Source organism: Dermochelys coriacea, chromosome 6 (genome assembly GCF_009764565.3).
Source record: "Dermochelys coriacea isolate rDerCor1 chromosome 6, rDerCor1.pri.v4, whole genome shotgun sequence".
Taxonomy (NCBI): domain Eukaryota; kingdom Metazoa; phylum Chordata; order Testudines; family Dermochelyidae; genus Dermochelys; species Dermochelys coriacea.
Window position 1 is genome coordinate 67303548 of NC_050073.1, and position 71828 is coordinate 67375375.

At 45.9% G+C, this 71828-nt stretch overlaps 2 protein-coding genes and 1 long non-coding RNA gene across 8 annotated transcripts in view; 2 read left to right on the forward strand and 1 right to left on the reverse strand.

Annotated features, from left to right (window-relative positions):
• Positions 1-6755: 6755 nt before the first annotated feature.
• Positions 6756-37968, reverse strand: SPINT1 (serine peptidase inhibitor, Kunitz type 1). Of its 5 annotated transcripts, none has more exons than XM_038408077.2 (11): positions 37254-37968; positions 36592-37058; positions 20045-20199; positions 18450-18585; positions 16985-17155; positions 16293-16319; positions 15787-15912; positions 14813-14863; positions 12795-12965; positions 11762-11818; positions 6756-9271 (listed from the first exon to the last, which is right to left on the reverse strand). In XM_038408077.2, the coding sequence occupies exons 2-11, from the start codon at positions 37013-37015 to the stop codon at positions 9075-9077; spliced, it is 1515 nt and encodes a 504-aa protein (XP_038264005.1). In that variant the 5' UTR covers positions 37016-37058; positions 37254-37968; the 3' UTR covers positions 6756-9074. The 5 variants fall into 5 exon arrangements, with proteins under 5 accessions (XP_038264005.1, XP_043373302.1, XP_043373304.1 ...); XM_043517367.1 differs by having other exon boundaries at positions 18450-18587; positions 20050-20199; positions 37254-37489; XM_043517369.1 differs by lacking the exon at positions 15787-15912 and having other exon boundaries at positions 37254-37701.
• A 3181-nt stretch (positions 37969-41149) lies between these two features.
• LOC122460795 lies at positions 41150-45990 on the forward strand. The gene is made up of 3 exons (XR_006282303.1): positions 41150-41219; positions 44440-44720; positions 45208-45990. It is a non-coding gene; the product is annotated as an uncharacterized LOC122460795 (long non-coding RNA).
• Positions 45991-67857: 21867 nt separating this feature from the next.
• Positions 67858-71828, forward strand: part of PPP1R14D (protein phosphatase 1 regulatory inhibitor subunit 14D) — a 9999-nt gene continuing 6028 nt past the window's right edge. Inside the window, exon 1 of one of the 2 annotated variants that reach the window (XM_043517378.1) lies at positions 67858-68305. In XM_043517378.1, coding sequence (XP_043373313.1) covers positions 68123-68305 — 183 coding nt within the window. In that variant the 5' untranslated portion in view covers positions 67858-68122. The remainder of the gene's footprint in view (positions 68306-71828) is intronic. The other variant, XM_038408031.2, reaches the window with a different exon arrangement.

Below are 71828 nucleotides of genomic sequence, written 5' to 3' on the forward strand. Positions count from 1 at the left end.
CTGCTGACTCAATTCTACTAACACTGGACTTACATTGCAATGTAGACATACCCACAAATCATTTTTCAAAGCAAAATGTCCCTTTCCATCTTTCACAGCATTGAGAGAAGAGGGGCTTTCTTTTGCTATTATTTCAAGGTGACCTGAAAACGAGTGATAAACCTGGGTTTGTGCCCTTTTTTGCTTCTCTACATTGGCTAAAGAAGGCCTGAAAATCCACACCTTACAATTCAGGTCTTCTCTATTCTGTCATGAACTGACAGGATTATGACATCACACACACTCCGCTGCTTTAGTTGACACCTATTTAACTGCAACACTGTGACAGATTTAACACCTATTTCCCTTCAGCCAAGGGCTAAAAACTTCTCAGCTCAGATCTGAGTCATCCAAGGAGTCCTTCATCAGAAATAGGCAAAATGAGCTTTTGCATTCTTAAACACACACAATTTTCAGGCCTTCTACAAAGAGCGAAAATGGGCAAAAATCTATTCCCGCCCCCGTAATGGCCAGCTTACAGTCTCACTAAATAGGCATCCAACTTGAAATGACTTTTCATTTAAACAATGAGATGGCTGAAAACCTAGTAAAAAGAAAAGGAGTACTTGTGGCATCTTAGAGACTAACAAATTTATTTGAGCATAAGCTTTCATGAGCATCCGATGAAGTGAGCTGTAGCTCACAAAAACTTATGCTCAAATAAATTTGTTAGTCTCTAAGGTGCCACAAGTCCTCCCTTTCTTTTTTGCAAATACAGACTAACACGGCTGCTACTCTGAAACCCATTACCTTAAAGTACCACATCAGACTAGTTCTTTGTCCACAGAGATAATAGACCATCTATTGCAGTGTTGTTCCGGCCATGTTGTTCCCAAGATACTAGAGAGACAAGCTGGGTGAGGCAATATCTTTTATCTTTCAAAAGCTTGTCTCTGTCACCAACAGACCTTGGTCCAATAAAAGACATTACCTCACCTGCCTTGTCTCTCTCATATCCCACTTTGTCAAGGTGGAGCCATCTGATTGTCATGAGATGGCTTGCTGGTTTATTTATTTACATAACATAGTCCTTGTGCCATAGGGAACCCAGACAGACCTGATATTTAAGTGTGAGCTAATGCTTCCTGACTTAGGCACTGGGCCTTGCACAGAGAACGTGTTCTTCGTCAAGCAAATTGTGACTTAACTCACCCTCCCCAAGTGGGAGTGGGACTTCACTGTCACTCCCAACATTGTGTCCCCTGCAGGGCAGAGTTAGACTGCTTTGGTGGAGCAGTGTAAGCAAGGAGTTTCAATTCCTCTCATTCCATGAAGGCACGATGCTGCTAAGAAAGGGTTGAAGTCCTTTAATGGAGCAGGGTGGAGAAGTCCAGGATTGACTGAACAAACAATTTTTCCTCACCCCAGCAGGGGGGTGAGATCATATTTATAAAACCCTGTTACACAATGGTTTCTTTAAGACCAACTGGTGCCCTGACCCTGCCTAGGGCAATGGTGACAATCTCAACCCACAATACATACAGGCCTTCATTAGCCAGCAAGGACAGGAGGCCAAGGACGTGCTCTACCATCCCCTCCAGAGCCATAGTAAGCATCACAGGCTGCAACTCAGCAGAGAGGATTCCTTAAGACACTGTTCTGTTTCCACAGCAGTATTAACACAGCTCAGGCTGAATAGGAACAAATCTGTCTAAAAAGTAACACGAGAGAGACAAGGTGGGTGAGGTAGTATCTTTTATTGGACTAACTTCTGTTGGTGAGAGAATCAGGGCCTGCAGTGGAATCAGTCTCCAGGCCACCTAGTAAGTGCAGCTGACCTGCAATATGGGAAGAGTCAGCAGACTGGCTCTCAAGCCTAGCGGCAGCAGGCAATTCAAGTGGCTGCTTCTCAAAGCATTTGCCCAATGTCCATGGCTGCGATAACTAACTCCTGCCCCTGCTTGTTCCCAGCCCCTGCCCCACCTCACTCCTGGTAACCCAGTTCTGACTCTGGCCTCTGACACCAGCTCTGCCCACGAGGGATGACCGCCCACATTCCAGGCACTGACAGACGCTTCCTATGTTGACGGAAGGGGTTTTCCATGGATGTAGATAATCCATCTCCCCAAGCAGCAGTAATGAGGTGGACACCGGGGTTAGGTTGGCTTAACTAGGGTGCATGGGTGCCAGGTTTGTATAATTTTTGGTGGTGCCCAGAACGGGTCCAAGCAGAGATGGGCACCACCTCTGAACGGGCGGCTCTGAAAATATAAGCCCAAACATTGGTGGAGCCAGGCCCACCTTCCTGAATATAGGTGGAGCACAGGCACCACGGGCCTCTATAACTCACCGCCTATGGAGGTGCTCAGGGATGTGAATTTTCCACATGTCTGAGCAACGTAGCGAGATCAGGAGTTCTCGGACTGTGGATCAGGACCCCAAAGTGGGTTGTGACCCCACCAAGGCTGGTGTTGGCAGTGGACCTCAGCAAGTCTCAAGCCCCAGGCCCCACCGTTCAGGGCTAAGGTTACATGCCCCCTGCCCAGGGCAGAAGCCTGGGATGGTGGGGCTCAGGCAGGCTCTATCTTCAGTGCCCCCTCCTAGGGTCGTGTAGTAATTTTTGTTGTCAGAAGGGGGTCACGCTGCAATGAAGTTTGAGAACCACTGAGCTACATTAATCTATGCTTAACATTTAGACCAAGGCTCAGCAACTCCTGCTAAGTGTTAGAAGCTACTAAGCTTGTGTTTACAGACAGCAACTACATGAGAGGCACTGGTGACACCACATGGCCAAACTGGGAACTGCAATTTTCTGAAGTGTATTATATCCTACAGGTGCCACCCCTAGAAACCTGTGACTGGACCAGGAACAGTGCCTGCCCCTTTCTGAATTCTCATGGGGGCTGGTTTTCACATGCTGAGCACCCACAGCTCCAGCTGAAATAATGGGAACTGCAGGTGCTGAGCTCTGCTAGCTCACATAGCTTGCATGCTCAGTGTGCCGCAATTATTTTGTGGCCCTTCCACAATATATCCCCTCTCTCACCTCCTAGCTGCTCGAAGGAAATGGAAAGGATGTCTGCTATCCAGGAGAAAGCACTTTTATGAGTGCTTGAGGGGTCTGCCTTAACCTGCAGCCTCCATGAAGGCCATCTCAGGGGCCCCCAGACATGCAGATTTGTTTTAATTGAAAGAAGGCTGTTAAATCTAGGCAACCTTTGCTTTAGGAAGAGCCCCCAGGAGAAGCTGCTTTGCTTGCCTCTCTCTCTCTCTCTCTCTCTCTCTCTCTCTCTCTCTCTCTCTCTCTCTACACATATATATATATATACACACACACACACACACACACACAGGTTCTCACAGTGGATTAGTTGCTTGCTAGTCTGACTAGCAACTCTGATGTAGTGCAAGAGCTCACATTGTTTGCAAGCAAACCAGCTTCTCCTGAGAGGTCTTCATAAAGCAAAGGCTGCCTAGATTTACCACAAAAGGACATTATGCACTCAAGAGCAGGACATGGCAAAGCCAGAGGCAGCGTTAGCATTGGGGGATAGGCCTGCAAAACACTTTTGGCTGCTGCCACCTACCCCTTTCCCACAAAACCAACTGCTTACCACCGGAGTGCACAATTTCCCACTTCCATGCCCAGGTCTGGCCTGAGCCTTTGGAGAAGGGTTAGCGAGACTATTTGGAGGGCTCCTCCCAGACTGACCCATTTTTTAAAGGCAGTGTAGATGTAGCTGTATCAATCCCAGGGTATGAGAGAGACAAGGTAGGTGAGGTAATATATTTTATTGGACCAACTTCTGTTGGTGAGAGAGACACGTTTCCAGCCACACACAGCTCTTCTTTCTGCTGAAGAGCTCTGTGGAGCTTGAAAGTTTGTCTCTCTCACCAACAGAAGTTGGCCCATTTTATACATTTAACATGAGGGTACAAGAAAGAAGTTCAGCTTTACACTACACCGTTTTTAATGCATGTATCCTCATTGACTTGCTGGAGTCACACAGAAAGTCTGTGGTAAACCAGGTCGCCCAAGCCCCCGGCTAGTGCCTTAACCACCAGTTCACCCTTCCTCTTATCTCCTACTGGTGGAAAAGGGAAACCCTGCTACTTTTGCTAGTATCTGTGCATAGTGGGCAAATTAAGCCTCACAAGGGAAAGTTGTTCAAATGAACCGGGGTCTGCATGTTGCAAGGGACTCTGGCACCGTGCTGAATTACAGCACTCCTGCAGTGCTTTACAAACATTAACTAGGAACCACAATGTGGCTGATGCATTTTGTTATCCCCACTCTACACATTGAGGGAGGGAATAATCCCAGCACTGAGACTGACTGCCCTTGTCGCCTTGGTCAGCATTCACTCATGACAAATTTCTGCCCCCGCCATCCAAAGCCAGCAACTAGGGCTGCGTGGGATTGCCAGTAATCACAAGAAGAAAAGGAGGACTTGTGGCACCTTAGAGACTAACATTTATTTGAGCATAAGCTTTCATGAGCTACAACTCACTTCATCGGATGCATTCGGTGGAAAATACAGTGGGGAGATTTATATACATAGAGAACATGAAACAATGGGTTTTATCATACACGCTGTAAGGAGAGTGATCACTTAAGGTGAGCTATTACCAGCAGGAAGTGGGGGGAAGGAGGAAAACCTTTTGTGGTGATAACTGCTGGAAATGGCCCACCTTGATTAACAAGAATGTCTGAGGAACAGTGGGGGGGGAAGAAGTGACATGGGGAAATAGGTTTCAGAGTAGCAGCCGTGTTAGTCTGTATTCGCAAAAAGAAAAGGAGTACTTGTGGCACCTTAGAGACTAACAAATTTATTAGAGCATAAGCTTTCGTGAGCTACAGCTCACTTCATCGGATGCAAAATGCAAAATGCATCCGATGAAGTGAGCTGTAGCTCACGAAAGCTTATGCTCTAATAAATTTGTTAGTCTCTAAGGTGCCACAAGTACTCCTTTTCTTTATGGGGAAATAGTTTTACTTTGTGTAATGACCCATCCACTCCCAGTCTCTATTCAAGCCTAAGTTAATTGTATCAGGTTGCAAATTAATTCCAATTCAGCAGTCTCTCCTTGGAGTCTGGTTTTGAAGTTTTTTTGTTGAAGGATAGCCACTCTCAGGTGTGACCGGAGAGATTGAAGTGTTCTCCGACTGGTTTTTGAATGTTATAATTCTTGACGTCTGATTTGTGTCCATTTATTCTTTTGCGTAGAGACTGTCCAGTTTGACCAAGGACTCCCCAGCATAGGTGGATGGTTTTGGTTTACCATTTTTTTTTTAAATGCTACTGGGTCTCTTATTAAAACATGAATCTCAAGGGAAGGAGAGAAATAAAAAAAGATCAGTTTCTCCTAGAGGAAAGGAATTGAAGGAGTGTAAGAGTGCACTTGGCTGGGCTGGCTTCCAGCTTCCTCCTGGCACAGCTTTGCTTCTCAAATGACAAAGGAAGGAAGAAGACAGGAGTACAGCGGTCCTGGGAGGTAGAACCCTGCCTTTGACATGTGAGGAGCAAGCCCTACTGAGAAAGCCAGCGCTTTGACCGGTGACTATTACTGTTCCCCAAGCTGCAGGTGTGAGTGAGGTAGGTACAGGCGCAATGTATTGGCAAAGTATAGGCTCCACCGAAAAGAGGAGTTGTTTAGGGTGATCGGGGGGGGGGGGGGCGGAGATGAACAGTAGGAAGAATAGGTTGAAATTGAACAAAGAAGAATTGGAGAGACAAGGTGGGTGAGGTAATAAAGGGACTGAGACTTTTTCCATTGGACCATATTAACTAGAACCATAAACTCACTGAACATTAAATCTCATCAAATGAGGGTAAATCCATCCTCATCATCGTATCCACTCATATTCCACACCTGAACATAGCCATTATATGAGCAACATACCCTCATATCTCAATATCTGAACTTTGACCCATTAACCTTTCACCCCCAGTTGGGGATATTGAAGATTATGTACTCCTTACGGCATCCGATCCTAAACCGAACTTCGCATCCCTTGATAATCTGTATGTTATTCCCTGATAACAAGAAACTTCTATGCTTAAACTCTGTACCGTTTTCTTTTTATTTTAAGATCTTAATAAAATTCTTAAATCTGTTGGCAAGAGAGACAAATTTCAGCTTACACAGAGCTCTTAGAAGTGCATCAGACTAGCAGGAAACATTTGGTAATTAGTGCAGTCTACTGAACTGCACCATGCAAAACACATTTCCTGGCTGTGGAGTTACTGAACCTTTAGAGCCTAAGGAGATCAGGAGGAGGTGGGGGAGGGTAATCCTGGTTTTCACACACATCCATCAGGGATATATGCAAAATTTCCATGACAGTGGCTGACTGATCAGCAGCCCCAAGGTACAGAAAGAACTACACATGGGAAAAGAGCAGCATGTTTGTGTCTGGTTTCAAAGACCCAAAACCAGTCTGACTAGCTGGAAGCCCAGTTTCAGGCTACACCCTTCCCTTCCTCCCTGTGTGTGTTAATGGGAAGCGATCTCATTCCCAGAATGCCTCAGACTTAGTCATTATCTATGTAATCAAGCATTTCTGCTGCATTCATCACTATAGTATTTTGTGCTTAACAACTCCCCCCACCCCAACAGTGTGGGCTCATTCCCCTCCCTGAGGCAGATACCACAGAGCCACTTCACAGCCCTATCCCCCAAGCCACTACAACCTGAGCTGGGATGCTGGTGCTGAGGGAAGACTCCTCACTGATAGGAGGACAACATTCCTCAGACACTTCTCTCAAGCCAGATAAAGACGAACAACATTTTATTAAAATCTGCATTTACAGAAGGAGCAAAATCAAGAGTTAAGGATTCTTACACAGGCATGGGGGGTTGTAGAAAAGCACAGGAGGCTGGGTGTGGAGGAGATGATGCAAGGCAGACCAGAAAAACATAAAAGCCTGGCAATGGGCAGGTGCTCAGGCAGGTGTCTACATGCCCTTTGCCATCCCTTCACGGGGCAATTGTGGGTATCAAGCCTGCAATCAGAGCACCAGCAGCTTGGGGGCAGTCAACATCCTCCCAAGAGACAGTCCTGCTGGACTCACACACGAGGAGTCCGAGCGTCACTCCATTCGAGAAGAGATTATAATCACTTCATAACTTTCCCCAGGATGTCCACTAGTGCCAGCCCACCACAGCCACAACCCTCTGGGGACAGGTCCCACACTCTTGTGTCCAAACATTAAAAAAAAAAAAACTGTACATACATTTAACATTTTTAAAATTCATAAAAGAAAATGATCCAGGTTATCACTTCATAGTGGTTATTTCCAAAGCAGCGGACAAGGGGAGTACAGGCTCTAACCCCAGTATTAACCAGCATTGCTTCAGAAGCATTTCACAGACAACTCCTCACCCAACTAGAGAGAGTTGGGTTCCATTCTAAAAGCAACAGTAGCCTGGACTATTAGGTGCATGGCTGGGGTGACAGACTCCATCACTGTCACTGAGAGAAGCAGGAGTGCAGAATAAAGGGCTTAGTCTCTGCCTGGAGTTGGGACTTTGTACTTGGCTACTCCACAAGAACGTGAGTGAGTACAGGGACTAGTGTCTGGGTAAGTTCTCAGAGCCTCACGTAGCTGGTGCTAGACTTCAATGCTAGCAGCTGGGCTCATTTTGTTCCAGTCAAAATAGGGATGGGAGAAAAAGTGGCATGAGTAAGAGAACCAGGGAAGTTCACTTTCCTCTGCACAGCCCTGAATCGGGGCTCTCTCAGGTATGTTGATCAGCAGAGGGGCACTCTGGCACTGCCTGAGATCCTCAGCCTCAAAATGTTAAATAAAGGAACATTTACAAAAAAAGTTACAAGCTAACCATGTTGGGCTGCTCCAGACATCCGTCCCCAATAGCAGAGGTAGGCCATCTCCTGGGCAAATCCAGAGGCCCGTGAGCAGTTTCACCAGAGCTGGGGCTATTACACTCTGTGGTTTGGGACATGAGAAAATGGACCAACATGCTTGCTCCTTCTCCCTCCCTCCATTTCACCTCTGTCCATTGGAGCCTGGATGGGAAGCTGCTCATTTCTCTATACATGTCCTCTTCCTCCAAAAAGCCAGTCAGGGTCCTTTTGCCAGGATACTATCTTGTTCCCACACTGTGCTGATTGGCCCCTTCCCTGTGGCAGAACTTACCATGAGCAACCAACAGGTGGTGCTAGTTCAGCACAGCTGAAGCAAGGGCACTGACTGAACCTGCAAGGGTGGAGAGGCCACTCTTTCCATCTCCCCCTAAGACTCGCTAGAAAACTAGGGACATATCCTTCCATTCACTTTGAGTAAGAATATGCACATTTGCAAAGAGTGTTTAGAGACCACACTGTCATCCTGAAAAACAGAGACATGGAAGGGGAAGACAAAGAAGGGTGCATGTAAAACTCTTACTGCAGAGTGTTTGGGGAGATATTAGTTGCACATATCTGTAATATCTGTTCAAAACTCAAACAGCAATCAAAACGTAGATAACCTTGTCTTTCCTGTCATAGACGACAGAGATCATTTGAAAGACTGGCACATAGTTCACAGCACTGACTGAGCCAGTGATGTGAAGCATGCAAGCCCAGACAAATTCTCATGGAGATCCCCAATTTTGGCGTTGGGACAGGACTACTTAGGAAAGGTGGTTTGAGGACCGGTGGATATGAGGAGGTGGTTGGATAGACCCAAAGTGGGCAGATTTACATGTCACAGAAAAAAAAAAAATAGCTGGCTCTGGTGGGCCTGCAGAAAAATTAATGCCACATAAAAAAGTCAAACCACAGCCTCTTCAGTAAATACAGCAAATCTTTCTGCCACTCTCGCTTAGAGTGGAAGGCACAGAACCATTCAGAGCTGTGACTGGATTGCTCAAGATGGGGAAAGGGAAAAAGTGAAGAGGTGAACTAAAATCCTTCCCCATACTTTCAGCTTCAAGAGCAACCATGAGCACTTGGGACATGGCTAGTATCTACTGCCATGCTACAAATATCTTCTAACAGAAAAGGAGGCAAAGAGTCCTTCAGGCATAGGCCATTGTTTCTAACACAAACAGTACATGGAACTGTGCCTGATCAGAGGGAAGTGCTTGGGTCAGATGGGTTTGGTTGTACTGTTGTAAACCAGGTGCTCAGTATCCTCTGTGGTCGACAGGGTTGAGTTGGTAGCTGTGGTAGGCTGGCGCCGCCGGCTGTTCCTCTTTCTATTCTTCAGGAAGAAGTAGCCAATGATGACCAGGACTACCATTATGCAGATACAAAGGAGAACTGCAATAGCCACCTCAAAACCACCTGTAAGGGGGACACACACAGTTACAAGGGCTGCTCCGCTACTTCTGTAGGGGCATTAACAGGCAGGAAAGAGCAAGAGGTAAACAGCTGGGTCACTACCTGGTGCTGGCAAAGGAGATGCTATCAGCATTCAACAAGGACTAGTGACTGGACAGCGGGATGTTTAGCTCAGCGGTGGGTGGAGATGAAGAAAGAGCATAACTGGATGTCTCAAGGGGCTGGTAAGGATATACAGAGCTTTTCACTTCCATATCATGGTTCAAGTTCCACTCAAGTCAGTTCTCAATAGGGTGACCAGACATCCCAATAAAATCGGGACTGTCCCGATTTTTAGTTCTTTGTCCCACGCCCCAACCAATGCACAGTTGGGACGCCATTTGTCCCAATATTGTGGCTTTGGCCGCTCCGTCCGCTGTGTGTGTGTGTGTGCGCGCTTCCTCCATGTGTCCCGATATTTTGTCCATTTCATCTAGTCACCCTAGTTCTTAAAAGTTATCATCTGAAGACTGTTCAGCTACTTGGAGGTTGGACATCCGTATTAAACACACAACCTTATTCCCAACACCAAGTGAAGTCTCTATAGGGAGGCCAAGAGGTAACTGAGCCTAGAGGAGGAACTACTTAGGGGCAATTCCTTCAGATAAGGTAGATTAAAAGGGGAGTGTCTGGAAACGCATAGTGCTACTGCCCAAGCTATAGCTGTTCTGTGCATCCATCTCCAGTGATGTTAATCAGGCGCCTGTCACCAGCACTGAAGTCATACAAGTGTGGTTCATTTGAGGACCAGGGCAAATCTGAGAGGAAGGTTGAGTCTCTGGGACATTGGGAATGGAGAAGAATCATCTCAGGAGCGGTTTGCTCTGGGAGAAACTCTCAACACAGGTTTGGGATGAATGGGCAACTCATGTTAAAACGTGAGCATTGTATGTTTAAGATCATTAACTTCAGGCCCATTGCAATTGTAGGTAGGAGCTTTACAACCCTGCTCCCATGTCAACCAACATTATTCAAATATCCACCTGTATCAAGCCTATCCTCAGCTATCCAGGTCAGTGGGGGACATGCCAGCCTGGCTATGAGAGGAAAGAGTCTTCCCGCTGTTCTTTGATGCCTACAGATTATAGGGCTCAATTCTCTTCTCGCTTATATTGGGGTGAATTAGGAGTAACTACAGAGGTCAACTGAGTCACACAGGAGTGAGAGAGGAGAAGGAGTCCCACAGATCCATTTCCCTTGTCCCATGAAGACCACATTACTTCCCGAAGTTAGATGTGATGTTCCTTACTCCCCCCCCCCCAATAATTAAGTGCAATACATTCCATGAGAGAGGGAAGGAGAGATCATGACAAACATGCATTTAGGGATTAATAACAAGAATTTTAGCTATAAGTTGGGGACGCATCAATTAGAAGTAACGGAAGAGGAGAAGGACCTTGGAGTATTGGTTGATCATAGGATGACTATGAGCTGCCAATGTGATATGGCTGTGAAAAAAGCTAATGCGGTTTTGGGATGCATCAGGAGAGGCATTTCCAGTAGGGATAAGGAGGTTTTAGTACCGTTATACAAGGCACTGGTGAGACCTCACCTAGAATACTGTGTGCAGTTCTGGTCTCCCATGTTTAAAAAGGATGAATTCAAACTGGAGCAGGTACAGAGAAGGGCTACTAGGATGATCCGAGGAATGGAAAACTTGTCTTATGAAAGGAGACTTAAGGAGCTTGGCTTGTTTAGCCTAACTAAAAGAAGGTTGAGGGGAGATATGATTGCTCTCTATAAATATATCAGAGGGATAAATACAGGAGTGGGAGAGGAATTATTTAACCTCAGCACCAATGTGGACACAAGAACAAATGGGTATAAACTGGCCACCAGGAAGTTTAGACTTGAAATCAGACGAAGGTTTTTAACCATCAGAGGAGTGAAGTTTTGGAATAGCCTTCCAAGGGAAGCAGTGGGGGCAAAAGATCTATCTGGCTTTAAGATTCTACTCAATAAGTTTATGGAGGAGATGGTATGATGGGATAATGGGATTTTGGTAAGTAATTGATCTTTAAATATTCAGGGTAAATAGGCCAAATCCCCTGAGATGGGATATTAGATGGATGGGATCTGAGTTACTATAGAAAATTCTTTCCTGGGTATCTGGCTGGTGAATCTTGCCCATATGCTCAGGGTTTAGCTGATTGCCATATTTGGGGTCGGGAAGGAATTTTCCTCCAGGGCAGATTGGAGAGGCCCTGGAGGTTTTTTGCCTTCCTCTGTAGCATGGGGCATGGTTGACTGGAGGGAGGCTTCTCTGCTCCTTGAAGTTTTGAACCATGATTTGAGGACTTCAATAGCTCAGACATGGGTGAGGTTTTTCATAGGAGTGGGTGGGTGAGATTCTGTGGCCTGCGCTGTGCAGGAGGTCGGACTAGATGATCAGAATGGTCCCTTCTGACCTTAGTATCTATGAATCTATGTCACTTGAGTAGAATTCTTACTTACTCAAGCCAGCTTGCTGGGTCCCATATGCTCCCCATCTCTGGCCAATCACGTCTGCCTCTGCACAGGGAAAAAACAAAAACAACACAGTCTCACGAGAGAGCTGGGAACAATGGGATGAGGCACCAGCCTCCCAGGACAGTTTCATGCTGGAGTCAAACTGCACACCTGGAATTAACCACCAGAGTATTCCCTTCCAGCACACTCTCAACTCAGCCATGGCATTATTGTCCATTTCTTTAATTGTGGCTTCTCTCTTTCTCTACAAATACAGGAATCTGGGGAGGGGAGAGTCTCCCTTCTGACAGCCCCAATGGGGGAAAATGTGCTCTTGGGGCAGACCAGTGAAGGATGGTATTGATCTAGGCAACTCTTCAGAGAAAACATCAGAGCAGGAGTCTCTCCGCTTCCTTACATACACGGCTTAGTGGAATCCCTTCTTTGGGACCCCCTCCCCTCCCACTCAGACAAGACACAATCTGCACTAGATGATGTAAAATAATTTCTAGATGCATGTTTTAGCACATCTGAGTCAACAGTCCCTACAGAGAGGACCTACAGGTTTGGGGGCATGTGTCTCCCCACCACCAAATACCTAGTTTTGCCTCCTCCATTGTTGTATCAATGTGACGACCCTGAAGAGGGCAAAACAGATACCCGTGGCCCCTAAACTAGGCCATTTCACTCCAGTGTCAAGAACTATTGGAATTCTCTCTGGCTGTACAGCCAAGAGCCAATGCCTTGCACATTGATACCCAAAATGCTCCTTCAGTTCACAGCAGTAACGGAGCTCAAGAAACTCCCAAGAAAAGTAGGGTGGCCTGGGGGAGGTTGTACTGCAGTGTTATTTTCTGGGTGCTCTGCACGAGCAATCAGACAGAATGTGGAACTTTGTGGAGAGAGGCCAAGGTTAGAGAGCAATGCTCCATCTCATGCTCTGCAGAGATCCAGCCTATTTGGAGCCAGGGAATTTAGCTTGGAGGGTTTCACTGTGGTAGAGATGCTGGCCCCCTCACCCCACAGCCCTGTTGCTTACTTGTGATGCCTGAACATGATTTCAGACACTCTTCTTCCTCCTCAAAGTTATTTCGGTTGCCTTCACAGCCCCCGTAGGTGAAGCGGTCACATTTCTCGGTAAATGGGTTATAGTACCAGCGGGGGATGCTCTCTTGGCACAGCCCAGTGTCTGGTAAATCCACACAGTGACCTGGCAAAGCAAGAGAGGTGTTCAGGCTTGTGACGAAGTGGGACTGTTCTTAATGTTTCCTCTGAATACTGTAGGGGTGCCTCAGTTTCCCCTATGCATTTCTTAAGTCTCTAGGTGGTGGGATAAGGGGTGTAATTGTTGCAGAGCAAAGGGCCAGTGTATATAAATGGCCGACACTATCTCCTGGCAACTGATAGCCTGGGCCCTTCCCCCCTGCAAGGCAATAGCTAAAGGGTTGGAGAACAAAGGAATCAGGTTACCTCCTGGCCCAGGAAAGGGACAAAGCCCAGAGGAGGAGGGATTGGAGAAAGTTTCAGTTTGGGGCTGGCTGGGGATGAGGAGTGAAGTGTAGATGTGGTTGTCTGGCTCACTGCCCCCCCAAAATGGACACAGCTGAGGGGTCCTGTTCTCTGCACCTACAATCTCTGTGTTAGACCATGTTCTTGTCGTCTAATAAATCTCCATTTTACTGGCTGGCTGAGAGTCACATCTGACTGCGGAGTTGGGGTGCAGGACCCTCTGGCTTCCCCAAGACCCTGCCTGGGCAGACTCGCTGGGGGAAGCGCATGGAGGGGCAGAGGATACTGAATGCTCCGAGGTCAGACCCAGGAAGGTGGAAGTTGTGTGAGCTTTTTGCCTGGAGACAGTCTGTTCACACAGAGGAGACTTCACCAGAGTCCTGACTGGCTTCATAGGGAGCAGTTGCAGAGCATTGCCCGGGGACTCCATGACAGGGCTCAACAAGTACATTTATAGTGTTCATGTTTCATAACTCCTCTAGTGCCCCGTGTGCCACTATTCAGTCTCCAAGCCACTTTGTGGCACCTATTTCCTAGAGTTAGCAAAGACTATCAACATCCGATTGATATAACTGCCAACCAATTGCAGGCACACTGGCAACAATCACCCTCACAGCCCCAAGAATGCATGGGGGGGAGGATGTAGCCAATTAGGGCATTTTAGCAGAGGCTGGAAGAGGATAATGCTGTTCCCATCAGAAGAGAGATCAGTGTCCCACAGTAAGGGCTTGTCTACAAGAGGAACTGACTGCAATAGTTACTCCACGGAATAGCTCTAGCATGTTAATAGCTCTAGCATGTTAACCCTACCTTATTCTGAGATCACTTCCCTATGTAGACAAGCGCTAAACATGGAGGCTTAAAAGAAGGGAATGTCTCCCCTCCACACAGAGCAGGGAGAGCACTCCAGCAATCACTGCAATGAGTGAGAGCTAATGGGCCAACAGCTGTCATTGGTAGGTTAAAACAAACAGAGAGAGAGGGTGGCATAGAGTCCAGAGTTAATCCTGAAGTTCTCATCCATCTAACATTACACCAGTGCCTGGGTGTCCAAGTGTTCAAAGTTCACTTAATAAACAGGACACTGCCAAACAGAACTGCCACCTGTCCATAAGTCTCCCCAGAAGACCTCAGAGTGTGATCTAGGCATCAGGTATGGCATTAGAACCACACACACTCAAATCCTTGCAATGTTAACTGAGCAATTCATCCTCCCAAGTTGAGAAAGATGGATGCAGTGAGTGTCATGCAACTTACTGCATGGGGGGGATGGGCGTGGGAGGAGCTCCCTGAAGGGGTACGGCACTACTTAAAAAGGTGAAGAGATTTTACTCTGGTTATGCCTCCTCTATACTATTCAGGCAAACAAACAGAGCTGAAATAGATTCAGGAAATGCTTTTAGACCCAGTGTCAATGGGATCAGTCAGGCACTGACTGGCTTATGCTAGGCAAGAGTCCTTTTCTGGGATAGGCAATTTCCCACTATGCACTAGGAAAATACATGGAAGAAGGCTAAAGTAGCCTTTCAGGATTTGTAACACACATACCCTGTTCAGTCGTAACATTGATTTTCCGTAGTTTATTGAACTCAAGTGCATCTGCAAAAAGAAACAGCTCGTAGGATAGAAACGTACAGTCCCCAGCTCAAATATGAAACTCCTCCACCCATCCCAAGGTATGTGAAGAGGTCTTTGTGGAACACTTCCTAAATACTTTCTTCTCCCTTCTGCCAGTATCATACATAAGGCAGGGAAAGAAGCTATAAATCCAGGTCCACAAATATTTTTAAAAAAAATCAAGGTAGAAAAGGAATTAGGTATGGAAGTGTGACTAACAATAATGGGATGAAATTAAGGAAGGGAAAGTTTAGGCTCTTTATCATCAGGAAATACTCCCTGAAAGCAAGATGTATTTGACTGTGAAATAGCCTCCCAAGAGAAGTGGGGGAAAAAAAGTCATGTCACGCTAGACTTTTAAAATTAATACCGGTTTGTGATGCTCAAGAGAGAGGGGAATCACAGAATATATGCATGCTGTAGGATGAGAAAACAGAAAGGATCCCAGAAATTATCTGTCAGGACACAGAAGCGAGAGGGAGGTTAAGGAGTTCAGTGTTTTGCCATGTCAGGTGCAAGCTGTTAGCAGGACATCCTTGTAATGTTTGAGAGACTGGAAGATGTTGGGGTGGCAAAAAGTATTTGGAGGTGGTACATGAAACCATGAGACCAGGTAAGGTCACTCAGGGATAAGATACAGGGGGAGAAAAGGACAGAACCCTGTGGGTCACAGACAGAAGGGCAGAGAGAGTGGAGGAAGAATCCAGGAAGTAAGGGAGAGTCAAGAACAGCGTGATCAGCAGCGTTGGGACTCTCAAATGCTAGAGACAGGGCAGTGCTGTGAAGATGCTTACGTGTGAGGGATACAACTGGGTTAGGAGACCAGAGTACTATGCTACAGTAAGATGTATCCATCTTCAGGCACTAAAGTTGGAAAGTTTTGGACCCAGACTCCAAGTACTTACATGTCTCACAATACGCCTCATCTGATCCATCTGCACAATCTGAAGTTTCATCGCATTCCAGGAAACCATCAATGCAGCAGCCATCTCTGCATTTGAAGTGGAAGGACTCACAATTCCCATTGCACACTGTAATAGAAAGAAAGATTATGGGTTTTTTGGGGTAGAGGGAAGGGTGTTCACCCAAAAACCCCCTCCTCCTGGCACCCAGATATGTCGTGAAGAGCTTGTGCCTCCCTGTGAGCTTCCTGGGGCATGGAAAGCCTGGACAGTACTCACTTCAGAGTCCATCAGTGCCACTCCAAACCTGGTCCAAGGAAGTCAGTGTGGAATGAAGCGAAGTGCCTCCTTTCCCCAGGGAGTGAACATGCTTCCTCTTTCATGACTTGGAAGTGCAGAGTGCTAGCTATAAAGCTACAGAACTTAGATTTTAGCCTTGACATCCACCTTTCTCATTCACACTTACTGGAACACACTGCACATTAGACAGAGAGGTATGAGAAGCCTACCTGGCTTGGCCCGCGTTCCAAAAGAACCTGCAGAAAAGACACAAAAAAGCTACATTATTTTGGTGAATCAGAGTCTGTTCTATACAGTCTCTATGCCTCCCCCAATAACCAAGGCTACCCTAGCACAATGGCTACCTGGGACAAACATTTTGATTGTTTACCAGAATCCAATATTGCATTTTCCAGGAGAGCTATATCCTGTGTGGGGAGGGGAGGTGGGAAAGGTACTGACTGCTCTGAAGTCCCTCCCACCTCACCCTCCTAAGCCAGTCAAGCTATTCCAAATTGTCTTTCTTGTCTCCGTTCCTCTGCCCTCACCTTAAGCTCAAAATGAAACACAGTGGCCTGACAGAGGCCCCATGAATTCGTCACATTGCAGGCTTTGCTGATTGGCTTTTAACAAAGGCTCAGCTGTGCTACTGCTGAATTTCATGGGAAAGAGAGGAACTTCTGGCACCTCCATGGCAAGACACCTTGTTCTGTGGCTACATTTATAGGTAGCACAAAGGATTTTGAAAGCAAGTCTGTGGCCACAGAAGTGTAGTAAACACCAGGCCTTGAATGAACTTCTTTCACGCCATGGTGAAGAACGCTGAGTAGACAGAAACTTCAAACTAAATACCAAGTATATGCCAATCAATGGAACCATGAGACCACACTGATCCAGGGGTTTCTGCTATAGATGGACTCACCTTGAACATTCTTGCAGGCAAGTTTACACTCTTCCTCCCGTACATAGTTATTCTTGTTGGCCTTGCAGCCCCCAAAAGTGAATTTCTCACATTGCTGAGACGCTGGATTGTAGAACCAGCGGGGAAAGGACCCACGGCACCGACCCACCTTACTAGGAGCCAAGCAGAACTCTGGAATGTAAGAAAGGTACTCCAATGCAAAAAGTCTGCATGTGAAGCCAGAGCTTGTATTACTTCAACTCCACAGCTGGAGTAGGGATGCTTGGCCTTGCTGAAACATCAGGAGGTGAGCTGGATCAGCAGCGATGACTGCAGCATACTGCCAAGGGCAGGATCAAGCACTAGCACTAATCTGACACCAGTTGTCCTATCTTTGTAGTTACAAAGGGAAGGCAGCAGCAGGCACTGGTGGCTTGTGGGAGTTCTCCCAAAGGCTACATATATCTTGAGCTCAGTCTGAGGAGGTTCCTTCTAAAAAATAAATTTTCTTGTCTGCATTCTAGGGAAGTCTATTTACTGTGGTACTGGGATGGAGGGAGGACACCTCTGCTTAAGTCATTGCTGCCAAATGGCCACCAAGAACTCACACTGCCTCGTTGATGCAGAACTCTGAACATCTTGATTACCAGGCACAAGTCCTTTGTAGCAAGTTTGATAATCAAATCCGTGGCCATTTAGGACTTCACAGTGACAGCTGTCGCTATGCTGCACACTAAGATTATTTGGCACTTCACAGTGCAAGCAAGGAACACACACACACACACACACACACACACACACACACCCCATCAGGTACTCCTTCTCCAAAAGCACAAGCATTTACCTGAGCTAAAAGGACAATTGTTATCAGTACAAGGCCTACGATATAGAGCCGAGCAGTTTTGGTCCCACTCAATAAAGAGCAGAATCTCGCACACATGGTCTGTTCATTACCATGTGTTAGTTTTGCATGGGGATTGGAGAAACCGAGAAAGACAGTGGTGGATGTGGAGACCTTATACCAGTGTTTCCCAAACTTGGGACACCACTTGTTCAGGGAAAGTCCCTGGCAGGCCGGGCTGGTTTGTTTACCTGCTGCGTCCGCAGGTTCGGCCGATCGTGGCTCCCACTGGCCGCAGTTTGCGCAAACTGCGGCCAGTGGGAGCCACGATCGGCCAAACCTGCGGACGCGGCAGGTAAACAAACCGGCTCGGCCCGCCAGGGACTTTCCCTGAACAAGCGGTGTCCCAAGTTGGGAAACACTGCCTTATACTAATAAAGTTTAGGCGTGGTAGGTTAAATTTTCATCTGGAGAAACTTCATACAGTTGTCCTGCCTCCAGTCCCCCAAACATATGGTATTCCCATGCACCATCTCCCACAGGAGTGCTGGTAACATACTTAGCTTGCTGATAACCTATTAGAGCAGCAATCTTAGGTGGGACCCCTGGAGATTCTAGTTCAAAGGTCTATCTGGGTAGACTCACCTTCAGTCTGTTCAGCTGTCAGGACCATAATCGTGATGTTGCTGGAGTCCTGCTGGCCAGCACTGTCTGTGACCGTGAGCTGGAAGACATACTGCCCCTCCTGCAGGTTGGAGATCTCAGCTTGATCTTCCCCTTTCTTCGAGAAAGCAAAACAAAGTCAGAGAAGGAGCTGGCATATCAAATAGTGGAGGGGGAGGGGAGTATGCGCACATGTGTGTTGCATTAGGAGGAGAGCAGCTGAGCTACACCTGGAATAGGCTTCCATCCACTGTCATCTTGTAAAGCACTCTGGGATTCTTTACAACTTTGGGCTAGATTCTGGCTGTGCATGCCCAAGTGGGCTACGGGAGGTAGACAACACCACATCCTCAGCACCCTAGCATGATCAATCTAATCTAGATACTGGTGGTCTTTGGGGCACTACACTTTGGACTAGCCAACAAGCCCAGTAGTGCCACAGGCTCTGAAGATATTACAGCCAGATAGGAGTCAAGAGGCATGGGTTCTATTCCTTACTCTGCCACTGATTTGTTGTGCAGTTTTGAAAAAGTCACTTAGCAGCTTTGTGCCTCAGTTTCCCCATCTGTAACATGATGATAAAACCTTATGTAAAGAACGCCTCAGTGACAGGCGTTCTAATTGTGTTGTTGTTGCTTCCTAGTCTTTGGGTACACCATGCCATCTGACAGCAGGCATCAATGGGTTTTGAGTCTTGGCTTTAATTAGCTCATGTAGCCTTTCAGGCAAGTAAGGATTGCAGGATTTGAACAGAGAGAAGCACCTATCCAAGACAGCGATGAAATCAGAGAACAGCCCAATGAGAACAGGAGCAGAACTCTAGGGACAGGCCACAGGGATACGAGCTAGCCCATTTGAGGAGGAGAAGGCTAGCAATCAGAGCATAGTAGAACCAGAGTATGGGTCAGTTACCTCATTCAAAGACACGCACCAAGAAGCAAAGATGGTTATAGCACTTTAGAGACATCTCTCTCTCGAAACACTGGAATGGGTTACCTAGGGAAGTGATGGAATCTCCTTCCTTACTGGTTTTTAAGATCAGGCTTGACAAAGCCCTGGCTGGGATGATTTAGTTGGAGATTGGTCCTGCTTTGAACAGGGGGTTGGACTAGATGACCTCCTGAGGTCTCTTCCAACCCTGATATTCTATGATTCTCTCTCCCCCTGCCCCACCACCCCCCAAAATAGAACAGACCACACAAATGCACAGGGGATGAGGATCCAGGAGCATTCGCTGGATTCTTGACTTCCTGTGCTGTAAGAGTTTCCTGATGGAGAGGAGAAAGGTTAGCTCACTAAGCAATGACAGCACCACCGAGTGACAACAGCAGGGAAGTATGGAAGATGCATGGGAGAGAGCAGAAGAGACAGAAAACGGTAGCATATTGATAGGAAACTCTGCCATTGTGGCCCAGCTTCTTCCCTCAACTCCTCTGCCCTTAACTCATTCTAAAGAGGGGCAAGATAGAGAGCAGACACTTGGCTGCAACAACATGAAGATATTGATCACTTGCAACATATTTGGTGTATACAGCATGAGCCTTTGGGAAGAAAAGCAGCACTCACTCCGCTCCTACCTCCACCACCACCACCGAGGTGTCACCAAGCAGAAGTTTCCAATCATAACTGACAATCCCATGGTCATCTGAGCTCTCTGTGCCTCTCAGTAACACTGGCTCCTGAGGCTGCACCTTCATGTCCATCCCAGCACGGGCTATGGGAGGCTTATCACCTGGAGAAGAAAGGCAACAAAAGGCTTAGGTAAGAAGCAGAAGGACTGGGGTCTTGTCTCAACCAGGAAGAGGGTGGCATTCCCCCAGACTGAATACATGTGGGTTCCAGTCACTGAAATAGGAAGACATTTGATCATTCTATGTTTGTAAGCAAGTCGCTCCGAGACAGAGAAGTGGGGCAAATGAGGAATGCCAAGTCAGTTTCAAGGGTCTGGAGCAGAATTATTTCTCTTACCTAACCCATCTCCTCCATTATGAAATGTGACTGGTCAGTAATCTATACTGCAGCCAGTCTCTTTGAGCCAACTGCAACTACTTAGAGATTTTGCCTATAGGAAGGAGTATAGGTGACAAGGGAACATCTTGTTCCTATAGCTGTGGACTCCTAACACTCATGAATTTCACATAACCACCCTCCCCCCACCACCATTTAATGTTGGCATAAGACAAGGAATCAGTTCAACATTTTCTACCAACTGATTCCCTCCAATACCCAACTTAAGGAGACACTTTTGTGGGGGAAGTGATATAATTCACTTATTCCATGTTTCTATTCAAAACTCATATTGTCTCTGGAGAATAGCCCCCCCTTGAAAAAAAAATCTTGCGCAACCTTCAAATGCCATCCCATGAACCACAACCCTCCCTTCACACCACTAACACAATCTGGATCAAAAGGTCACTCTGGAAAATGTAAGATGCAAAAGTAAATCCTCATCATGGGATCAGGCCAGTAAAAGCAGAACGCAGGCCATAAAACTTCACCCAATAATTTCTGCATCAAGCCCAATAATTTATACTCAAATTCAACCACATCTTTTAAGAAGTCATCCATTCTTGATTTATAATCCAGCTATGAAAGCCTTATACTGTGCTATGAATGGTTACTATAGAGGGAGGATCAGAATACACCAAATCTCTTGGTAAACTATTCCAATGGTTTATTTATTCAAGTGACACCATCATAGGACCTAATCACATTAGCCATGCCATCAGGGGCTCGTTCACCTGCAAATCTACCAATGTGATATATGCCATCATGTGCCAGCAATGCCTCTCTGCCATGTACGTTGGCCAAACAGGACAGTCTCTACGTAAAAGAGTAAATGGATACAAATCTGACATCAGGAATCATAACATTCAAAAACCGGTAGGAGAACACTTCAACCTCTCTGGCCACTCAATAAAAGATTTAAGGGTGGCAATTTTGCAACAGAAAAGCTTCAAAAACAGACTCCAAGGAGAAACTGCTGAGCTTGAATTAATATGCAAACTAGATACCATTAACTTGGGTTTGAATAGAGACTGGGAGTGGCTGGGTCATTACACATATTGAATTTATTTCCTTAAATTAAGTATCCTCACACCTTCTTGTCAACTGTCTAAATGGGCCATCTTGATTATCACTACAAAAGTTTTTTTTTCCTCCTGCTGATAATAGCTCATCTTAACTAATTAACCTCTCACAGTTTGTATGGCAACTTCCACCTTATCTGTATGTGTATCTCTCTCTTTCTATATGTTCCATTCTATGCGATGAAGTGGGCTGTAGCCCACGAAAGCTTATGCTCTAATAAATTTGTTAGTCTCTAAGGTGCCACAAGTCCTCCTGTTTTTTTTGCGGATACAGACTAACACGGCGGCTACTCTGAAACCTGTCAAATATCCCAATGGTTAATTACCTTCACTATTAAAAATTTACACCTTATTTTCAATTTGAGTTTTTCTAGATTTGAGTTCCAGCCATTGGATCTTGCTGTGCCTTTTGCCTATTAGATTAAATAGCCCTTTGGCATCTTCTTCCTGAGTAAGTACTTCTAAGCCATGATCAACTCACCTCTTGGCCCTCTCTTCAATAAACCGAATAGAATCAATCTCCTCAAGTCTCTCATTGTGAGAAGCATTTTCCAGACCACAATTCTTTGCAGCTCTTCTCTGAGCCGCCTCCTATTTCCCCCCCTCCCAAAATCCTTTAGAGTGTTGACACAAAAACTGGACAAAGTATTCTAGTAGCTTTGTGAGACCCTACTACTACTCTAGATCACCTCCCCACTAAACAATTCTGTTTGTACAGCCAAGCTTCACATGAACCCTTTAGCCACAGAATTACAGTGGATACTCAAGTTCTTTCCATGGCCACTGCTTGCCAAACCTCACATCCTGTAATTATGGCTTACATAGAAAACTGGGCACAAAAGCCATTCAGAGCACTCTGTATAAGTGACACATCCCTGTAATCAAATTTACCACTCCAGTCTTTGTGTCACCTGCAACCTTCATCAGCAATGATTTTACATTTTATTCCACAGAATTTTTTATAAAAATAATTCCTAAAAATATAGGGCTGGAAGGCACCTCAAGAGGTCAGCTAGTTCCATCCCCCTTTGCTGAAGCAGAACCAAGTGTACCTTGGGCACCCCATCTCACATGTGTTTTGAATCCCCATCTTTGTGGGGTTTTTAAAACAGTTTATGCAAAGCTCCCTTTGAAGCCTATTTCACTACTTAACTATCCTTATAGTTAGAATGTTTTTCCTAATATCTAACTTAAATCTCCCTTGCTGCAGATTAAGCCAATTACTTTGTCTTATCTTCAGTGGACACAGAGAACAACTGATCTCCATCCTCTTTATTACAGCCTGTAACATATTTGAAGACTTATCAAGTCCCCCCTCACTCTTCTTTTCTCAAGACTAAACATGCCCAGTTTTTTAACCTTTCCTCATAGATCAGGTTTTCTAAACCTTTCATCATTTTTGTTGCTCTCCTTTGTACTCTCTCCAATTTGTCCACATGTTTCTGAAAGTGTGACACCCAAAACTGGACACAGTACTCCAGCTGAGGCCTCGCCAGTGCCAAATACAGAAGAACAACTACCTCCCTTGTATTACATAGGACATTCTCATTAATACACCCCAGAATGATATTAGCCTTTTTCACAACTGCATCATCTTGTTGGCTTATATTCAATTTGTGATTCACTATAACCTGTAAATCCTTTTCAGCAGTACTACTACCTACTCAGTTATTCCCCATTTTGTAGCTGTGCATTTGATTTTTCCTTCCTAAGTATACTACATTGTGCTTGTCTTTACTGAATTTCATCTCTCTCATTTCATACCAATTCTCCAATTTGGCAAGGTCCTTTTGAATTCTAATCCTTTCCTCCAAAGTGCTTGTGAACCCTCCCAGCTTAGTGTCATCCAGAAATTTTAGAAGCATATTCTGCCCTCCATTATCCAAGTCATTAATGAAACTATTGACTAGTACCAGACTCAGGATAGACCTCAGATGGACCCCACAAATACGCCCTCCTAGTATGACAGTGAACCACTAGCAAGTACCCTTTGAGCACGGTCTTGCAACCAGTTGTAAACCCAGCGCCCCCTTGGCGACAAACTAGCACAACTCACAAGCACTCAGGCAGACAGCTGTTGAGGGGTCATGGCGTGCACCTCGCCCACTGCTGCCAGCTCTCTTCTCCTCCTCCTGTGGCTGGACTCAAGCTGCGGCGCATGCCCTGTGGCAAACCGTAGTCTGTCACCCCATCGCTGGCACCCAGGAGTTCGAGGAATGTATCCCTGTCTCTGGGTGCTGGGAATGGGGCTGCTGGAGAGGAGGGGAGGACAACGAGACTGCCCCTCTCAGGGTCCTGTCGCCTGATGGGTCTCCTGTGCTGCCTCCCCTATAGGGTCCCGAGAAAGAGCATGAAAAAGTGTCTCTGTGTAGGCCAGTGTGTGCATGCATGCACTGTATGTATGTGCGTAAGAGACAGTCTTTGTGTAGGGAGGGGCATGTATTGCTCTCTGAATGAAATTTGCAGCCAAACTGCCTTTTATTCCTTCTGCTGGCTTGCACACACACACACACACACACACAAAATGACAACATAAAATGTGTGTATTCATTTCATAACAAGTTTTTAAAAGAGAAGGGAACTCTAAAAGAAATGTATTATTTCTTTTAACAAGTGAATGTTGCTGACTAATAGTTGCAAAGAGCCAATGTATCAGACATTTCTCCCCACCTTTGTCTAGCTACATTATAAACTCTTTATTGCAGACTCTCTTTTTACCTGTATGTCTAGCACCTACCACCCTGGAGCCTTGATCTTAATTGGGGCCTGTAGGTACTAAACAACAATTGTAATACTAAATAACATGGAAGTATATTTGTTAGTGTATGTTAGAGGTGAGGATCTGCATGTAGGTGTGGGAGTCAGTTCCTACAGATTTAATTATATAGAGCCCACACCCCAAACCTGTGCCCTGAGCCCCCTCCTGCACCCCAAGCCCCTCGTCCCAGCCTCACCACAGAGCCCTCCCCACCCAGCTGGAGCCTGCACCCTCTCCCACATTCCAAACCCCTTGGCCCCAACTCAGAGACCCCTCCTGCCCCTCACACACCTCATCCTCAACCCCATCCCAGAGCCTGTAATCCCAGCTGGAGCCCTCACCCCCCCCCCCCGGCAAACCCAATACCCTGCCCCAACCCAGAGCCCTCTTCCGCATCCTGAACCCCTCATTTCTGGCCTCATCTGGAGCCCACACCCCAAGCCCAGAGCCCATACCTCCCCCACACACACCCCAACCCTCTGCCCCAGCCCAGAGCCCTCTCCTGCACCCCAAACCCCTTATCCCCAGCCTCACCTCAGAACCTGCACCCCCATCCGGAGCCCTCACCCCCTCCCAAACCCCTTGCCCCAGCCCGGTGAAAGTGATTAAGGGTGGGGGAGAGCAAGCAATGGAGGGAGGGGGGGATGGAACAAGCAGGGATGGGGCCTCAGGGAAGGGGCGGGGCAGGGGCGTTTGGTTTTGTGGGATTAGAAAGTTGGCAAGCCTAAGGTCAGCAGGAGGTGACATACCTCCAAAATGTTCCTTAGCTTCCTGCCTGGCCATCTGTGTATCCTATGCCTCACTATGTAGGCCTATTTGCATGCGGAGCCACAGGTAAAAGGAGAAGGAAAAGGAGTGCCACAAGTACTCCTTTTCTTTTTGCGAATACAGACTAACACGGCTGCTACTCTGAAACCTGTCATTATGCAAGGTAAAAGGAGAAGAAATCTTCAGGACTAAAACAGTTTATCACTGCAGACAAAGGATTGTTCTGGTCTATTGGAGTGCAAAGCGACACACTGGGTCCTTCACCAAGGAGTAGGGTGGCCAACTTTCTAATTTGTGAAAAAAAGGACACTGAGCACTGGAACCTCCCTGGCCCATCCTGCCTCTTCCCCTTCCTGCCCCCTCCCCGCCCACCCTCAGGCCCTCTCCCTGTTCTGCCTCTCCCCTCCATCACCCACAGCTCTCTCCACCTCCCTCCCTCCGCCAGCTGAGCAGGGCTCTAGGGGTGGAGGGGTGACCAGGACAGAACGTTCAAGGGGAAGAGCCACATTCTAGGGTGTGTGACTGGGGCAGGAAGAGCCACAATGGGGGGGAGGGGCGCGACTGGGGCAGGATGGGGGCAGCACTCCAAGGGCGAGGCACAAAGGAGGCCGAGAGAGGGGCCTGGGCAGTGAGCTTCAGGATCCCTCCCCGCAGGCGCTGGCTGCCGGTACCTCTCTCTGCTGCAGCCAGGCAGTTCCTGAGAGCTCTTCCCGCTCCCGCAGCAGCTGCTCTTCCCACTCTTCCAGCGGTAGAGCAGAAGCTGACTGCGGACGGTTTACTCAGGTAACTGGACTTTTGGTGTCTGGTCAGTAGTACTGACCGGACACTGTCAGGTTCCCCTTTTCAACCAAACTTTCCGGTCAAAAACAAGACACCTGGCAACCTGACCACAGAGGCAAGATGACAGCATGCTTGTCTCATGAAAGAAGGGACATAGCCAGCCTGGCTGTAAAGTGCTGCAAGCATTTTGGGTGAGCAATATTTGGTTTACTTGTGGCACCTTAGAGACTAACAAATTTATTAGAGCATAAGCTTTCGTGAGCTACAGCTCACTTCAGCTGTAGCTCACGAAAGCTTATGCTCTAATAAATTTGTTAGTCTCTAAGGTGCCACAAGTACTCCTTTTCTTTTTGCGAATACAGACTAACACGGCTGCTACTCTGAAACCTGTCAATATTTGGTTTGTTATACTTGATTTCACTGTAAACATATCCAAGTGCTGTGTGTCCAGCAGAGCAGTGCTCTGAAGTGGAACTGGTAAACTGGGGTGCACTGTGTCTTTGGAAGCAGCGAATCTGTGAATGGTAGGAGGGTCCAGTGGACCAGGGACTGAATGTGCTAATCACTAACCTGTCAAGTGACAGCAGGGCCTGGGAGACCTAGTGGGGAGTGCTAGTATTGCCTGTGGAGATGGGGCGCTGACCCACAGCGGGCACAGACGAGGCTTCCTCACAGTAAGGGCAGGTGGTATCAAGGTGCCACACAAGAGTGGGTATCCCTGGGAAGTGTCTCACCCTACACTGTAGCAATTTCATCTAGACCACATTTCCCTAGTTTGCTTATGAGAACATCATGTGGGACTGCATCAAAAGCCTTCCTTAAAAAGAATAAGAAAAAAAAAAATTCGAGATATAGCACATCTACTGTATTGTGTCCAGTTCTGGGTGCCACATTTCAGGAAAGATATGGACAAATTGGAGAAAGTCCAGAGGAGAGCAACAAAAATTAAAAGTCTAGAAAACATGACCTATGAGGGAAGATTGAAAAAACCGGGTTTGTTCAGTCTGGAGAAGAGAAGACAGAGGGGACATGATAATAGCTTTCAAGTACATAAAAGGGTGTTACAAGGAGGAGCGAGAAAAATTGTTTTTTTCTTAACCTCAGAGGATAGGAGAAGCAGCAATGGGCTTAAAATTGCAGCAAGGGTGGTTTAGGTTGGACATTATGAAAAACTTCCTAATTGTCAGAGTGGTTAAGCACTGGAATAAATTGCCTAGGGAGGCTGTGGAATCTCCATCACTGGGGATTTTTAAGAGCAGGTTGGACAAACCCCTGTCAGGCTGGTCTAGATAATACTTAGTCCTGCCATGAGTGCAGGGGACTGGACTAGATGACTCTCGAGGTCCCTTCCAGTTCTATGATTCTACTGTATCAGGCCAGTAACCCTGACAAAAAATGGAAATTAGGTTGGTTTGGCATGATCTGTTCTTGACAATTACATGTTGGATATTATTTATCACCCTATTATCCTCTAGGTGCCTCCAAACTGATTGTACATTATTAAATAGTATTGGGCTAAGAACTGGTACTTGTGGGAACCCACCAGAAACACCCCCACTGGTTGAGGATTCCCCATTAACAAGTCATATGTAAAAGATATTGGACTCTCAGCTAGACTGAAAAAGGATAGCAGAGATATATATACTTGTATCATAAGGCAAAAAAAATGTTTGAGTTATTAGCCAGGTTGAGCAGGGATAGTGTCCCTAGCCTCTGTTTGTCAAATGCTGGGAATGGGTGATGGGATGGATCACTTGATGATTACCTGTTCTGTTCATTCCCTCTGGGGCACCTGGCATTGGCCACTGTTGGAAGACAAGATACTGGGCTATATGGATCTTTGGTCCAATCCAGTATGGCCATTCTTATGTTCATTTTGTGGGAGTGCACCAGGGTCTTTCCGTGCTGGCAGGAGACACAGCCACCTATAGAACTTTACACTGGGCTCCATACTAGAAGATCCAAGTCTTTCCAACTGAACAATTTAGTTTATTCTAGCAACTATCATTCCCCCATAGACATGAAGGCTGTCAAGGAATAGATAATGGTGCATGGAGGTCCACAGTCACTTCAACAGCACAGGCCCCACATACAATTATAACTGGCATCTTGTTTGCAAGCTGTACACAAAATAGCAGCACCACGTGTCCTGCACACAGCAATTAAAGCCACTGAATAAGAAGCATGTCACTGCCAGCCCTCCCATGCACACCGCATGAATGGGACACACTTATTTTGAAGACTATTTCCCACCACCTCCCCTGTCAACAAAGGTCTGGTTGATACCATGACACACCTATCAGTAACTATTAGAATGAGACCAGTCTGACTGGACTACATCCATGGCAATGGGCTATGAACTTTCAACACGTCAAGGTATTTTCAGCTGACATTTCTACACGTCTCCACAATTAATGAGAGCCTTAAATGACCTCCGGAAAAGCATGTGCTGGTACTTATAAACCAGACAGGTTAAAGGCACTCAGTATAGTGCCCAGCACCCAGAGTGTAGCACTCAGGCCAGGTACTGAACTCCCACCATATGAACAGAAACCCTAAACACGGTGGCAATGCTGTGGGGCCGTTTCACAGGCTGAGGTTGAGGTGGGCAGGGGGCTGCACGAGGAGATCTTCCCTTGGAAGGGGAGGCACTTGGCATGGCAAAGGCACTGCAGGGAGATCTGCCACACTGTGGATCAAAGGCCTGAGTAGGGACAGACAGGAGACTCCAGCTGCTATTTGAGGAGTTGTCAGGGTTTGGTTTGTTTGCAGGGAAGAGGAAGAATTCATTTTACCTGCACAGCCATTTAGGCTTTGCATTTGCCAGGGACAGCATGGCTTCCAAGAAATCTAATGAAGGCCATTCACATGCCAATATTTCACTGCAGACCAGTTTAGCACTTACATCTGGCTCCCCCAGGATTCTGGGTAGAACAACAGCACTTTTTCCTCTTTGGGTAACCCTGACTAACAGGTCAGTTCAGTTCTGATTCCATTTCTATGATTCAGCAAGTCCCCCCTCCCTCTCCCCGCCCCCCCATCACCATCTCGTCATCCCCATTTAAAAAAAAAAAAGGGGGCGGGGGGGCCAATCACTTGCACACAAGCAAAGTCTCTAACAAGGAGAGAAGGAGTTTTACCAGACATTCAGGGTCTGGTTTTCAGAGTGCTGAGAATCCTCTTCTTTCCTCCATGGACCTCAACTGGACTTGTGACTACTCAACACCTTCGGGGGGGGAAAAAAAGTGTGTGGGGGGGTTATTTATTTAGAGAGCCCTTAATGTCAGCCCAGGTCATTCAAGTGGGAACTGGCTCTAACTGGCACTCGCACAAGCTGTAACATTCTTCACCTGCAGCTGGGTGAAATTCTCTGCATCCGATGAAGTGAGCTGTAGCTCACGAAAGTTTATGCTCTAATAAATTTGTTAGTCTCTAAGGTGCCATAAGTACTCCTTTTCTGCTTGCTTTGAAATCATTTTCCAGCTAATCTTTACAACCAAATGCTCTCTGGACAGGGACAATCATCAGCAACAGGAAGTGTCTTTTGGAAGGTAATTTTCCTATGTGAACCATCAGCCAACAGAACTCCACAAAGTTAAGAGAATTTGGTACTTACACCTTTGAAAAGTCTCCATTAAAAAGGAAAAAACTGCTGGAATTTTTAGTGCTTTTGAGTATAGAAAGTTTCAGAAAAATGTACATAAAACAAGTGATTAAAGCTGTTGTTAACTTTCATGATTTTATCATGAGTCTTGTGATACCTGATGTTTTTCCAAAAGGCCCAGCCCCCTGGAGTCATGCAGTTATGTGAGAATCTCAGCTTTCATTAAAATAATATTAAAAAGTTTCTAGCTTTATAATTTCAGAGAAAAGCTTGAGAGGAAAAAAAAAAGCAAAAAAAAAAGCAAAAAGGAAAATAAAAAGGACTCAAAATCTTTTGATTTTTTTTAATCTCATGCTTTTTAAACCAGTCTCATGATTTCTGAAAGCGTGAGACTGGCAATACTGGGATTATAAAGCAGTATTTAGAAAGATACCCGAAAACAATTTGAAATCTGCACGGATCAGAATTAGGAAGTTTTCCCACTAGAAATCTTAAGAGTCAAATGCCACCCAAACAAACATGCTGAAAAAGCAGACTAGCAAGGTAGTTTTATACACAAAACCAGGCAGGGATGGACAATGAAGTTGTGTACCACTGCTAAACACACACTCCCCATACAAAGTACACTGCTCTTTCATCACTTCCCCAAGGAAGGTATTCAGAAGCAAATAATTTCCTGTTTCAGAGTAGCAGCCGTGTTAGTCTGTATTCGCAAAAAGAAAAGGAGGACTCGTGGCACCTTAGAGACTAACAAATTTATTTGAGCATAAGCTTTCGTGAGCTACAGAGTTATTATAAAAAGTACGTAATTTAACAGAGAACAATCCCCGCTATAGAAGCATGATAAAAGTTGGTTTAAAAGTTCTGAAGAAAGGTTCTCATTCTGTAATAACATATTAAGGATTTTTCCATAAGGGTTTTTAAAAGAGTGCTCACTGCAGTTCAAGCCAATCTCATAATAACCCTGGGAGCAACCCAACAGGACTCCCAGTGCTTCCACCTTCTTCACCCCAATTGAAGTGTTTCTCAAGTGTTTCTCACAGGTTTCAGAGTAGCAGCCGTGTTAGTCTGTATTCGCAAAAAGAAAAGGAGTACTTGTGGCACCTTAGAGACTAACAAATTTATTAGAGCATAAGCTTTCGTGAGTTACAGCTCACTTCATCGGACACGGCTGCTACTCTGAAACCTGTGATTATGCAAGGCACTGAATTTAGCCGTATAGAGTGGAAATCTGTCAACTTCATGAAAAAACTCGCACAGATACAGACAGACATCATCTTCCTCTCCAAATGCAAACAGATGGACATCATACCAAAAGGACTGAAGGTAATCTCTCCTCTGTTTTTTCCACCAAATGCATCCGATGAAGTGAGCTGTAGCTCACGAAAGCTTATGCTCTAATAAATTTGTTAGTCTCTAAGGTGCCACAAGTACTCATTTTCTTCAAGTGTTTCTCTAAGTGTTTCTTAGAATAAAGCAGCTTGCCACACTGCTCAGGGTTTGTGAGAGGCAAACATTATTTCCTTGAAGCATAGAGAGAATTCCCAGGGGAAGGTTCTTCTGCTGATCTTTGTTTTTGCTGGTTTCATTAATTTGGGATCAATTTGCTAGCGTGGTTTGAGTCTTAAATCACGCAGCACCAAGTTTTACCTCAGTCAGATACATGCTCACTGCTCCCAGCATGGTCAGTCAATAGTGACCAAGCAAGTGTGTGTAGAGGTCAAGCATCTGTGTACTGCACCTTTAATTATAGAGCAGCCGCCCCACCTGATGCAGGGGCTCTTTCAGCTGAATAAGAAACAAAAAATGCCTTAGGTATCAGGCTTGTAGAAGCCAGCAGACTCCATTATGGGAGCATGATGTATCTCACATTGCGTTATTCACTAAAGGCAGGAGGGAGGGCCCTGTTCGATAGGCATAGCTGTGCTATATTTATTACAAAATGGAAGCTAGTCCAGAGCATTTGGGCTGGGTGTCAGCTCAGAGAAGTAGCCTACAGTTTGGCTACATAGCTGAACCTTGAATCTGCAAGTCTGGGTTGGAAATTTGGTGAGAACAGGCATTTCCAGAGTCCTGCAGGTTAACAGTCATGAGCCACAAACTGGAGGCAAATCAAGTGTAACCAAGTATTTCACAATATTAACAAAAGATTCAGTTCTAGAAATGGGTAAAGGTTCAGGGAAGTTATTTTCCACTCCCAAACTGGTTTGCCTAGATCCAGAATAAATCTCTGTAGTCTTAAACTTTGCATGCTATTATTGCTAGTAAAATTCACAGTGAGCCCTGCCTCGAGAGCCAGAAATAAGCCTTAGAACAAAGTTTGTGCTTGAAATAGCAGAGGAACACATGCTGTGCCTTCAAGGATAATAATATGACCAGAGACTCAGGAGAGCAGTTAGCCTGTGTGTCGGAGGGAGCAGATGATGATTGTTGCCTTGATAGGGAACCCAGTTAAAATCAGAGCATCCCCCTAGCACAGTGAAAACATTCTTAGATGAGACTTCAAAGTTATATTTTAGACTCAGTGTTCCCAACTCTTGCAATTTTATCCTGAGTTTCAGGAGTTGAGTATTTTTTCTAAAAGCCCCAGCTGCTGGAATCACAAGATGGCAGGAGAAACGCAGCTTTCATTTTGAAAAGTTTCTAGCCTTCATTATTGCAGGGGGGGGGGAAAAATTACTAGAAAAACACAACCCAAGTGTTTAGTAAAGGCTCAGAATCCAGAAGACGAAGAGAACCTCAAATATATTTTTTAAAAATCTCATGATTTTTACATCAGTCTCCTGATTTTATTAGGGCCTGACTCATGATTTTAAATGCTTGGGGGTTGGCAATAGTGTGTAGGCCAGAGGTGGGCAAATTACAGCCCGCGGGACCATCTTGCCCAGCCCCTGAGCTCCCGGCCTGGGAGGCTAGCCCCTGGCCCCTCCCCTGCTGTTCCTCTCCCCTGGAGCTGTAGCTTGCCGTGCTGGCAGCGCTCTGGGCAGCGGGGCTGCGAGCTCCTGCTGGGCAGCGCGGCTGCCAGTCCTGATGCTCTGAGTGGCATAGTAAGGGGGCAGGGCAGTTGGATGAGGGGCAGGGGATCCTGGGGGGCAGTCGGGGACAGAGAGCAGGGGGCAGTTGGATGGGGTGGAGGTTCTGGGGAGGGGGCGTGATCAGGGGATGGGGAGGGGGGGAGTTGGATAGGCATGGGAGTACCATGGGGCCTGTCAGGGGGTGAGGGTGTGAATAGGGGTCAGGGTAGTCAGCTGACAAGGAGCGGGGGGGGGTTGGATGGGGGGATCCCGGGGGGGGCGGTTAGGGGCGAGGGGTCCTAGGAGGGGGCAGTCAGGGGACAAGGAGCAAGGGAGTTGGACAGGTTGGGAGTTCTGAGGGGGGCAGGAAGTGGGAGGGGGCAGATAGGGGGGAGGGGGCAGGCTCTTTGGGGAAGCACAGCCTTTCCTACCCAGCCCTCCCATACAGATTTGGAACTCCAATGTGGACTTTGGGCCAAAATGTTTGCCCACCCCTGGTGTAGTCTCAAACAGTGCTACATCCTGGAGCTTTAGCATTATAACTCTAGTACAACTTGTGAAGACTGTATGGTCAGTCTAGTCTCTACTGCAAGACAAAACTGTGGAATGTCAGTATTATTTAGGGTTGCCAACTTTCTAATAGCACAAAACTAAACAGCCCCACCCCTTCTCTGAGGCCCCGCCCCCACTCACTCCATTCCCCCTCTCTCGGTTGCTGGCTCTCCCAAATCCTCACTCAGTTTCACTGGGCTGGGACAGGGGGTTGGGGTTGGGGCGTGGGATGGGGTGAGGGCTCTGGCTGGGGATGCAGGCTCTGGGGTGGGGCCAGTGATAAGGGGTTTGGGGTGCAGGAGGGTGCTCTCGGCTGGTGCCGAGGGGTTCAGAGTGCCGGAGCAGACTCAGGGCTGGGGCAGGGGATTGGGGTTCAGGAGGGGGTACAGGCTCTGAGGTGGGGATGAGGGGTTTATGGTGCAGTAGGGGGCTCAGGGCAGGGGCAGGGGGTTGGATGCGGGAGGGGGTGCAGGCTCCGGGATGGGGCTCAGGGCTGGGGTGCAGGCTCTGGGAGGGATTTAGGGTGCAGGACAGGGTTCCAGCCTGGGAAAGGGGATTGGGATGCAGGAGGGAGATCGGGGCACAGTGTCCAGCCGGGCCGCACTTATCTCCGCAGCTCCCAGTCGGCAGCACAGCTGGGCTAAGGCAGGCTCCCTGCCTGCCCTGGCTCTGTGCAGCTCCCGGAAGCAGCTGGCACATCCCTGCGGCCCCCAGGTGGAGAGGCCAGGGTGCTCTGCTCCCTGCCCGTTCCCGCAAATGCCAATGGGAGCTGCAGAGCCAGCCCTGAGGGGTGGGAGGGTGCAGTGCGCAGAGCTTCCCTGATCGCCCCTGCACCTAGGACCTGGACATGCCATCTGCTGCCGGGAGCTGCACAGAGCCAGGGCAAGCAGGGAGCCTGCCTTAGCCCTGCTGTGCCGCCGACCAGACTTTTAACAGCCCGGAGCCAGCAGGGTGCATTTTCAACCGGGGGTCCTGTCGAAAACCAGACACCTGGCCACCCTAATATTATACAAGTAGTAATACTATGATAGCTCCCCGAAAAGGTCTTAAAAGGAAAAATTACTAATTCCCTTTTCAGCACCAGCTAGATGCAGCCATTGTCTAGAGGCAATCCTTACAATCTTGCTCCTCTCGCTCATGCGGCGGAAGTGATGCACTCACCTCTCCTGCTAAAACAAGCCCTTTATTCTATGCTGCATTCCTCTTCTGATGACCTAGTTATGTCACCATACTGTGTAGTATTTTTTGGCTCTGAACCAAAAGTTCTAGAATGTCTAAACAATCCTACTGTAAACTAGGGACCATGTAATATAGTTTGATTGATCATCCTTTATTTTTCACCCCCCTCTTCTCAGGCTTGGAATGTTTGTCAGTCATCATCCTGTGTCTCTTCTCAGCAACCCTTCTGTTTCACCTAAGTTAAACTGCAAAGATTTTGCTGCCAGTTAAAACTTGTTTAAGAGTAGAAAAACATGCTTTCCATCCAAGAGTGTCATCAGCATTGTAGTTTAACAAAGTTGTCTCACTAGGATGCTGAGAAAATAGGGGCTGCAAGCTTCCTGGCTTCTGTGCTATGGTTATGTTGTCAAAAGTACCATACAAGTAGGAAATTAAAATAGGGGATGTTGGATGGAAAGAGTCTTTCCAGCATCCACATGGTGTAAATCCAGCATAAGAGAGAGGAGCTGAACGCCCTATTTAGCAGGTTTTGGGTGGCATTCCCAACAGAACCTTTCAATGTTTTTCTCCCCTCTTATAAGTTTCTTTAGTACTTCCTGTGGCACTGGAGAGATCCCAGAATGCATTGTTCTGTGATTTCTGAACTACCATAGAGGGAGGCTTCTGGCATTGCTTATTTTGGGATAAAATTTGTTGAACCAACAAGACTTAAGTGCAGAGGGAAAAGGGAAGAACGCAACATTTACAAGTTAGTTAAGATTAATGTCTGTGCCCCACACCTTGGTTTGTAGGATATTAGTTACAGAGTAACAGGTTTAAGTCATCTTTGTTTTTGAGAAGGAAGGACCTCAGCCTACAATCAAGCATAGGAGAGATCAAGCAGAGATGAACAAGAGACATATTACAATGAGAGGAGATACACATCCTAGCAGTGGTGTGAGAGAAGCGGTGAGAGGCAGTAACATTCAAGGCTCAGCATGGGAGGATTACTAGGAGTTGTTTGGGTAGCTACACCCTCTTGAATTCTCTCCTCTGTGTTGTCTTCTATAGATAGCAGAAGTAATCAATTCCACTTTTCCCTGCTCTTGAACTTATGTTTCCAGCACACATGGGGTCTTTTTGGTATTCTTGCAACTTCCAGTAGAAATCATGGCATCAGAGACCTCCCAACTCACCTAGGAGAGCCTATGACCACCTGCCCATACACCTGCCACACTGGTGTCCTTAGAAGCTGGTTCTCTTAATAGAGCCAGCCCCTCCAACCCACAGCTGTTTTGGGAGGGGAGAAAAGGAAGATCAGTCTATTCAAATAACCTCAGAACTTGTTGGGTCCAAACCCCATAGATTCAAAAAGCCAACACATGACCAGAGACCTGATCCAACTATGAAACAGGCTCCAGTACTGCAAGACATTTGGGGGGTGAGGAGGAGAAAAAGAGGTGCCAGACCCATATCTATACATCTTAATTCTCTGCATATCTATAGTACCTTTCAGATGAAGACTTCAAAATGCTTTACAAGAGGTTAATTACAGGGGATTTTACTTTATGAAGGTGCTTCCCATCCAGTGCCCTATACAGAGATGCAACCTTTATAAAATTTTCACTTAAACAGTTAGGATCCAAAAATCCAAATAAAAGACTCCCTGAAATCCCTTCAAAAAACTTAACCCATCCAAATACCAATTCACTCCTGCCCACCAAAAGCCTAGCAAAACAGAAAGGCCTTGCCACCCAAGCAGATCCAGACTTTAGCACTCCAAGAGGAGAAATAGATTCCATACCGGAGAACCCCCTCACTGCCTCCAGCCCCTTCACAATTCAGCTATTACAGGTTTCAGAGTAGCAGCCGTGTTAGTCTGTATTCGCAAAAAGAAAAGGAGTACTTGTGGCACCTTAAGTGAGCTGTAGCTCACGAAAGCTTATGCTCTAATAAATTTGTTAGTCTCTAAGGTGCCACAAGTACTCCTTTTCTTTTTGCGAATTCAGCTATTAGTGAACCACGGCTAAAAACATTACACTATTTAGAGTTAATGTGATTTCAAGTTTCTATTTTAAATTCCTTGTGGGAAGGACCACATCTTACTCCATTTTTGTACCACATCAAGACCATGTTTGGCACTCAGTTATTGAGCCCCTTCAGAGAAGCACTGTATTACCCCATCTCTTTTCCCTGGGTAAACTGAAGCACAGAGTTTAAGGCATCCGATTGACATTGTGGAGTGAACCAGCGGCAGAGCCTTAACTCTCAGACCCTTACTCCAACTATTTGGCAACGCAGCCACCCCGTTTACAATGGAAGGAGGAGAGGAGGCCCCAGACAGACTTAAATGAACACACCCAGCCGTAAATTCAATCACAAGCTCATAATGTCTGCTCACCACCAGATCCTTGCTCCCGCATGTCCACGTAGGCATCGTACACTTCCCTCTTGACGTAGTTGAGGAAGCCCACCTTCCTGGCAAACTTGCAGACGAAAGCTTGCTCGTAGAGGCAGTCCAAGAGGAAGCAGGATTGGATGCTGTCTTCCCCCTCGTTTGGGTCCTGCTGCACCAAGGCCAGGTTGCAAGCCGGGTGCTTACAGCAGGCCCGCACGCAGTCCTTGCCCCGATGAAGCGAGGGGGCGAACAGGAAGGTGGCCCCGTTCTGCACCGAGGCATCACTGTCCAGCACGAACTCAGGCATCCCTGCAGTGAAATGGGCCAGGCAGGTTTCGCCGAAGGACGCTCCCTCCTGCCCCAGAACGGCAGCCGTCAGCAGCTGGATCAGGAGGCCAGCCTGGAGCATGGCTCTGCCGCTGGCCATCTTAACTCGGGTCTTTTCTCTCCGTCTGCAAGCTCTGATCTTCCTGGGTGGGGCGGGAGGAGAGGAGGTGAGAGAAGGCAAGTTAAAAAGCTGACAAAGTAACCCTTTCTCTGCCTGGCTCTTCAGGACACGCTAGGAGGAGAGGGGTCATATTTCAGCTCTCCCCCCCCCCCCCAGTTTTCCGTTCCTTGGGGCCCCATTTAACTTAGTAACGAAGCATCATTCATTTAAAACCTACCTTCCCAAGCGCGACAGACCCGGATGTTCTGCTCCGACACTGGGTTCCAGGTGGAGGTGTGGCGCCTCCGGATTCTTCTTTGTTGAATACAGCCCAGTCCTCTGCCTGCTTAATAGCTGAGATGGGGCCTCCAGCCCAAGTTCCTACAGCTTTGTCTGACTTTCCCCTCTCCCTGCTGCATGGGTCCCGCTTCCCTTTCCCCCCCCCCCCAGTAGCTACTCCGTGTGCCTGTTCTCTATTTTTCTCTTCACCACCACCACCACCTGTAGAGTTTCAGATGAAACTGACTCAGAGCCTAGCAGTGTAGGGTGTTTCCCTTTCCTCTGAGCACATCCACCTTTAACCCCTTCTCTGCCTGCACCTCAGGTGTGCCCTTCAGGAGCAGACAGGCAGGAAAAGACAAAGAAGGAGATCCGGGCGCAGGAAGTGAAACCCAACTCCCTGAGACGGGGGGGGGGGAATCAAGTCACTCCCCTCCATACCTGACTAACTAGACAAGGGGGAGGAGAAGGGGAGAGAAGAGGCTGTTAAGATTCTTTCACTTCTTCAAAGGAGGAGGGATCTGCTGAGCAAAAAGCAACAGACCGCACACTCCAACTGAGAGACAGGCATGGTGGGGAGACTTCCAAGCAGCCTGCACTGCTCTCCTCCTGATTCCTACAGGGGTAGACCACCTTGAGATGGGGGAGAAGGCAGTAGTGCTGCAGTTGTGTTTCCCTCCCCAGGGACAACGATTATCATTTGCCACTTGCTGTAAAGCATTGAGTGTGTTATTTGCATGCCTGCTTGAAGTCTATTAGATTGTAAACTCAACTGTCTTTATGTGTGTGTTGTACAGCCGTGGTTCTCACCCTTTCCAGACTACTGTACCCCTTTCAAGAGTCTGATTTGTCTTGCATAACCCCAAGTTTCACCTCAGTTAAAAACTACTTGCTTACAAAATCAGACATAAAAATACAAAAGTGTCACAGCACATTACTGAAAAATTGCTTACTCTCTCAATTTTACCATATACTTCTAAAATAAATCATTGGAATATAAATATTGTACTTCCATTTCAGTTTATAGCATATAGACCAATATAAACAAGTCATTGTCTGTATAAAATTTTAGTTTGTACTCACCTTGCTATTGCTTTTTATAGGTTTCAGAGTAGCAGCCGTGTTAGTCTGTATTCGCAAAAAGAAAAGGAGTACTTGTGGCACCTTAGAGACTAACAAATTTATTAGAGCATAAGCTTTCGTGAGCTACAGCTCACTTCATCGGATGCATTTGGTGGAAAAAACAGAGGGGAGATTGAGTATATCAATCGTGAGCTGTAGCTCACGAAAGCTTATGCTCTAATAAATTTGTTAGTCTCTAAGGTGCCACAAGTAGTGCTTTTTATGTAGTCTGTTGTAAAACTAGGCAAATATCTAGATGAGTTGAGATATCCCCTGGAAGACCTCTGTATTCCCAGGGGTACGTGTGTAATCCTGGTTGAGAACCACTGGTGTACAGTGTCAGCAATTAGCCATTTGAATATTATTATTAATAATAATTATTATTATTTTGGTCAGTTTGTATTTTATAAGCAAAATATTGACTAGTTTCCCTCTGTTCCTCCCAAAAGCTCTCCCCACCAGGTGTATTTCAATGGAGTTAAAAGGTGTGCATCAGTTCTTTTCCCCAAATGTCTCTAATAGCTTTCAGGTGTTGTCAGGTATGTATTCACTGCTGTCCTTTAAAATACAGGTTTCAGAGTAGCAGCCGTGTTAGTCTGTATTCGCAAAAAGAAAAGGAGTACTTGTGGCACCTTAGAGACTAACAAATTTATTAGAGCATAAGCTTTCGTGAGCTACAGCTCACTTCATCGGAAGTGAGCTGTAGCTCACGAAAGCTTATGCTCTAATAAATTTGTTAGTCTCTAAGGTGCCACAAGTACTCCTTTTCTTTAAAATACAGTATAGTCCAGTCTCAGATACATCCGTGGTGTCTGTTTCCTCTTTACTCAAATGTGCTGGAACCTTAGGGGTGTGAGAACTGCATACTGCAGCTTGACAGATATTATCTGATATATTTTCTGTACTTCTGCTTGTGTTTGTGGATCCAGGCTTAATTCTTCTTCTTCCTACAGCAGGGGTGGGCAAACTTTTTGGCCCGAGGGCCACATCAGGATTGCAAAACTTTATGGAGGGCCGGGTAGGGAAGGCAGTGCTTCTCCAAACTGCCTGGCCCCCAACCCCTCCCACTTCCCGCCCCCTGACTGCCCCCCTTAGAACTGATGACCCATCCAACCCCCCTTTGTCCCCTGACTGCCCCTCCTGAGACCCCCCCAACCCTAACCTCTCCCCCGGGACCCCACCCCCTATCCAACCCTCCCTGTCCCCGGACTGCCCCACCCCCTGACAGCCCCCCGGACTCCCACGTTTATCCAACCCACCCCCGTCCCCTGACTGCCCCCCCAGAACATCCGCCCCATCCAACTGCCCCTGTCCCTTGACTGCCCCCAGGGACCCCCTGCCCCTTATCCAAACCCCCAGTCCCCTTATCATGCTGCTCAGAGCAGCATGTCTGGCAGCCGCGCTGCTTGGCTGGAGCCAGACATGCTGCTGCACTGCCCTGAAGGAGTTCACAGCCCTGCCACCCAGAGTGCTGGTGGTGCAGCAGCGTAGCTGCGAGGGAGGGGGGACAGCAGGAGAGGGGCTGAGGGCTAGCCTCCTGGCTGGGAGCTCAAGGGCCAGGCAGGATGGTCCCATGGACCAGATGTGGCCCTCAGGCCATAGTTTGCCCACGTCTGTCCTACAGGCTGGTAACTGGAGTCTCTGTACAGTGTATTACAGGCTGAGCACCATCACATCCTGTAGAACATGCCTAAAACCCCTCACCTGCTATTAGTCCTCTGCCCTTATCCCTGCGTTGTTCATAAGAGCATAAGTATGGCCATACTGGCTCAGACCAATGGGCCATCAAGCTCAGTATTCTATCTTCTGACAGTGCTAAATCCAGATGGTTCAGAGGGAATGAACAGAACAGGGCAGCTATCAAGTGATCCATCCCCTGTCATCCAGTCCCTGCTTCTGGCAGTTGAAGGTTTAGGGACACCCAGAGCTTGGGGTTCCGTCCCTGACCATCTTGATTAACAGCCACTGATGGATTTATCCTGTGTGAAGTTATCTAATTCTTTTTTGAACCCAGTTATATTTTTGGCCTTCACAACATTCATTCCCTGGCAATGAGTTCCACAGGTTGACTGTGTGTTGTGTGAAGAAGTACTTCCTTCTATTTGTTTTAATGCTGTTGCCTACTCATTTCATTGGGTGATCCCTGGTTCTTGTGCTATGTAAAGGTAAATAACATTTCCCTATTCACTTTTTCCACATCATTCATGGTTTTATAGACATCTATCATATTCCCCTTAGTCATCTCTTTTCTAAACTAAACAGTTCCAGTCTTTTTAATCTCTCCTCAAGCTGTTCCATACCCCTCATCATTTTCCCCCCAACTGTACTTTTTCCAATTCTAATACATCTTTTTTGGAGATGAAGTGACCAGAACTGTATGCAGTATACAAGGTATGTGGGTGTACCGTGGATTTATATAGCGGTCTGATGTTGTTTTCTGTCTTATTGCCTATCCTTTTCCTAATAGTTCCTAATATTCTGTTCACTTTTTTGGCTGCTGCTGTACATTCAGCAGATGTTATCGGAGAACTATCCATGATGACTCCAAGATCTTTCTTGAGTGGTAACAGCTAATTTAGACCCATCATTTTGTATGTATAGTTGGGATTATGTTTTCCAGTGTACATTACTTTGTCTCTATCAATATTGAATTTCATCTGCCATTTTGTTGCCCAATCATCCACTTTAGTGAGATCTCTTTGTAACTCTCTGCAGTCAGCTTTGGACTTAACTATCTTGAGTAATTTTGTGTCATATGCAAATTTTGCCACCTCATTGTTCACCTCTTTTCTCCTTACAGTGTGTATGATAAACCCATTGTTTCATGTTCTCTGTGTGTGTGTATATAAATCTCTCCTCTGTTTTTTCCACCAAATGCATCCGATGAAGTGAGCTGTAGCTCACGAAAGCTTATGCTCTAATAAATTTGTTAGTCTCTAAGGTGCCACAAGTACTCCTTTTCTTTTTGCGAATACAGACTAACACGGCTGCTACTCTGAAACCTGTGATTATGCAAGGCACTGAATTTAGCCGTATAGAGTGGAAATCTGTCAACTTCATGAAAAAACTCGCACAGATACAGACAGACATCATCTTCCTCTCCAAATGCAAACAGATGGACATCATACCGAAAGGACTGAAGGTAAAAAATCCATTACAATCTACATACCACACAGACTATGCTGACAGCTTGTGCCACACACTCTCAAGGAAACTGTGGAACCACCTGATCAACATCCTCTACAGCAAACAGGGAAAGATTAAGAATGAGCTCTCAAAACTGGATACTCTCATAAAGAACCAACCTTCCACACAAACTTCCTCGTGGCTGGACTTTACAAAAACTAGACAAGCCATTTACAAAACACACTTTGATTCTCTACAAAAGAAAAAGGACACTAAGCTATCTAAACTACTATATGCCACAAGGGGCCACAACAATGGTTCCCGTAACCCACCCAGCAATATTGTTAATCTATCCAACTATACTCTTAGCCCAGCGGAAGAATCTGTCCTATCTCGGGGCCTCTCCTTTTGCCCCTCCACCCCCACGAACATGATACAGTTCTGTGGTGACCTAGAATCCTATTTTCGACGTCTCAGACTCAAGGAATATTTCCAACACACCTCTGACCAACATATTAACCCACAGAGACCTTCCTGCCAACACTACAAAAAGAAGGATTCTGGGTGGACTCCTCCTGAAGGTCGAAACAGCAGCCTGGATTTCTACATAGACTGCTTCCGCCGACGTGCACGAGCTGAAATTGTGGAAAAGCAGCATCGCTTACCCCATAACCTCAGCCATGCAGAACACAGTGCCATCCACAGCCTCAGAAACAACTCTGACATCATAATCAAAAAGGCTGACAAAGGAGGTGCTGTCGTCATCATGAATAGGTCGGAGTATGAACAAGAGGCTACTAGGCAGCTCTCCAACACCACTTTCTACAAGCCATTACCCTTTGATCCCACTGAGAGTTACCAAAAGAAACTACAGCATTTGCTCAAGAAACTCCCTGAAAAAGCACAAGAACAAATCCGTACAGACACACCCCTGGAGCCCCGACCTGGGGTATTCTATCTGCTACCCAAGATCCATAAACCTGGAAATCCTGGACGCCCCATCATCTCAGGCATTGGAACCCTGACAGCAGGATTGTCTGGCTATGTAGACTCCCCCCTCAGGCCCTTCGTTACCAGCACTCCCAGCTATCTTCGAGACACCACCGATTTCCTGAGGAAACTACAGTCCATTGGTGATCTTCCTAAAAACACCATCCTAGCCACTATGGATGTAGAAGCCCTCTACACCAACATTCCACACAAAGATGGACTACAAGCCGTCAGGAACAGTATCCCCGATACTGTCACGGCTAACCTGGTGGCAGAACTTTGTGACTTTGTCCTGACCCATAACTATTTCACATTTGGTGACAATGTATACCTTCAAATCAGCGGCACTGCGATGGGTACCCGCATGGCCCCACAGTATGCCAACATTTTTATGGCTGACTTAGAACAACGCTTCCTCAGCTCTCGTCCTCTAATGCCCCTACTCTACTTGCGCTACATTGATGACATCTTCATCATCTGGACCCATGGAAAAGAAGCTCTTGAGGAATTCCACCATGATTTCAACAATTTCCATCCCACCATCAACCTCAGCCTGGACCAGTCCACACAAGAGATCCACTTCCTGGACACTACGGTGCTAATAAGCGATGGTCACATAAACACCACCCTATATCGGAAACCTACTGACCGCTATTCCTACCTACATGCCTCTAGCTTTCATCCAGATCATACCACTCGATCCATTGTCTACAGCCAAGCGCTACGATATAACCGCATTTGCTCCAACCCCTCAGACAGAGACAAACACCTACAAGATCTCTATCATGCATTCCTACAACTACAATACCCACCTGCTGAAGTGAAGAAACAGATTGACAGAGCCAGAAGAGTACCCAGAAGTCACCTACTACAGCACAGGCCCAACAAAGAAAACAACAGAACGCCACTAGCCATCACCTTCAGCCCCCAACTAAAACCTCTCCAACGCATCATCAAGGATCTACAACCTATCCTGAAGGACGAGCCATCACTCTCTCAGATCTTGGGAGACAGACCAGTCCTTGCTTACAGACAGCCCCCCAATCTGAAGCAAATACTCACCAGCAACCACACACCACACAACAGAACCACTAACCCAGGAACCTATCCTTGCAACAAAGCCCGTTGCCAACTCTGTCCACATATCTATTCAGGGGATACCATCATAGGGCCTAATCACATCAGCCACACTATCAGAGGCTCGTTCACCTGCGCATCTACCAATGTGATATGTGCCAGCAATGCCCCTCTGCCATGTACATTGGCCAAACTGGACAATCTCTCCGTAAAAGAATGAATGGACACAAATCAGACGTCAAGAATTATAACATTCAAAAACCAGTTGGAGAACACTTCAATCTCTCTGGTCACTCGATCACAGACCTAAGAGTGGCTATACTTCAACAAAAAAGCTTCAAAAACAGACTCCAAGGAGAGACTGCTGAATTGGAATTAATTTGCAAACTGGATACAATTAACTTAGGCTTGAATAGAGACTGGGAATGGATGAGTCATTACACAAAGTAAAACTATTTCCCCATGGTATTTCTCCCTCCCACCCCACCCCCCACTGTTCCTCTGATATTCTTGTTAACTGCTGGAATTAGCCTACCTGCTTGTCACCATGAAAGGTTTTCCTCCTTCCCCCCCTGCTGTTGGTGATGGCTTATCTTAAGTGATCACTCTCCTTACAGTGTGTATGATAAACCCATTGTTTCATGTTCTCTGTGTGTGTGTATATAAATCTCTCCTCTGTTTTTTCCACCAAATGCATCCGATGAAGTGAGCTGTAGCTTACGAAAGCTTATGCTTTAATAAATTTGTTAGTCTCTAAGGTGCCACAAGTACTCCTTTTCTTTTTGCGAATACAGACTAACACGGCTGCTACTCTGAAACCTCTTTTCTAGATCATTTATGAATATGTTGAACAGCACAGGCCCCAATACAGCTCCTTGGGGAACCCTGCTATTTGCCTCTCTCCATTGTGAAAACTGACCATGTATTCCTATCCTTTGTTTCTTATCTTTTAACCAGTTACTGATCCATGAGAGGACCTTCCCTCTTATCCCATGACTGCTTAGTTTGCTTAAGAGCCTTTGCTGTGGGACCTTGTCAAAGGATACTGTATCTACTGGAGCACACTTTTCAATCATGTTGACTCCTTCCAAGAATTTAATAGGTTGGTGAGGTATAAAGGTACCTTTTATGAAAGCTGTGTTGTCTCTTCCCCAACATATCATGTTTATCTATGTGTCTGATAATTCTATTCTTTACTATAGTTTCAACCAATTTGCCTGGTATTGAAGTTAGGCTTACTGGCCTGTAATAGCCAGGATCGCCTCCAGAGCCTTTATTAAAAATCAGCGTTCTCTTTATGACAACACAGAGCACTTATAATTAACGCATGTTATATTTATGGAAATATTACATAACTCTAAACACAGCCTATTGCTGACCGCCCCTCCTTCCAAAATGGAGGATGACCTTTGGCCTCTGCTGCCATACCTTACACACTGCAGCTACTCCATACAATCCCTGGGATCTTTTTGTGCTTCAGCTCCCAATGATTGTCACTGTGGAGAGGGCAGATACTGTACCTGTGATCTGCTATTACCAACTTGTGCTGTCTTACTGTGAGTCTTGTGCGATTTGTGTTTGTTTGTTTTTCTTATCAGACTTCCAGTTCCTGGAAGCAAGTGATCATGTGAGAATCTCAGCTTTCATTTATAAAAGAGAGTGGAGAGTAAGTTTATAGTCCTTATGATTGCAGAGAAAAGCTTGAATATGTGAACTGAGTGAGCCCTAAAGGCTCAAAACCAGAAGGCAAATAATAACCCAGTTTTAAAAAAATCTCATGATTTGTAAGCCAAGCTCATGATTTGGAATGCTCACAGTTGACGATCATGCTGAACTGTGTCTACAAAAGAAAAGTCCTTTAACCTAACTCCTTTGCCATGCACAGCAGAGATCTGAGCAGCAAGTACAGCCTGTAACCAAGAATGAATCCACACTTGGTCAACAGAAGAAGGAGGGAGAGAAAGAGAGAGAGAAGATTGAAATGTACACATCTCCAGAACAGAAAGAAATAATTATGCTTCCATTCCTAGGTAGAAAGAATCTTCTGTAGAAACAGCATGAATCTCTTCTATTGAAAGTTCAGATCCTGTTCTGGTATAACTCTCTCTTTTTGATCTTGGAATATTTTTCTTTGGCACTGGATTGAAGAATTTAAAGGAGTTAAAGAGAGCTACCTAATAATTTTGGAGCAGGAGTTATAACATGGGATCTTTGAAATAAAAACAGTGACGCACTAAGAGTGAAAAGTGCCTCTTCACTGAATATTTTCCAGGCTTTCAAGAATTCTTCCAAATTTCAGTAAGAGTTAAAGATTTTAGCAGTTAGTCTACAAATGGAGATGACCTCTTCCTTTTTCTGACCCACCCAGCTCAGCTACCATACAATAAGGCAGTGGTTCTTAACCTGGTTCTAACCCTGGGGGTGCGAGATGCCCTTTCTGGGGATAAAGAAAAGGAGTACTTGTGGCACCTAAGAGACTAACAAATTTATTTGAGCATAAGCTTTCGTGAGCTACAGCTCACTTCATCGGATGCATTCGGTAGAAAATACAGTGGGGAGATTTATATACACACACAGAGAACATGAAACAATGGGTTTTATCATACACACTGTAAGGAGAGTGATCACTTAAGATGAGCTATTACCAGCAGGGTGGGGGGAGGAAAACCTTTTATGGTGATAATCAAGGTGGGCCATTTCCAGCAGTTAACAAGAATGTCTGAGGAACAGTGGGGGGTGGGGTGGGGGGGGAGAAATAACATGGGGAAATAGTTTTACTTTGTGTAATGAACCATCCACTCCCAGTCTCTATTCACGCCTAAGTTAATTGTATCCAGTTTGCAAATTAATTGCAATTCAGCAGTCTCTCCTTGGAGTCTGTTTCTGAATTTTTTATGTTGAAGGATAGCCGCTCTCAGGTCAAATCCGCACAGACACACCCCTGGAACCCCGACCTGGGGTATTCTATCTACTACCCAAGATCCGTAAACCTGGATATCCTGGACGCCCCATCATCTCAGGCATTGGCACCCTGACAGCAGTATTGTCTGGCAATGTAGATTTCCTCCTCAGGCCCTACACTACCAGCTATCTTCGAGACACCACTGACTTCCTGAGGAAACTACAATCCATTGGTGATCTTCCTAAAAACACCATCCTAGCCACTATGGATGTAGAAGCCCTCTACACCAACATTCCACACAAAGATGGACTACAAGCCGTCAGGAACAGTATCCCCGATAATGTCACGGCTAACCTGGTGGCTGAACTTTGTGACTTTGTCCTCACCCATAACTATTTCACATTTGGGGACAACGTATACCTTCAAATCAGCGGCACTGTGATGGGTACCCGCATGGACCCACAATATGCCAACATTTTTATGGCTGACTTAGAACAACGCTTCCTCAGCTCTCATCCCCTAATGCCCCTACTCTACTTGCGCTACATTGATGACATCTTCATCATCTGGACCCATGGAAAAGAAGCCCTTGAGGAATTCCACCATGATTTCAACAATTTCCACCCCACCATCAACCGCAGCCTGGACCAGTCCACACAAGAGATCCATTTCCTGGACACTACGGTGCTAATAAGCAATGGTCACATAAATACCACCCTATATTGGAAACCTACTGACCGCTGTTCCTACCTACATGCCTCTAGCTTTCATCCAGATCACACCACACAATCCATTGTCTACAGCCAAGCTCTACGATATAACCGCATTTGCTCCAACCCCTCAGACAGAGACAAACACCTACAAGATCTCTATCATGCATTCTTACAACTACAATACCCACCTGCTGAAGTGAAGAAAAAGATTGACAGAGCCAGAAGAGTACCCAGAAGTCACCTACTACAGGACAGGCCCAACAAGGAAAATAACAGAACGCCACTAGCCATCACCTTCAGCCCCCAACTAAAACCTCTCCAACGCATCATCAAGAATCTACAACCTATCCTGAAGGATGACCCATCACTCTCCTAGATCTTGGGAGACAGGCCAGTCCTTGCTTACAGGCAGCCCCCCAACCTGAAGCAAATACTCACCAGCAACCACACACCACACAACAGAACCACTTCAGGAACCTATCCTTGCAACAAAGCCCGTTGCCAACTCTGTCCACATATCTATTCAGGGGACACCATTATAGGGCCTAATCACATCAGCCACACTATCAGAGGCTCGTTCACCTGCACATCTACCAATGTGATATATGCCATCATGTGCCAGCAATGCCCCTCTGCCATGTACATTGGTCAAACTGGACAGTCTCTACGTAAAAGACTAAATGGACACAAATCAGATGTCAAGAATTATAACATTCAAAAACCAGTCAGAGAACCCTTCAATCTCTCCGGTCATTCGATTACAGACCTGAGAGTGGCTATCCTTCAACAAAAAACCTTCAAAAACAGACTCCAAGAGACTGCTGAATTGGAATTAATTTGCAAACTGGATACAATTAACTTAGGCTTGAATAGAGACTGGGAGTGGATGGTTCATTACACAAAGTAAAACTATTTCCCCATGTTATTCCGCCCCACCCCCTCCCATCCCCTCCCACCCCCCCACTGTTCCTCAGAGGTTCTTGTCAACTGCTGGAAATGGCCCACCTTGATTATCACCATAAAAGGTTTTCTTCCTCCCCCCCTCTTCCTGCTGGTAATAGCTCATCTTAAGTGATCACTCTCCTTACAATGTGTATGATAAAACCCATTGTTTCATGTTCTCTGTGTGTGTATATAAATCTCCCCACTGTATTTTCCACCGAATGCATCCGATGAGGTGAGCTGTAGCTCATGAAAGCTTATGCTCAAATAAATTTGTTAGTCTCTAAGGTGCCACAAGTACTCCTTTTCTTTTTGTGAATACAGACTAACATGGCTGCTACTCTGAAACCTTTCTGGGGATGCGAGACATGCCAGATTTTTTTTAGAAGGTACATCATTGAAAACACAAATTAAGCACAGGCACGTAAGTACAACTACTTTGTTTTATCAAACCTATGTATTTATTAACATTATACATTTTTTAATGATTACTGTAATATACAAATAAAAAATATATCTAGGTTTAAAGAACTGACCTACTTCAACGATTTTTGATAAGGGGTGCGAGAACATATTTAGAGAACCTAAGGGGTGCAGGCTGCAGTAAAGGTTAAGAACCACTGCAATAAAGAAAGAATTTGTATTTCATTATTATTTTGGGAGGCTGGGGGAGCAACAACCTGATCTACTAGTTAGGTTTAAGACACCAGCTCTCCCAGGCAGGCAGCAATAGAATCCGTTCTGGATGAGTACAGTTTGGGATTTACCTTTGGCTGTCCCAGGATAACACATTCCACCCATTATCACATAGGCTGCAGGCAGAGGATTCCCTCAGTCTGTTGATTCCTTAGAAATAACATAGCTCTGACAAAACCAACATTTGGACCTGAAAACCAGCCAGTGGGTTCCAGGAAGTTAAAGGCAAGGCCAGTCCAGACAAAGCTACTGTCACAGTTCAGGGCAACTGCACCTGTATTTCCCCTCAGTAGTCCAGCAAGGGCACCGGCTCTCAGGCTGCTGGCTCCCCTGACGCTCACCTCTCTTAGCTGGAGACCCAAGTCTCTCTCCCTTCTGAGATCCCTTATCTCCAGGTTGAACAGTTCCCTCCCTTCACTGTGTTATTCCCAGAAGAGATAGGTTGCCCAACCACTCCTGCTTGCTTTCTCTTCAGAGACAATTAACAGTGTGACTGCCCGGAGTAGCAAGTTACCACACAGGTCTTTTAAGCAGCCTATTTTATTCTTAAAGGTAAAAAGCACTTTGGAGCAAACATATGGAAAACAAAAACCAACACGCAGACAAATAAGCTTACCAGAGATAACCCACCGTAACGTGGGCTTCTTTGGCAGGAGCAGTCCTTCAATAACCCATCCAAGGGGCTTCCTTGTGATTTCAAGTACCTCACAGCTTCAGCTCAGAACAAGCACACAGTCTTGTGGGGACTCAGGAGGCCCAGTTTTTCCAACCCTTTCCTCAGAGCTGGAGCCCTCTGTGTGGACCAGGATCCTGTCCGTTTGCTGGATCAGGAAGAAGACCCTGAGCCTGTTTTAAACCAGGCTATTTATCCAAAAATCCTTTCTTTGTCTGTTGGTCCCTGGAGAATCTAGTTTGAATAAATATATGCGTACCTCTCTAGAAGGGTGGCTACAAAGGGCTACGTGGAGGTTAATATATTAGCTAATACATTAGCATCCCACTCTCTATTAGAGAATGTACATACAATGCCACAATAACAGATACACAGTTGCATTTTAAATACAAAAGACTCCAAAAATATTAACCCTAATACAAAAAGAAAAGAAGTATTTGTGGCACCTTAGAGGCTAACAAATTTATTTGAGCATAAGCTTTCGTGAGCTCACGAAAGCTTATGCTCAAATAAATTTGTTAGTCTCTAAGGTGCCACAAGTACTCCTTTTCTTTTTGCAAATACAGACTAACACGGCTGCTACTCTGAAACCCTAATACAGTAAGGTTTAATTTAATTCAATAAAGTTTATCTTAATTCCATAAGATTTGTCAGGGATATTGCAAGATAGTGTGAGTCTGACACAGCTACCAACTTACAGCTGCAGGAGTCCCAACCATGCTGCTTTCTGCTCATGTTTCCGTACTGCATGGTGGAAGCTCAGTGGTACCAATAGTCCCCTGGAGAATTAGGATGTCTCCTCTTTTTCATAGCACTGGCTGAGATACAGGTTGCCCCCTCTTCCTGTTTAACTAAATCCACTATTCTCTGACCTCGCACCACAAACACATGAAGCATTTCTGGACACATGGTTATCTTCTTTCTTCTTAGCCCAGTGAGACTCAAACTTCTGCAGTTTGCCTGGAACAGGAGTTTGCCACCCACTGAGGCATTTGCCATCTCTCTCCTTAGAAAGCTGTTGGCTACATTTGGGCTCCCCATGTGGCAAGCTAAAATAAAGTCAATACAAAGCTGTACGTGGACTCTCTAAACAGTCAAGACTGCCGTGTTTCCATAGCTGGCTGGTGAATTGTGGCTTTTAATATATCAGGCTTATCAGACTGTCCATTGTGCTTACTTATCTAAAGCAAACTGATTTGTGCATTCCCGCACTCTCTTCTTGTTTGCTCCATGGAGAGAGACAAACTCTCATCAAAATAAAAATTGTGCCCATTACATATCCTGGCCTTCTATGGAGCTGTGGGATGAAGGCACTGCATCTTTCACCCAACTCTACATGCACTCATCAAGGATAGCATAGTCTAATGGCTATTAGGGATGCGGTCTAAGAGATCCAGCTCTGCCACTGACTTGCTTTGTGAGTTTGGATAATTGGCTTAACCCCTTGCTGCCTCAGTTTTCCCATCTGTGAAATGAGAATACTACTTGTCTACAGCACCAGGATGGTCACAAGGCTTAGTTAACCAATGTATGCAAAGTGCTATGAGATCATCAAATGAATGGTAGTATATAAATGCAACATATGTATTATAAGGTATCCTGCACTGGTTTTAGAGGAAGATCTGGCTGTAGCTTTGGAATTATAGGCCCTGATCCTGCAGATAGGTCTGCACAGGTGCACGCTTGCTTCTGGGAACTTAAGGTGCTCAGCCTTTTGAAAAACAGGCCACATCCTGCAAGTGGTCCTAGCTAATTTTGCAATAACAATGCTCTATATGGTGTGGAGGGGAGTTAGTTCCTAACCTCTACAGACTAGTGATCATCTTATGCCCTGAAGGCTGAGGTTTGATTGTTCTCAATGTAAGACAAAATGACAAATGTTATTAATGGTGATAACTTTATACCGCCCTTTTTGAAAGCCATCAGACACAGTGCTTGATGAGATGTAATTGATTATCTTATATCAGCTTGCATAACTAGAGATGTTATAAGTGATCACAGCATTACCGAAGTGTAAGAATGTTTTAGCTCAGCGGGACTATATTTTCCAAATGTGTCTTACTATTTCTCACATGGGAATGATAAGAATTTTAGTGCTTCCTCACAAGTTAGCTCTGCTAGACTTTCCTTACTTCCTACCCTATGTACAAATTATCCCATCATTTTAAAAAAAGTATATACTGTATCAGTTTAAGTTTATAAAGTGTTGTGGGATCCTTTGAGATGAAAGGTGTTATATAATCGTTAAATCCTCATTTAATATCGAACCTAATTTACTTGGTTTACTGAAAGACAGTGTGGTCTAGAGGAGGAGTCATGGGTGTGGGAGTCAGATGATATGAGTTTTAGTCTCAGCTCTGGCACTTCATATAGGGCATTGCATTAGGCAAGTTACTTAATTTCTCTGTGCCTCAGTTTTCCCATCTGTATAATGAGAACAACAACACCTACTTGAGTACTAGTATTCTCTTTCCATCTCTCATTGAGTGGATCCATATGAATTTAAAGGTCCTGATTTTTCTCTAACTTGTACCCGTTTTATGCTGGTGTACCTCAATTGTCTTTAACTGAGTGACACATGATTTATACTCCTGTGAGATAAGAATAAGGCTTATAGTTTTATATCTTGATAGTTTCTGGAGGAGACCAAGTCTATGAATCAAGAGCCACCTTTGACTCATGGATTTATAAACTTTAAGGCCAGAAGGAATAATCATGATCATCTAGTCCAACTTCCTGGGCATCACAGGCCACAGAACCTCACCCACTCACTCTGGCAACAGGTCCATAACCTTTGGCTGAGTTACTGAAGTCCTCAAATCTTGATTTAAAGACCCCAATTTACAGAGAATCCACCATTTACACTAGTAAACCAGCAAGTGACTCATGCCTCCTGCTGCAGAGGAAGATGAAAAAACCCCAGGGTCTCTGCCAATCTGAGCTGGGAAGAAATTCCTTCCCAACCCCAAATATGGCAATCAGTTAGACCTGAGCATGTGGGCAAGACCCGCTTGGGAAAGAATTCTTTGTAGTAATTCACATCCCTCTCCATATAGTGTCCCGTCTCTGGCTGGTGGAGATATTTGCCAACGGCAAATGTGAATGGGCCGCCTGCCATTGTAGGCAAACTCCTCTTATCATCCCTTCCATAAACTCATCAAGCTCAGTCTTGAAGCCAGTTAGTTTTTTTTTGCCCCCACTGCTCCTCTTGGAAAGCTGTTCTAGAACTTCACTCCTTGGATGGTTAGAAATCCTCATCTAATTTCAGGCCTAAACTTGTTGATGGCCAGTTTATATTCATGTGTACTTGTGCCAACATTGTCCCTTAATTTAAATAACTCCTTTCCCTCCCTGGTCTTTATCCTTCTGATGTATTTGTAGAGAGTGATCATATCTCCAATAAACCTTTGTCCACAATGGGATGAGGAGTATCAGTATTACAGTGCTAATTGCATTCAGTGGCTTACACAGATGTATGGTAGTTTAATATTTACCTAACAAAATAACTCTTAAAGATATATTGCCTGGAACAAACAGAACCCAGGTGTTGCTGGCCAATCTGTCTGAGTCACTTATCTTGTAATTGTGGTTGTTATAGGAACACTAGTACCTTGATTAGCAGGTTGATGCAGTTTCCAGAAAGAAATGACCTAGTGGCCCTGTTGCAAAGAATGAGACAGAAAGACAGAAGGTTTGGCACGCTTCTCTTTAAACTGTCCTATAACACAGCCAAGTGGCACCTTCCCCCTTAATCTGCTCTGACTGCTTCCTGTCACCTATCTGTCACGCGACCACCCATGCGGTACAAAATCCATTCAGCCTTGTTTTACCCCAGCACTGCTTTGTCTTTAAGTGATAGCTGGGTTGGGGAGATTGATTTGCTTCCCCTCCCCCACACCCCCATCCAGATTAGTTCTGCTGAGATGGCCAGTGTTGAAATGTAAGGGGAGGAACCTGGAGCTATCTGACCACACAAAGAGGTGGAAAAGGAAGGAGAGAGGGAGGGATCTTAACTGATAGTGACTAAAGTTGTATTGTGAAATGGGCCAAGGGAAAGGATGACGGGTGCTGAGTCCTCAGCATGAAGTATCATTAGCTGGTTTCTTCACTGCCCAAAAGAGGTGTGTGGCTATATCGGGTTAGCCTTCTCAGCATAAAATCCTAGTGCAGACAAGGCACTGTGATATGTACCTCAGGGTAGCTAGATGAGGTTACCCCAGATGTATGTGTATGGGTGGGGTATAGTGTTGACCTCAACTAGCTAAATTGAGGTAAAGCCACCTGGTGCTTTGTCTCTGCTAGGTTCTTATAGTGAGATCACTAACGATGTAAAAAACACACCAGAGGCACTGACACCCTGAGTTCCTGGGGAGTGCTTGACCCCTGCTCCATCCTGGGCTCCGCCCTCACTTCACCCCTTCCCCAAGCGCCCGTCCCCACCCCATTCCACCTCTTCCCACCCTATTCCGCCCACTCCCCCACCTCTTCCTGTCCCTGCTCCTCCCCCTCTTCCCCAGTGCCTCCTGCATGCTGCTGAACAGCTGACCATGGCACTGGGAGGGAGATGGAGGCGTTGATTGGCAGGGCCTGCCGACAGGCGGGAAAACTGAGAGAGGGGGAGAAGCTGATCAGTGGGGCTGCCAGAGGGTGCTGACCCATTATTTTTTTCCTGTGGGTGCTCCAGCCCCAGAGCACCCACGGAATCAGCGCCTATGCAACACACTGTTTTTGACAGTGAAGACAGCCTTTGATTTGATTTGCCTTTAGCAGCCCTCCTGCATTATTCCTTATAGTAGCTCTTGCTAAGAGAGACTGGCACTAGAATGGCTGAGTGCTCTCATGTGGCCAGCTTTCCTTTGCCATTCCTCATAGTGCTGCCTGCTAGGAGAGGCTAGGATGAGAGTAGCTGAGAGTTCCCACATCACCCATGCTCCAGTCCTACATCATTCCCTACGTACTGAGCTCCCCACAGGCAGAACTCCCATGCCATTCCCTACAGCAGTAGTTCTCAACCTTTTTGGGCTCAGGACCCATTTAAAAATGTTTATGGCCTGTCACAACCCAGTAAATAATCTGGGGGTGGAGGCCCTGGATGGTTCCCATTGTATCCTGCCCCCACAGGGGAGTTGAGTCCTGTCCACCACTCACCCCACAGTGGCGGCTCCTGCAGCTTCAGTGCTGTGGGGCTAGCTGGGCTTGGCTCTCCACTCCGGGCATTGCAACCTCCGGGGTTGCAGCGCCACTCAGGTTTGGCCCCACCTCCCTGACTGGACCAAATTTGAGTGAGTGGAATTGTGACCTGGCTCATGGGGTTGCAGTGCCACTCACTCAAATTTGGCCTACCCGCACTGTCATCATGACGGCTGGGCCAAAGCTGAGTGGTGCTGGGACCCCAGAGGTTGCAGTGCCTGGAATAGGGAGGTGTGAGCCCAGATAGCCCTGTGGGACAGGAGCCATAGAAGCTGCCATAGGACCCTTTGAAACATTCTGGCAACCCAATTTTGGGTCCCGACCCACGGCTTGAGAAACCCTGCCCTAGAATGACTCCTTCCTATTGGGACAAAAGTAGCTCTGGGCACTCCCACAGCCTGCACTCCTTCATCTTTCCCTCCAGGGAACCTTGTTGGGAAAGGCTGGGAGTATATAAAAGCCTTCCCGCATGCAACATTCTGTGCCATTCCTCACAGCGACTCCTATTGAGGGCTGCTCTGCATACAGAGTTTTGTAAATGACATCTCCTCATAATTCATGGGGAATCTGCTAGATCGATATTGATACAAAGGTGCTTGTATAACTGCATTCACACTAGGGGTTTGCACTTTAACTATACCAGTTCCTAAACTGACCTAAAAAGAAAAGGAGTACTTGTGGCACCTTAGAGACTAACAAATTTATTAGAGCATAAGCTTTCGTGAGCTACAGCTCACTTCATCGGATGCATTCATAAACTGACCTAGTTATAGCAGTAAAAAATCTGTGTGTAGACCAGCCCTGAGATAGAAGTCCTGAGACCATTACAAGAAGCATGAGAGAAGACCTACACCCATATGCTGCTCATAAGTGGAATTTGGTGGGGGGGAAATGCAAGGGCATTGCCCCCCCCCCAAAAAAGACACCAAGCCTCAGGCAGGCACCCTGAGTGTGCAATGCAATGAATTCTTTTGCAAAGGAGACAAGAGAGTGCTGCTCCCAGCTTGTACCCCTGAGGCACGGAGTCAGAATTTTGTTTATAAACAGAGTGAATAACAGGTGATTAAGATAAGAAAGAACTAGGAGTCCAGTGGCACCTTAAAGACTAACAGATTTATTTGGGCATAAGCTTTCGTGGGTAAGAAACCCACTTCTTCAAATGTATGGAGTGAAAATTACATATACAGGCATAAATATACTGACACATGAAGAGAAGGGAGTTACCTTACAAGTGGAGAACCAATGTTAACAAGGCCAATTCAGTCAGGGTGGATGTGGGGGATGCGGGAAGGAGGCCCTTGAATAACTCCACCTGGATTTCAACAATTTCCGCCCCACCATCAACCTCAGCCTGGACCAGTCCACACAAGAGATCCACTTCTCAGACACTACAGTGCAAATAAGTGATGGTCACATAAACACAACACTATACTGTAAACCTATTGATGGCTATACTTAACTACATGCCTCCAGCTTTCATCCAGGACACATCACATGATCCATTGTCTACAGCCAAGCCCTAAGATACAACTGCATTTGCTCCAAACCCTCAGACAGAGACAAACACCTACAAGATCTTTAATCAAGCATTTTTAAAACTATAATACCCACCTGGGGAAGTGAGGAAATAGATTGACAGAGCAAGATGGGTACCCAGAAGTCACCTACTACAGGACAGGCCCAACAAGGAAAATAACAGAACACCGCTGGCCATCACGTACAGCCCCCAGCTAAAACATTTCCAGCACATCATCAACAATCTACAATCTATCCTGGAAAACAATCCCTCACTCTCACAGACCTTGGGAGGTACACCAGTCCTTGCTTACAGACAGCCCCTCAACCTGAAGCAAATACTCACCAGCAACTACACACCACACCACAGAAACACTAAGACAGGAACCAATCCCTGTAATAAACTTCATTGCCTACTCTGTCCCCATATCTATTCTAGTGACACCATCATAGGACCCAACCACATCAGCCACACCATCAGGGGCTCATTCACCTGCACATCTACTAATGTGATATATGCCATCATATTACTAGCAATGCCCCTCTGCCATGTACGTTGGCCAAACAGGACAGTCTCTACATAAAAGGATAAATGGACATAAATCAGACATCAGGAATGGTAACATACAAAAGCTAGTAGGAGACCACATCAATCTCCCTTGACATTCAATAACAGATTTTAAAGAAGCAATCCTTCAACAAAAACAGACTTCAAAGAGAAACTGCAGAGCTACAATTCATTTGCAAAGTTAACACCATTAATTTGGGCTTGAACGGAGACTGGCAGTGGCTGGCTAACTACAAAAGCAATTTTCCCTCTCTAGGTATTGACACCTCCTCATCAGTTATTGGGAGTGGACCACATCCACTCTGACTGAATTGGCCTTGTCTACACTGGTTCTCCATTTGTAAGATAGGTAACTCCCTTCTCTTCATGTGCCAGTATATTTTTGCCTATATCTGTAATTTTCACTTCATGCATCTGAAGAAGTGAGGTTTTTACCCATGAAAGCCTATGCCCAAATAAATCTGTTAGTCTTTAGGTGCCACCAGACTCCTTGTTGTTTTTGTAGATACAGACAAACACAGCTACCCCTCTGAAGATAAGAAAGGGCTGTTAAGATGTTTCCTAAAGTTAAATGATCTATTCCACGCTTGGTGAACTGCAAAAAGTAGCCTAAATGATAGACAGTAATTGTAGATTTTTCTACAAAGTTACTAATATCTTTCTTTGCAAAAATAACTGATTTTTTAGACAAAGGAAATGCAGTAGATCCAATCTATCTGAATGTCAGTGAGGCATCTGATACAGTTCCACATGAGAAATTATTAGTTAAATTGGAGAAGATGGGGATTAATATGAGAACTGAAAGGTGGATAAGGAACCGGTTAAAGGGGAGACTACAAAAGGTCATACTGAAAGGTGAACTGTCAGGATAGATTTCAGAGTAGCAGCCGTGTTAGTCTGTATCCGCAAAAAGAAAAGGAGTACCTGTGGCACCTTAGAGACTAACAAATTTATTTGAGCATAAGCTTTCGTGAGCTACAGCTCACTTCATCGGATGCATGTTCAAATAAATTTGTTAGTTTCTAAGATGCCACAAGTCCTCCATTTCTTTTTGTCAGGATAGAGCGAGGTTACTAGTGGAGTTCCTCAGAGATCAGTCTTGGGACCAATCTTATTTAACATTTTTATTACTGACCTTGGCACAAAAAGTGGGAGTGTGCTAATAAAATTTGCAGATGGCACAAAGTTGATAGGTATTGCCAATACAAAGTAGGACCGGAATATCATACAAGAATATCTGGATGACTTGTAAACTGAAGTAATAGAAATGAGATGATATTTAATAGTGCACAGTCCAAGGTCATGCTTTGAGGGACTAACAACAAGAATTTTTGCTATAAGCTGGGGTTTATCAGTTGCAAGTGACAGTGGAGGAGAAAGACCTGGATGTATTGGTTGATCACAGGATGACTATGAGTCGTCAATGTGATGCAGCTGTGAACAAGGTTAATGCAGTCACAGGATGTATCAGGCGAGGTATTTCCGGTAGAGACAGGGAAGTGTTACTACCATTATACAAGGCATTGGTGATACCGCGTCTGGAAGACTGTGGGCAATTCTACCGTGTTTAAGAAAGATGAATTCAAACTGGAACAGGTTCAGAGAAGGGCTACTAGGATGATCTGAGGAATGGAAAACCTATCTTATGAGAAGTGACTCAAAGAGCTTAGCTAGTTTAGTCTAACCAAACAAAGGCTGAGGGGAGATATGATTCCTCTGTATAAATACATCAGAAGGATAATCACCAGGAGGGAGAGGAGTTAAGTATCGATGTGGACCCCAGAACAAATACATATAAACTGGCCATCAACAAGTTTAAGCCTGAAATTAGGCAAAGGTTTCTAACCATCAGAGGAGTGAAGTTCTGGAACAGCCTTCCAAGAGGAGCAGTGTAGGCAGGGGTGAAAGTAAGTTAGACCAGTGCTTCTCAAGCTATCCGATGTGGGGGACCGGCAATTTTTTTTCCAAAGTGTGCACAGACCGGCAGCCAATGGCTTGCGGACCGGCACCAGTCCATGGACCACCACTTTGAGTAGCACTGTGTTAGAGGACTTACCGATATGCCGGAGTCCTGAGCAGGGGGTGTGGCCTCAACTGGAAGAGGTGTGGCCTTAACCAGAAGAGGCAGGGCCTTAAATCCCCGGGCCTTTTAAATCTCGATTTAAAGGGCCCGGGGCTCCAGCTGCGGTAGTGGCGGCTGGGAGCCCGAAGCCCTTTAAATCATTCCCGAGCTACCAGCTGCAGAGGTGGCTGGGAGCCCCGGGGCTCGGGGGTGATTTAAACGGCCCAGGGCTCCAGCTGCCGCTACTGCAGCACAGCCCCGGGCCCTTTAAATCACTGAGGAGCCCTGGGGGCTCCTGGCTGCCACTGCTACCCAGGGGCTCTGGGCTCTAGCAGAGCTTTAAAGGACCTGGGGCTCCACTGTGGTAGCAGCAGCTGGAGCCTTGGGCCCTTTAAATCCCCACCTGAGCCCTGCTGCCTGAGCCCTGGGGTAGTGGCAGCGGGGCTCTGACGGGGATTTAAAGGGCCCTGGGGCTCCAGATGCCGCTACCGCCCCGGCCCTTTAAATCCCCACCGGAGCCCAGCTGCCGCTACCCCAGGGCTTGGGCAGGAGGGCTCAGGAGGGGATTTAAAGGGCTCCGGGGCTGTAGCGGGGGCTGGAGCTCCAAGGCCCTTTAAATCCCCGCCAGAGCCCTGCCGCCGCTATCCCAGGGCTTCAGCAGCAGGGCTCAGGTGGAGATTTAAAGGGCTTGGGGCTCCAGCAGCCACTACCGCCCCAGCTCTTTAAATCCCCTCCGGAGCCCCGCCGCCGCTAACCTAGGGCTTTGGCAGCAGGGCTCCGGTGGGATTTAAAGGGCCGGAGTGGTAGCGGCGGCTGGAGCTCTTGGGCCCTTTAAATCCCTGCCAGAGCCCCGCTGCCACTACCCCAGGGCTTTAAATTGCCACCTGGGAAAGCTGGTCCCGGTACGGTGCACTGGCTTTTACCGGTACGCCGTACCAGCTCAGAGTGTAGGCAAAAAAACCTAACTGGCTTCAAGACTGAGCTTGTTTATGGAGTTTATGGAGTGGGTGGTATGACAGGTCTGCCTACAATGGCATGTGGCCCATCAGCAACCACCATTAGCAAAAATTCCCAATGGCTGGAGATGGGACACTAGATGGGGAGGGCTCTGAGTTACTACAGAGAAATCTTTCCCAGTTGTCTGGCTGGTGGGACTTGCCCACAAGCTCAGGGTCTAACTGGCCGCTATATTGGGGTCAGGAAGGAATTTCTCCCCGGGTCAGATTGAATCATAGAATATCATAGAATATCAGGGTTGGAGTGGACCTCAGGAGGTCATCTAGTCCAACCCCCTGCTCAAAGCAGAACCAATCCCCAACTATTGGCTGAGACCTTGGGGGGTTTTCACTTTCCTCCGGAGCATGGGGCATGGGGGGCCATTTGCTGATTTAAAGTAGTGTAAATGGTGGATTCCCTTTACCTTGAAGTCTTTAAATCATGATTTGAGGACTTCAGTAACTCAGCCAGAGGTTAGGGGTCTGTTACAGGAGTGGGTGGGTGAGGTTCTGTGGCCTGCAATATGCAGGAGATCAGACTAGATGATCACGATGGTCCCTTCTGACTTTAGGAAGAGTATCTGAGTAAGAATATACATTACAATTTTAAATGTAACCAGTGTCCCATAAGTGACTTGCCACAAGATGTCAGAACATGTTAGTATTAGAGCTGAGTGGGTCTAATATTTATTTAATTATCTTTCTTGGTATAGGAATTAGATACAATGCTACTGTCAGATATATCTCAGTTATTATCTGCAAAAACACTAGAGTTTTAATTTACCTAAGTAGCCCCTGGAATCATGGTTACAGTTGTGCCACCTCCCCAAAACTGAAATGGCGCTCCTGTGGGCAGGCACAGAATTTGTCCCACCCCAAGCATGGCCCCGTTGGCCTGACTGGAGCCGCCCCCCAAACATAGAAGTCAAACTACGCCTATGATTTGCTGCTGCTTCAGTTGTTCCCAGCCACACCAGCCAAGATGCTATTCAATTTTAAAAGGAAAAATCTAAGAATCTTTTCCAAATGAAATGAGCAGGTAAGAATTTAGACCCAGGTCCTTAAAGGTATCTAGGGTCCTAACTTCCATTGAAATCAATAGGAATTAGGAGCCTAATACCTTTGAGGATCCGGGCTTGAGTGCTAAAATTTTTTGGTTGCTATGCTTCTCCCTCTCCCTGCCCTGCCCCCTTCATGCTCTTTATGGGAATAGGAGAAGCTAAAGGAATATTTTATAATCTGGCATCAAATTCATGTAATCAGTCTCCTTGGGAGATGGGGGTGGAGGGGAAGGAATCATCTGCAGGGTAACACTTGTGCCTCCTTATAAAAAATATTATTGCAACAGACAGTCCTGGTACCGTGTAGTTACCAGTAAATGGAGGCTGGCTCCTCTCTCCACACTTATCTGCCAGTAATTACTTGAGTCTGTTTATTTTATGAGCTGTATTTTGAAGAGGACATCCAGGGCACTCAAAGCTGGGGGTAGGTGTTCTTTTGTACAGAGCAGTATAAATCTGAATAAATACAAGAAGGTGGAAAGTTCCCCCTTCCCTCTCTGGAGGAGTTTATCTCCCCCAGAACTCCCCTTCCTGCCTTTTCACTGCCTGATGAAATGAGGACTTATCAGATGAGAGAATCTGAAGTGGGAGCAATAGGAGAAGCTCGTGCTTGACTGGGTAATTTATAGGGCTCCCCGCTCTTGCACCACTAGGTGCGTCAGCACTGGCACGTCCTGAGAGGTGACTTGTACAAGCTGGGAATCCCCTGGCTGCTCCCTTTCTTCTACAGAATCATCTGGACCACGGTTAGGAAAGAGCAGAACATGTCACCGCCTCTCCCCTCCCCATAGTTCAGGGGAAATGGAACATCTGTCTCCTCCTGGTACTCTATGGGGGGAGGGAGGGAGAGACTGGAAGGGCAGCTGGGAGTACTATGGTGTTCCCCCAAAACAGTTCCACATTCTTGGCATGCACACATGTGCTCATACACATATGCACTCTCACCCCTTTGACTGTGGGCTTTCACACTCTTTTGCCCATGCCACATCATACCCCACAAGATGATAGGGTGCCACTTTACCATATGTTATTGATGTCAACACCATACAGACACAACCATCTCAATGAGTAAACTCTTATCTTGCTCTACGCGAATCTCTATGTCTCTGGCTGAGATCGTTTCTAAAGGAGGTGTGAGGCATACGTCCATCTCTCTCGCAAAAAGCCATTCCTCTCCCTTCAGGGATTTGAGGAGAAGAGACTGACCTGTTCTCTAGAAAGATGAGATGGGGCCCTTTTGAATTATTCAGTGTGCGTATAACAGTTGTTAGCCCTGACAGAAAGATATTGCAGCTTAGAGAAAAGGAGTACCCGTGGCACCTTAGAGACTAACAAATTTATTAGAGCATAAGCTTTCGTGAGCTACAGCTCACTTCATCGGAGCTGTAGCTCACGAAAGCTTATGCTCTAATAAATTTGTTAGTCTCTAAGGTGCCATGGGTACTCCTTTTCTTTTTGCGAATACAGACTAACACGGCTGCTACTCTGAAACATTGCAGCTTAGGTCACAGATGCAAGCTGTAGCTTCTGAGTTTCAAGAAAAGAGCAATGTAACTGTATCCGCCTCACAAACCTGACTGCTTCAGGGCCTGGATGTCACAACATCTTCGTGCCGTGACACAAATGTTGCACTTGGGGGGTCCTTTTGGAATGTGGGGCCTGACTCGGAGTTGACTGGACTTTCTAAACACATACCTAATGTCCCAATATGAAATGATATGTTAATTTTAATAATTAGCACTTTTCATCTGCTGAGTTAAATACTAACTCTTCACAACATTGTAATGAGGGAGGTCAATAGTGTTGTTCCTAGTTTACAAATGGGGAAACTGAGGCATGGTGGTCAAAGTTAACATTTTCAATCTTAAATGCTTTAAATTGGGCACCTATGTCCACAGTTAGGCATCTAAATAAAAGCATTTGCTAAGCATATTCACATTCCAGAGGAGTCAATTCACACTATGGTTGCTTAGCACCTCTGAAAAAATCAGGCCAAGTGACTAACTTTTCAGCAACCAATCATGAAAATTTTGCCTAAGCAATTTGCCCAAGGCCATGGAGAGAGTAAGCTGGGATGAAACTCAGGATCTTTTGGCTTCTAATTTTGTTCTCAGACCATTCGATCACCAAGCCCTCCCTCCCATCGGCATGTTAAATAGACCACTGAATGTTCTTCTGTCTCTTGAGTTCTGAGCCTCCTGTGTCATAAGGATAATATAGTATGGGAGGTGAGATGACAAACTTTACAAGTGGAAGTATGTCTAGGGGTATATTGTTATCATCTTCTGAAAAAGGAGCTAATGATAAAAGAGGCATAGTCCATCGTACTGTAGTAAATTTACAGTAATAATATAACACAGTTGGGCTTGCCATTCTTTTACCTGGAAGGGGGATTAAAGGTCTGTGATATTTACAGCACTGTTCCATTTTACAAGGCCATGTCAGCTGCACAGACACACACAAAATGGAGAAATTTGATTACAGATACCAATCCACTGTGTCCCTTTCAGACACTGTAACATGTCCTTTTATTCATGTATGGCCCAGGAGCATTCTAATGTCCTTCCTCACCCGCCCAGAAACCTCATCTCAGCCTCTTCAATAGGGGCAGATTAAAGTCTTGTCAACAGGATGACCTGACTTGGGCCCTATGTTGCAAAGAGGGATCCAACAGTTGCTGTTTGGTAGCCTATGCAGATGAAGTCAGGTGGGTCTCTGCCCTGATCCTAATGGACTTTGTCAATAGAAAAACCCACTACAAAAATTGGCATCAACTGGCACTCTCAGTTCAGAGACCAAGCACTGGATAGACCAATGGAAATAGAACTAGTTCTTCAGCTGTGGAAGTGGTCTCTCTAGTCTAGGGGCATTTGATGGGGCAATGTGGTGAAGCTTGCATTCCTGCTGCCTTGTTCTGGAGATAAATTCACTGTCCAGGAAACTTTGTTAATTCAGAGATAAGGTTAACTAGGTCCAGTGGCCTTATAGCTGGTCAGAAAACAGAGTTTTTGTTCTGCAGGAAATTCCCGTTTCAAAATTGATTTTCATTCCACAATGGAACAAAAAGTCAGCTTTGGACATGGGGAAGTTCCATAAAAATGTTAATCTAGAAGCCTCAAAACATTTCATGTGGATAATGTTACATTGTTTCAACATTATCAAAATGAAACTATTTGACATTATCAACATGAAATGTTTTGATCCTTCCAAGTGGAAATTTCTCATTCCAACATTATGTGCAACTGACATGTGCCTGTAAAATGGAACAGGGCTGCAAATAGCTCAGATCTTTAAATCCCCTTCTAATAAAAGAAGGATTCCAAGCCAAACTTGAATATACTACTACTGGATGATTACTACACTCTAGTGGACTATCCGTCTTTTATCATTTGCTCTGAACTGGGTGGGATATACTGGTCTTTTAAGGCCAGAGGGGGAAGTCTGGGAGCTACGGTTACCATGTTCCATGAGTTCTGAAGCAGAGGATGCCCTAGGAAATGGCAGATGCAGATACTGGGAGAGAGGAAATGATCCTGGTGTAATAGTGTTGCAGGGTGGGGTGGGGAGAAAGGAATCCAGATGAGTGTCTCTTTAAGGGACAAGGAGACTTGTAGTAGAGGGTGGGACAAGGCTCCTCCTTCCTCTCAACCAACCAGGACAAGTTCCAGGAAGGAGGGTAGCATATAATTTGCCTCTTCCCAGGGAGAAACATTAGCAGGGGAAGGACTGCTTGCCTGCTGATCTCTCCTGGACCAAGCCAACGGGGTTTCCTGTGATTGTGGGGCCTATTTCTGCTCCTCATCCATTCATGCTTCCGGGCAGAGTTCCTTTGGGCAGTGTCTGCTGGCTCCCTTGAAATCTTTGAGGAGCAGTGGGCGCTGTCCCGGGTTCTCTGCTCGGTGTCCCCATGCGGTTCCCTTCGTTTAGCCCTGTGACCTCACTCCCGTTCCTGTTATATCTTTAGTTGTCCCCCGCAATCACTTGGAATCCCGGACCTGTGGATCCTCCCCTTAGGCTGGGGGGGGTCCTTTAGCAGTGGGCGGGCAGAAGCCCACCCACTTCCTGGATCCCAACAGGATCTCTCCAGGCCCAAGGAGAAAGGCCTGAGGTAATTTGATCATGCCTCCAAGTGGTGAGATTGGACCCCAGCAGACGCACCTGGGAGGACTTTGTTAGGAACGTGTTGTTCAGAGTTTTGTTTGTTTGAAAGACTTTTGCTGCCAGGCCAGCTGAAGCTGGGTAAGAGTAATGTAAAGGTCCCAGCTAAGAGAAGACACCCAGGGGTGCAGCCTGCAACAAGCTCCTTTTCATAAGGTGATGATATTATCTCCCTAGACATACATCTTCTTGTACACTATATCCAGCATTGTCCTGTCTTAGTGACATAGGAGGCTCAGAAAATGAGAGAGAGAAGAACATTTCCTGGGCTATTTAACATGGATTGGTGAGCTAATAATCTGAGAATAAAAGTGAGAGTCAGAAGCTACTGAGTTTCATCCCAGCTGATTTTCTCCATGGCCGTTGAGCAGTTTCTTGGGCCAAAATTTTAATCGGTGGTTGCCTAGTGTTAGGTACCTAAATAAAGGGCCTCAATTTTCAGAGATGCTGAGCAACCACATCTCCAACTGACTTTTGTACTAGTGGTGGGTGCTCAGCATCTCAGCAAATCAGACCATTTATTTAGGCATCCAAGTTTTAAAATGCTGCACTTAACCATAGTGCCTCAGTTTTTCCACGTGCATGCCAGGAGTAACACTACTGACCTCCTTCACAAAGGTGTTGTAAGGAGGAGTTAATACTTCTTTTTAAAGTGGAGAAGTGCTAAATTAATGTATAATTCCAAACTGGGCTATTAGGCATGAGTAAAGAGTCTGTTCAGGTCAGATCCAGGTCCCACTTTCCAAAGGGACCCCAGGGTACAACATTAGTGTCATGGAACCAAGATGTTGTCACACTGATGTAGGTCCTAAAGCAGACAGGTTTGAAAAACTGCTTATTATGTGAGCACTGCCTGTCCTGTGTACTCAGTGAGGCAGGGGTCCTTGATAACAATAGCAGGTGATCATGTAGTTTAAAACTGTGTCCTACTACATATGCACCAGGGTACTGAATTATGGCAACCTTAATTCTAGACCCTCCCAACTTCTGAGTGCTTAACTTTGCAACCTTATTAATGTTTGGGAGTTTTTCTCCACCAACTATTTATTATTTAGGAAGTCTTAACGTGTTTACATAATGTTCTTTTAATGAAGTTTTTGTATATGTATACACAACATTTATATACAATTTTTTTTATATAATAGAATAAAATTAATTGAAGTGAAAAAGTTGAAACAAAATGTTTTTACTTTAGCAAAACATTTCAACATTATAAAAACAAAAACAACGAAGTCAAAACAATTCACTTGGGCTTTCTCCCATTGAAATGTTTATCATAATCAACATGGTCCCTGGAAGTGTTTTGCTTCAGCTACATTTTCTGATGGGAAAAGTTTCTTCCAATTTTTCAGTCAACTCTATTCAGACCCTTTTAGAATATTGGGTGCACCTACAGCTAAACCTGTGGAAAAAGTAGAGTACAGAGCCGTGCAAATGTACAAATGAGTTTTTTCTGGCTCACCACGTTAATTCAAACCACGTTGTACAGCCAACATTTACCCTGAAGAAGTTTTTCCAGTATTGCTTCTCCAAAGGGGCAACCGCCGCTGGATAGCAGTTGAGATCAGTCCCAAGCAGCCCTGTTAGTTTGGGGAGTGACAGGAACTGAGTTTGAGCCCTAAGTTATAAAAACCATAAAATGTTGATGTCAAATCATTTTTAAGGGTCTTGTGGGAACCCCTGGCTTAAATGCCTTCAAACTTGAATTAGTAACTCTAGCCAAGACCTCTATGAGGCCCAATAATTTTCAAGACAATGTGAACAAACGTGGACTTTACAGCACTTAGAAAAATGGGCTAGACCAGAGGTGGGAAAACTAGAGCCTGCGGGCCACGTCCGGCCTGCAGGACCGTCCTGCCTGGCCCCTGAGCTCCTGGCCTGGGAGGCTAGCCCCCGGCCCCTCCCCCGCTGTCCCTCCTTCCTTCCCTGCTGCCGTGCAGGCAGTGCTCTGGGCAGCGGGGCTGCCCACTCATGCAGGGCAGCGCCGCAGCGTGTCTGTGGCCAGGCGGCACGGCCGCCAGACATGCTGCTCTGAGCGACATGGTAAGGAGGCCGGGGTCGGGGGGTTGGATAAGGGTTGGGGGTCCCAGGGGGCAGTCAGGGGATGGGGAGCAGGGGGGGGTTGGATGGGGTCCCAGGGGGCAGTTAGGGGTAGGAGTCCTGGGAGGGGGCGGTCAGGGGACAAGGAGCAGGGGGGGGTCTGGAAGTGAGAGGGGGTGGATAGGGGGCAGGGGCCAGGCTGTTTGGGGAGGAACAGCCTTCCCTACCCAGCCCTCCATACAGTTTCACACCCCGATGTGGCCCTCATGCCAAAAAGTTTGCCCACCCCTGGGTTAGACAGTAAAGTAGTCTCAGCCTTACAATGGTGTTACATCATGCTATAACTCAGGACTTCTGTTTCCAGCAGAAGCTAATTCATCACTGCTGAATTCAATTCTAAAAAAGAAAAACATAAGATCTAGTGGTTCAGCATCAGCTATCCATATAGGAACTGGGGTAAGCTAAAGAGATCAATGCCCTTTACACACTATAGGAGTCAACGTATTATGTAGGGACAAGTCCTAAGGAACTGTACATGAGGTATGTGCTCATGTACATACATATGTAGAGAAACTGTCATTTAAAACCTGCTTCTCCCACCCGCTGGAACAGGCTTGTATTAAATATTAAACTTTGTCCATCAGTTCCCTGGGCCTCTTTTAACAACATTTATTACAACAGCTTTTCTTCCTCCCACATTGCTTTTGTCAGCATTGCCAGTTGTGAAACGTAAGATTCTCTTTCCTGTAACTCTGTCTGCACTGCCTCATTGCTTCTCTTGCTGTGCAGTTGCTCTTTACCTTTCTCACTCCCTCACTGGGACCACTGACGCTGTCTATCTGCCTTTGGCCGTGGTAGGCATCTCGTACTGCTACTCACATTTGCCCAATGAAAATATATTAAAGGGAAGGGAGAAGAGAGTGAAATAAAAATACAAAACCAGAGGGCCCCTGCAGTAGGAGTGGAAGACAGAAGAGCAGGTGGAAGGGGTGATTAGCATGGCCAGTAAGTCCAGAGATTTGCCTCGAGTAACCTTCCAGGTTCCAGAGAAGCCTGGGGAGGAATCATCCCACAAGAAACTGGGCAAGCTAACGGTTAAGTACAACCGCAAAGACCTTCAACGCTGGCTAGACCTGGAGGAATGGATTGATACCCAGTTGCAGGAGCTGTACCAATACCAGGTAAATAACCGGGGTGGATCAAACTTTCCTTCATTAGGTGTAGGGGAGCCTAGACCCTGTGGGCTATGAAATGTTATTTTTAATTTATTGGAGAACAACCCAGGTTGTGACGATTGGGGACTCTGTTCTCGAGCAAACTTCTTATCACATGCTAGAGCTCTCTCTCTAAGTGATGCTGCTGTGTTAGCGCTCAAACTGTGGGTAATGGCATGTCTATCAAGGAAGATAATGGGCACTACAGGCAGAATGGAAAGAAAGGGGAAGTGGGGATTCAGGCATTGTAGGTAAATATTTTGTTTCCACACCTACAGGCCTCCAGAGTTCTCTCCCCACCATTTTCCATAGCAGCAATGTTACTTGGTGGAAGTGTATGTGAGCAGTCCTTTAGAACTCTTACAGCCCACCTGAGCTGGCGAAAGTAAATAAAGATCCAGGTGTTCTGAGCACATACCTATATAGATGGCAGTGTTTATCCTGAACTGTCTTGGAGCCATGGTACTTTTCTGGCTGCGTCATCTGGGGTTTAAACCAGGGATTTTTCATTGCCTTTGTACAAAAGTTTCCAGTACAGACTGAACACTGAAACATTAACCTGATGTCACTGAATCCATTCATATTTTGTACTTTCGTGGTATGTTTGTTGGTAAATCTCAAAGTACTTTGACAAAATGGGTGACTAAATGGGGATAATACTAGAGAAGTTACACGACTTGCCCTGATCTAAAGCCCACTGAAATTACTGGATCAGGCCCCAAGACACTAGCAGACACAGGAACAGAACATGAGTCCCCTAACCAATAGACCACTGTTGCCTTCAACAGGTGTGGATGGGTTTAACAATTTGTACAAAATAAGACGCACATCTTCACCCCACACTAAAAACTTTGGTTAACTCTTGGATTTTACAGTCTTCCATTTTTGAGCATTGTTGCAATTTCAGATAGGATTGGAAATGGATATACCGAAATATCCCTCTGGTAATTTCTAGGATCACTTGCTTTTCTATGTGCACTGGAATTTATTAGGTAAACTATTCACTATTTGAAATGAGAAGACAGCTCCCCTTGTATTAACACATCCACAAAAAGACAACTGAAAGAAAAAAGAGTATATATAGGCACTCTGTTTTGCAGTATGTGTGGCACCTCTAATAAGGAATGTCTGGTTTCCTGCATTATTATTTCTGTCTTTTTATTAAGAAAAAGGTTTTAATCTTCTTGAAGTTAGTAAAATGATTATTAGTTAGACTAGTACAACGATCACTAGCTAGGCTAAATTATAATAATTGTCCCTTCAGCCCTTAACTTCTATGAATTTTCATTTGAAATTTATTTTTTGTTATAAAATATTAATGGGAGCTCATCCCATGCTCTGGGTCCCCTTATAATACATTAAAATGCACAACAGCACATTCAGTGTAAGTACATTCAAATACACTGCCTAAACCCACCAATCAGAAAATCTGAGTAACAGTATCCTGAATTGAGTCATTAATGTAATATCTATGAAAGGTACCAGATCGACAGCCCTGGTGAAGGAAGTCTGTTCATCCATGGAATAGTACAGCAGCAGTGCCAGCTTCCCTGCCAGTGTTCCTGTCCTGGCTTTAGGGGACGGGACCATCTCTAGAGGTGATAGGTTATTTCAGTATCCAGATCCTTTCCATCCTGCTCCTCTCTGCTGAGATTGACAACAAGAATGGTGATTCTTTCTGATAATTTTTGTGATATGGGAACTGGACCAGGACCAACAGACATCAAATGGTAACCATTTTTGGTCATGGCTCTCTACCAACCAGAGCTGGATCTAACCCAGCAACCTAGAGATAAAAGGCTCTTTAATCCATTAGCCATCTAATTCCCCAGTACTGACCTTCCTAGCAAGTCTATCCCTAGAACTTACTCTGTTCTGTTTCCATTTGCCAGAGATGTGCCGATTGGTTCCTTCTTGATCACATGGCTTGAAGAGATATTAAAGCTGGACACTTTTTGGCTTCATCCTATCATTTAAAATAATAATGAAACACCCCTATATATGTGGTTTTACTTTCTTTGGCTTTAGTCAAGTCTTTGTTCAATGCCTCTTTGGCATTCAAGACTAGCAGTTCCAGGCTCATGTGACAGTCCCATCATGAGAAACGTGTAGAGCATGTCTATACACGTGCCCAGTAGGAACAGCAATATAGAACAGGCAGTGGCACCAAGATGTCACTGTGCTCATGTGACAAGATCAATGACATTTGATATCATTGGGCTCCTGAGAGCCCGCGCCTATGGTGGAGAAAGATGAAAGGAACCCACTTCCACTCTAGAATATGTAGACCCTTTCCGTACCTGGTATTTGTGGGACTGGCAAAAATGGAGTGATGGATGGGACTGACAGAGTATTTTTATGAGGGAATTTGAGGTAATAGGGCACTACTGTAAGGAAGCTCACACCCTGGAGGATTGGAGTGGAGGTGACAGGAGACAACTCTAAGAAAGACAGAACAATTGTTGCTTCTTTAAAAGAGTAAAGTTTTTTGCTACTGAGAGGAACTAGTAACATTTAACGCACTTGTTTCAAAAAAATTCACAAGTGGCCTACTGGCAGTTCTTGGTGGTACCATGTGCGAGACCAAGGTGTGATTCCCTCTCAACTCTCACTATGCCGGGCCCACAAATGGGCATTTTTAAAGGAGCCATAAAGGCAATACTAAAGTCCCTTTTTCACCTATGATCTCCTGAGAGTTTGCATGATGTAATCAGAGTCTGAAATCATTAACATTGCTGGTGGGTCACCATGTCCAAAGGTACAGATTCGGAGACTTGTTTTCCTTTCATTAGTGCAAAGTCTTAGCAGGAAGCAGGTATTTCTGGAAGGTGTTGCCAATGGACTGTGGCCTGTGCTGCTGGCTTCTCTCCTGCACAGGGAAATTCCCCAGAATTCAGACATGCCTTTCAGGATCCATAATCTCAGGCTAAGCATCCAAACTTCCAACCCTAGTTCTGACAAAGCTTGATACCTGGTCCAAACACACTTGGAGGTACCACAACACAGTATGTGCAAGTTTAGAGATTGTTGGCACCGGTACAGCAGTTTCTTGTAAATGTTTTATGAAGGATTTAAAAAAAAAAAAAAAAACACAACAAAAAAAACAACCTACCTGACAAATCCTAGAATCACTTGGGTCTGAAGGAGTCTCTAGTGCACCATCCCATTCCACTCCCAGCATCAAGGCCGGACTGTCTTTGTTAGCCCTGATAGTCTAGTCTTCAATAGCTCAACCAATGGCAATTCCACAACCTTATTGGCAGCTTGTTCCATTGCTCTGAATGTCCTAAGCATTATTCAGTTTCCTAATATATCTTAGAAGTTTAAGCATCAAGGCTGAAACAACCAGGCACCCTAGAATCACAGGTTCAGATTTTAGCAGGATCAAGTCAAACAGTCATATTTCTGCTATGGGCAAACTGAGGGCTGCAGACTTCGTGCTTAGATCTTTCAAAGGAGAACTTAAAGAGTTCCATGCTGATGTGGCACT

Bases quoted from the DNA above. Each gene is read 5' to 3' on its own strand.
- SPINT1 (XM_038408077.2), bottom strand. From the start codon at position 37,015: ATGGCCAGCGGCAGAGCCATGCTCCAGGCTGGCCTCCTGATCCAGCTG. The intron at 18,586-20,044 runs GTAGGAGCGGAG...GCTTTCTCGAAG, and splicing joins CCTCGGTGGTGGTGGTGGAG to AAAGGGGAAGATCAAGCTGA. The intron at 11,819-12,794 runs GTAAGCAACAGG...TTCCCTGTGCAG, and splicing joins ATCATGTTCAGGCATCACAA to AGGCAGACGTGATTGGCCAG.